Source organism: Euleptes europaea, chromosome 2, assembly GCF_029931775.1.
Source record: "Euleptes europaea isolate rEulEur1 chromosome 2, rEulEur1.hap1, whole genome shotgun sequence".
Taxonomy (NCBI): domain Eukaryota; kingdom Metazoa; phylum Chordata; class Lepidosauria; order Squamata; family Sphaerodactylidae; genus Euleptes; species Euleptes europaea.
This window is the reverse complement of record NC_079313.1, coordinates 73,573,809-73,645,897: the sequence shown is the minus strand read 5'-3', so window position 1 is coordinate 73,645,897 and position 72,089 is coordinate 73,573,809. Positions and strand designations below refer to the sequence as shown.

The 72,089-nt window shown below is 42.7% G+C and overlaps 1 protein-coding gene across 2 annotated transcripts; it reads left to right on the top strand.

Moving 5' to 3' along the window:
• The first annotated feature begins 12,316 nt into the window (after positions 1–12,316).
• On the top strand, positions 12,317–55,669 carry SLC5A9 (solute carrier family 5 member 9). 2 transcript variants are annotated; one of them, XM_056867646.1, is made up of 14 exons: positions 12,317–12,446; positions 14,121–14,192; positions 21,686–21,790; positions 27,491–27,655; positions 29,612–29,717; positions 32,508–32,588; positions 36,505–36,710; positions 38,933–39,068; positions 39,425–39,532; positions 39,635–39,785; positions 41,477–41,645; positions 43,495–43,710; positions 50,756–50,915; positions 55,344–55,669. In XM_056867646.1, the coding sequence occupies exons 1-14, from the start codon at positions 12,318–12,320 to the stop codon at positions 55,550–55,552; spliced, it is 2,013 nt and encodes a 670-aa protein (XP_056723624.1). In that variant the 5' UTR covers position 12,317; the 3' UTR covers positions 55,553–55,669. The 2 variants fall into 2 exon arrangements, with proteins under 2 accessions (XP_056723624.1, XP_056723625.1); XM_056867647.1 differs by lacking the exon at positions 43,495–43,710.
• The last annotated feature ends 16,420 nt before the right edge of the window (positions 55,670–72,089 follow it).

Below are 72,089 nucleotides of genomic sequence, written 5' to 3'. Positions count from 1 at the left end.
CTTCCCCCCCGCTTCTCATGGTCTGCCTTTAGGGTTGCCAGTTCTGGGTTGGGAAATACCTGGAGATTTTGGGGGTGGAGCCTGAGGAGGGCAGGGTTTGGGGAGGAAGGGACTACAAAGGGGTTTAATGCTATAGAGTCCGCCTTCCAAAATGGCCATTTTCTCCAGGTAAACTGATCTCCATCACCTGGAGATCAGTTGTAATAGCGGGAGATCTCCAACTTCCAGCAGAGGTTGGCAACACTATCTGCCCTCCCACAGCTCCCAAGAGTTGCCAGCACAGGGCTGGCAGCTTTAGGATGCAAGGATTGTAGCACCCCAATGTAGGGATGCCAGCCTCCAGGTGGGACCTGGAATTACAGCTCATCTCCACACTACAGAGTTCAGTTCCCCTGGAGAAAATGGATTATTTGGAGAGTGTACTGTATGCCATTGTACCCATCCAGGTCCCTTTCCTCACCAACTAACATCACCAAATCTCCAGGAGTTTCCCAAACTGGATCTTGGATGGATACTTAAAGGACAGCCTCCTCCTGTGCTGTCCAACCCACCAGTTAAGATTCCACTAGGTTGGGGCCATGATTGAAAAAGCTCTTGTTCTGGTTGAAGTTAAACAAGCTACCCGATGGCCAGGCACCACCAGAAGTCCATGTGAAATGGAAAGAAAGCATTGGAGGGGGTCACAACAGGAGAAGTGACCCTTAAAGTATGATGGTCCCAGATGTAAGTGCACTGATGTAAGCTGGACCCCATTCAGAGCAGGGAGCTGCAAACCCCCCAATGACCCAGCCTTTCCCAGCCATAGTACTTCAGTCTTAGCTGGATTTAACTTCAGTCAGCTTTGCCTCAATCACCCAACCACAGCATCCTGGCTGGCTTTCATGAGTCATGATGGGCAAGGATTCAAGGAGCAAGTTGTCGCCTTCACAGCAGCCAGGACCCTGTCAACATCTGATAATGAAGAACAGACAACAGCAACATGGCCTCCAGTACATTATTTACATTAAAACTGGTGGAGAGATCCTGGCAGAGCTTCAAGACTTTGTCTGCAAAACAAGTTCACAAACAAGTCACAGCTAAAGGCCGAACCATTATCATCCTGGGACTTTCCAGTTAGGGAGGACAGCTGCCAACCACTCTAGATTTCTTAACGGCTGTCACTGCCACTTCATAGGCCTTCAATTGAGCTCTGTAACATGTGATCAGTGCCTCATCATGAGTTTGCTGCCAAGATCACTCTTGCCATCTAAGCATCCTTTTCATTTCCCTAAGCTCCTCAGTAAACCAGGACAGAGGAAGAACATGGGTGCAGAGGGTGTCAGGGAGTGATACGATCCGTGGCACTGAGTTTCTTGTTCCAGCCCTCGGCTCATCGAGAAACCCACCAACAGATCCTGAGAGATCCCACAGAGCATTCCAGAAACCTACAGGATCCATAAGTCTCTGATGGTGAGCATAAATGTACTCTTCATCCCAGGCTCCATCCCCAAATATCCAGGAGTTTCCCAAACTGGATCTGGCAACCCTACCCTATCTGCTCTTCTCTCTTGCAGAAGGGAGTCGAGAACCTCAAACTGGTTTCAGGAGGAAATTATCGGACCTTGTCACTGGCTCACATTCAACTACATTTTCCAGATCAACAGCAGTACAGAAAATCAAATTCAGGGTGTGGCTTGCTTCATTTGTGGGGCCCGATACATCCTGGGAGAGTCCCAAGGCTGCCATGGATGCCAAGATGTCCAAAGTGGCACGAGACAATGCCATGTCTGCTTGGACATTAAAGTCCCCCAAGACCAAAACTCTTCAGAAACGCAATGTCCACTCAGGCAGCATCTGCCAGCCTCAGCAGGATATCTACTGGTGAGCTGGGCAGATGGTAGACCAATAAGATAGCCAACTCCACTCCAGTACCTCACACCAGGCCAACACATTCAATACCAGTGATTTCCGGTGCAGGGATCCTGTGAAAGGAAAATCCATCTCAGATGAGGATCACAACCCCAACCCCAACCCCCTAGTCAAGGCTGATGAAGGACCAAGTAACCCTGAAGAGTCAGCTGTGTGAGAGACACAACCTCGTCATTCCAGGTCTCCATCAAGCAAGCCAGACCAAAGTCACCCTGCCATATAACATCAGTCATCAACTTCAGTCTTATTATTAACAGATCTGGCATTGCACAACATCACGGCTGAAATGGAGGGAAATACAGGTACCTGTACACCATCATTCCTAAGGTTGGGATAAAGGTTAGAAGGGTTCCAAGCATTTCCGTATCTCCAAAACCTTCTTTGGTAAATACTCCTGCCACCACCATACCTTCCAACCCCCCAAAAGACTGAGATACCCATCCCTCTTGGGCACATCCTAGAAAAAAGATGAAATAGGCAACACTATACAGCTCTAAAAAAAAAAACCTGAATAAGCACAATGGTCATACTAATCAACACAATAACCATCTGAGCTATACAAAATATCACTCAATTGCCTGCTTTAAAACATTAAAAAATTCCATACTAGATATCAAACATTCAAGGACAAAAATCGCTAATAATTGCATTATGAAATATGATAAATTATTAATTACATAGTGTAATAAAAATGACACAGTGTAATAAAAACGACAAATTACATGCTAAAATAGGGCAACGGGAAATACCAAAGTCAGTCACCAAGGCACAGTTTAAAAAAACAGACCCACTCAACCATTCCTTAAAAGCCTAAATCCATTTCCCAGCCACTTACAAAGAGAAAAGGGCCTAAAAAAAAAGACTCTACAGCCTAAAATAGAATAGAAACTTAATTTAGAACAACATCAGCCAGGGCCACCTGCAATAAACTGACTCAGTGGCAGCAGGGGGAGTAAGTTGGAAATTCCCAGCTTGGCGTGGATGTTTCTGGCCCCTGAAGCAGGGCTGCTGCGCCACAGGTGTAGGTGCTGTGCTGGTGTTACTGGTGCTGCTGATGCGCATGTGATTCTTCGGAGAGGAAGATGCTGTTCACATTCAGAGTGAGGGTGGGAAGCATTGCTTTGCAATGTTGATTAGTTACGGACTGTCATGTGATGACATCGTGGCCTTCTCTTGGCCTGCCACATGTTTCCCTGAATCACATCTGAGATGTGTCCTGAAGGAAAAGAGAGCTTTGATAGCTGAAAACGGCAAAGGCGAAGCTTATAACGTGGAGTGCATTTCTCCTGCAAGTCATGTATCTTTTCAAGGCTATTGTAAGGATTACTCAGGTAATGTATACAAACTCTTGAATGTGCTACAAATCAGTCTATAGTGATGTCAAATGTCCATTTTTAAGCTTCTAGTTCTCTTTTTAGCCTTGGTTATATATCCTTGACAGCACCTTCTTTCTATTCCATTTCAGTCTTTGGTGAAATGTCCTCTCCTGACAGCAGCAGCATAGACAGCATTAGGTAGCAGCTCCTTTGGAAAGTTCAGGAAAAGGCAGCTGAAACGTCCAGTTGGTTGAAGCACTTTCACCCCAATGGCCTTTCCTCACCAACTCTAATAAGGCAGTGTATAAATTTTCCAAATTAAATAAACAAATGGTGCATCATAGTATGTCGTTTGTCTTGGAATAGGAGCATTTGCCAGTCGCCCTCTACTTCTCTGGTGGGATAGGCAGATAACCATTGCTGCTTCCAGTACCCCCATCAAGACTAGAGTTATCAGGACCCCCCTCTCCTCCAGGGGGAGGTTTTTGGGGTGGAGCTGGGGTGGGGACCATGCACAACACAATTGCATCACTTCCGGTTTACATCATCCCCATCTGTTTGCTTGAAGTGCTCCACTGCCCATGGTCTCTGGTGCCCCAGCATCATTGGGGAAGAGCAGTGACAGCACGCCTGGTGGCCATGGCAGCAGCTCTCCCTTATAGCTGCATGCACTGGCTACTTAGGGTTGCCAACCTCGAGGTACTAACTGGAGATACAACGGATCTCCAGCCAATAGAGATGACTTCACCTGGAGAAAATGGCTGCTTTGGCAATTAGGCTCTATGGTATTATGGTCCATCCCCTCCCTAAACCCCACCCTCCTCAGGCTCCACCCCAAAAATATCCAGCTGGTAGCGAAGAGGGACATGGCAACCCTACAGCTACTGCTCTTGGAGAAAGGGTGTGCAAGTGGAGCAGGCAATTGAGCATGGCAGTGGAAGAGCTTCTGGGTGGGAGAAAGACGCACAGGCAGGTAGGGAGGTGGAAAGGGAGGTGTGAGGGGGCTTGGGGGGGTAGGCATATGGTGCTCCTGGGCACTATCTGCCCAGGGAGGCCCCAAACCTGGAACTGGCCCTGGAACGTGGTGCTGGGTAAATGCTGCTTTGCCCCTTGGCCTGTGGAGTCCCACAGAGTTCCATCTTATCCCTCTGTGCTGTTTAACATCTATATGAAACCACTGGGTGAGGTCATCCAGAGATCTGGGCTGGGTTGTCACCATGTGAATAACTAGGGTTGCCAGGTGCCTGCTGGTGGTGGGCAAACCCTCAGCAACTGACCCCTCTGCCCGCCGACCACCTGAGGGTCGGCGGGCAAACGTGCACTAGCGCATACCGTGTGTGTCACTTCCGGTTTAGAACCGGACGTTCCGCCTCGCGAGGGCCTTTAACCTCTTAGTTTGAGTGGTAAAGGGCTGCTTTACCACTCAAACGAAGAGGTATAAGGCCCCTTGCGAGGAGGCACTTCCAGTTCTAAACCGGAAGTGACGCATGTCAGCGCGCGCACACACACACACACTTAAACAAAAAAGCCTCCCGCCGGAGGAGAAGAGGGACCTGGCAACCCTATGAATAACACTCAGTTGCCATCTTGGTGCAATTTACTTCACTGGGTGAGTGAGAAGTGAAACCACTTCTCTGAGTTCCCTAGAGATTGGGGAAGAGAGTCCAGTAATTCATATGTGTAAAGGACATGCAGATTACCTGTTCTTTTAAACCAATGCTGCAATAAGCAGCTCAAGATGTTTTCTCAGAATGCCTACATGATTGCTTCCTAAGTGTTTACACACAGGAATTCCATGGTTAATTTACAAGTGAAATAAAAACGTTTGGATTACAATTCATTTACCTTCACAGCTTTATGAATGGGGACTAGAGCCTCACCTTTATTCTCAGGTGTGCAAAAGTCAGTGGAACGGACCGAGGCAATTATAACCCAGCATGGGTTTGCATTTATTTACTTATTTGCTTAATGATGCTTTATGTTCCGATTTGGGTTCCGTGTCTCCAAAATGGACATCATTCACAATGCTTGTTCTTTTCTAAAGGCATAGGAAAGGGCATAATCTTCTCCAGGAAGTAGATTCAGTGGTGATCTTACAGACATTGAGTTGGCAGTGTGTGAGAAACTGCAGCCAGCTGCCAGACAAAGGTAGGGCTGTGGGGTGGAGTATGGCTGACTGGCAGTTACGCCACAAGCGGTTTTTCTGGATGTGTGGTCCTGAATAGAACTGGCATCTTGTATGTAAATAATCCAAGCCAAAGCAAACGTCATTGAGACTGGGCTTCTGCTTATTTAACACAGGCAAGGAGGCGTGTCTAAGTCAGTCTGAGATGAACCTGAGCAAAGGAAAGGCAAGAGAAAAGGGGCAGAGGCTCCAGGTATTGTACAAAAAGCCAAGGTTATCCCAAACTGGGTTTAAAGTGGTCCACTGCAAGTCAGGAAGATAGAGGAATTTAGCGTTATGTTGCCTTTCATGCATTTGAACTTAATATCTGTTTCATGGGACACCGAAACAAATTTGTAAGATTATCAGTGTAGTATAACAGTGGGAAGAGCTCCATTGATTCTCCTGTTAGCTTTATGACTGGAATCTTGCAGGGTAGGGATCTCTGTATTTTCTCAGCATTTATTATCTCATTGAAGCTGAAGGTGGGCCGGGTCAGGCATGCTCCCCTTGCCATCTGCACAAAGGATGTGGTGGTTCGTTTTATATAAACTGTAGAAAGCAGGGAGAAAGCAGGATTGGGTTTGTGAAATCCTGCAGCACATAATCTCTTTCTTTTGCTTCTGGATCTGGGCTAAAGCAGCAAACTGGAGAGGTAGGAGGCTCTGGTGCAGATAGTCCCATGAGATCAGGGAGATCAGATGGTTGCCACAGAAAGGATACAGAAACTGGCACCCTAAAGGCAAGTGGTCTAAGAGCCCAGATACAGGTGATGGGGGGGGACGATACACATGTGTTACATGTGTCCATCCACTCACATCCAAAGGGTGGATGAGAGGGTCTATTTTAACAACAGAGTGGACAGCGAGGGGAGCTACTCCCTGCCTTGTGTGGAAACTGACCTTGTTGTGTTCCATTGTTTTCAGTGCTTTACTTCCTGCCTGGCTTACTTTAGGCAAATCACAAAGGAAGAAAGTGTTGCAAGCCATCAAAACAGTGTAAGGTAAGACATAAAGTAAGGTTATGGAGCCACCTACTCTACTTTAAATTTGAGCATGTATATAAATATGCATAAATCCTTTTGTCACAATCGGGGTGGTCCTAAATCCTTTTCTTTTAAGGCTGCTTCACAATTTGGGTCTTCCAAATGGGAAATTCTTCTCATGTTGAACCAACTATGCATTTCACAGGTATACTGTTGGGAGCACTTAAGGAGGGTTGCAGCGTGTGGGGAGGGGTCTCCCATGTTGCACACCCATCATTTTTTATAAACAATTAAATAGGATGATGCTGTAGTTAAACATGCTAAAGGTAGTTAAGCATGCTAAAGGCTCTTCTTTAAAAGGGATGGAGCTGGCAGTCTGGCATTCTGACCTATGCTCATTAGTCCCAATGAATATAAAAAGTGCCAACAGTGAAGTTCTCAGAATAAATTGCTCTGTTGCAATGTAACCTTGAAAAAACAGAAGTCCAGTGTCCAGCTCCTTAAAGACCAACAAAATTATTACAGCATAAAATTTTCTGATTCAGGGCTCACTTCATCAGATGCATTAGAGTACTGGTTTGTCTCATGAAACCTTATTCTGTAATTAACTTTGTTAGCTTTTAATGCATCACCGGACTTTGGTTCACTGTAATACATCTACCAGTAACAATTTAATCTTGATTGTATCTAAGAGTTGAAAAGCTTGCTCCCACACTAAAATCTCTAACATCTTCTGAAATAATGCTGTTTCAGTGCAAAAAGAGAGAGCCTGTATGCAAATGAGCATTTTGGCATAACTTGAGCCAGCGTGGTGTAGCTGTTAAGAGCTGTGGACTCTAAACTGAAGAACCAGTTTGATTCCCCACTCCTCCACATGAAGCCTGCTGGGTGACCTTGGGCCAGTCACAGTTCTCTCAGAACTCTCTCAGTCTCACCTATCTCACAAGGTGTCTTTTGTAGGGAGAGGAAGGGAGGGAGATTGTAAGCCAGTTTGATTCTTCTTAAAAGGTAGAGAAAATTGTCATATAAAAACCTCTTCTTCTTCTTCTTCTTCTTCTTCTTCTTCTTCTTCTTCTTAACTTTCGGCATATCTTCAAAGGGGCTGTTAAATAATAAACTACAGATAGAGTAAAAGCCTTATCTTTATCAGACATTAGAGAGATACTTACCTTGCAGGGGAGACACCTTGAAATGATGCATCTGTCTTTCCCATGGTGGCCAGTTTCCCCAGATGTACTACACATTCTCTGGAATCACCTATGGCTCATATAGTCTTCATTCAGTGAAGGTGAGGATATGACCAGAAGAGCTTAGATTCATAGGGTGGATGCCAAAAGGTGGTCTTTCTTGGCCTCTGTGAACATGCTGTACATTTGAGGAAGTCAGAAGCTGTGAGATTTGTGGTTCTCAGGGCACCTAGCTTCCCTGGATGCATTATGCATGTGCAGAAGCACCCAAAGCTTCAGTGAAGCAGTGGCCTTCATGTCAAGAATGGAGCACTGCTAGAGATCCTTTCAGATTCTGATGTCATGTGACATTTGAGAAATAGCAGAGATACTTCATTCATGGAGCCAAGACTGCAGTAGGATCTGAAGTCTCCAGATCCTTGAAAATGTTATTTCATCTCACTATTATTGTTCAGAACCCTCATTTGGATCTAGAAGGGGAAAATCTCACAGGGTGGCATAATTTCAGAGCCACCAATCTAACTCTAATCCTAACTGTCCCTTGGTGGGTTTTCTTGTCTATAATAGCCCTTGTTTGTTTGTGGAGGTACATTGGTTCATGTACTGTAGCAATGTGCTACAGGCTATTTTAAGACATTCAGAGAAAGCTATGTTACCCTAGAAAAGTGACATATAAGCAGGCCCCAGCAACATATCCCACCAACAACCCACAGGGAACATGGGAGCAGAAGGAAAAGCCGGTGATAGAGGAAGTGAGCACACTTCCTAGGGAGTAAGTATCACATTGAACTCTGTTGGATTTACTTCTGAGTACCCATGTTTAGGATTGCAGTGTGTATATGTACACACAAGTCTGGAACAAAGTAAGCCAAGTTAAATGTTAGAGCAAATGTCCTTTTCTCTTCTTCATACACAAGATGGTGCTGTGCTACCCCTGAATAGGGACTGCTGTTTTCACCATTGCTAAATTGCCATTTGAAATGATATTGTTAAGATCAGGATAACAGCATTACAGCCTAGTTATATGCATATTTGCTCAAAAGCTAATGTACATAGGACTGCAGCTTTAGTAATCTGTACTAGTCATTTCTAAATGAGTTTTCTAAATGTTACCTACCTTTCAAATGTAAGCTGCATTATCTGTTTGGAAGCCAGAACATCTCTTTTTCACTGATTTTATTACAAGCTGGAACAATTCCAGATTTTTCCCTCACAGCTCAGCACAGTTCAAGATGCAATTTAATTTTTCTAGTGTATGCTGCTCCTTAATGCTCAGTGATGATTAATAAGCCTGGTGAACTCAGCATGGGTGCCCTAGTATAATATGGCAAATATAATCCATCTCAAACCATCTGAATATTAATGGCTGAAATTTGCTTCCTGCCTTGATTTCTGCTTGGATTCCTGAACTTCAGCCTCAGAGTTGCACGGTGGAGAACCTGCAATGGCTTGCTGGGGACATCTGACTTTCCTCTATATCCCCCCCACACACACTATTCCCTCTTTCCCTCATCCTGGCAGCTGCCGTATCCTCACCTTTCCCTGCTTCCATTTTTCTTTCCCACCCAAACACCAACTTACTTTTAACCTGCCCCCTTCATTATATTTATTATTAATTTACTTCATTTATACCCCCTTTCTCCCCACTGAGGATCCAAAGAAGCTTACAGCATTCTCTCATTTTATTCTCACAACAGCCCTGTGAGGTAGGTTAGTCTAAGAGAGTGGAACTAGCCCAAGGTCACCCAGTGAGATTCCATGGCAAAGAGGTAATTAAAATGTGTACCTCCTAGATCCTAGTCTGAAACTCTAACCAGTACACCACACTGGCTTCTGTGGGATGGCTCCTTTTGAACAGTAGCAATTAGCCAGGCCTGGGTGAGTCATGAAGGTTGTGTGGTAGGAAGTGATGTGGTGGTTGCTGTCAGGCCTGGCTCTGATGCATGCTTCCTCAAAGGCCAAAGAGTCCTGGAAAGGGCCATGCCCCCCACACACACATACACACCCCTTTTACTGGCAGAAACCAAGACTTGAAGCTGGAAATGCTGTTATGGTTGCCTAGCAATGGACACAACAGCCACTCTGAAGGCATTTGTTTCTTAAAGTTACTTGCACTGCCTGCATCATTTGAGGGATCTACCATCCAGTGTTGTTGTGTTTTAGACTCCAGGTTTTTCTGTAATTGTGGGGCTTTCCTCAGATTTGTAGAAAGATCGGTCTTGTCTGTTCATGGCCCCAATCTCCAGATATAAGTATTCACAAATGGGGCCACAGTGAGAATTAGATATATTGATGCATGGACAATATTTTGTGTCCATGCATCAATAAGATATATAATATATTCCCTGTAGCTGGCGATGGCTTAGAAATCATAACTTCTGTGTACAGGAAGGCTTGCCAGGTGGGAGAGTTCTCTGAAGGAAGCAGAGTACTGTCCTCAGGGTCTACGCAGCTAACAAGTCACATTCAGAAACATGGAATTGCTTCCAGGTGAACACTGCAGAACTCATGCCGAAGAGAAAGCTCTGAAAAATAGGCGTTAGGTGCACATTTAGTATTTCAAGGGCCAAACCTATTTTCTGTTTCACTATCCTCTGTAAGTCTGTTTGTCAATCAACCTTGCACAGCAGCTGTTTCCCTGAAATCATTAATAAAACAATTATTGTACAGTTCAGCCATTTGATACACAGGGTTAAATGACATTCCCCTCCCTACTTCACTGTCCTGACATATGGTTAAAGAGCCACGTCATCTTCTGCACTTTGCAACAGGAAGCAACAATTTAAATGCAAAGGGGAGGAGTCGGAAGAGCCTAGAGTTTCATGGAGAATGTTACACCTGCCAAGAAACCAGGGCAGAACATTTATTTTATCTAATGGGGACTGTTGATTTGGACAACTTGCTCGGAGTTGCACCCTTCAAATTAATTCCAAAAATCTGGGGAGATTTAAGTAAATTTATTACTCTACATTGTTCCTGTTCCATTCCACTAATCACATTATCATCCCATTCAATATTTAACAACTTAAGAAATACCCTATTCAAATGGGACATCTATTACTGGTGAGTGCCGAGTTTGCACATAAATCTGGAGCAGATGTTGAAAGCCCAGAAGATATAGCAAAGTTTCACTACAACAGTTTTGTCAAATGTCACTGGGTACTCTGAGCATAACTTGAATGATCAGTACATCAAACTCTCTGGAAGGAAAGGGTATGTAGGCCTGGTACCTCATTTAACATCTAATTTAACTCCATTCATAAGTATGGTCTTCCCATTGAAACTTGAGACCAGAGGTTCCCAACATGGTGCTCGTGGGTGCCATCGTACCTGCTAACACCTTTTCTGGCACCCGCCAAGGTTTTTTTGGAAATGGGCGGGGCCAGATAGGGCTTCTGCCCTGCAAGGCTTCTGATTGACTATTGGAGACATGATTGGCTGTACATTTTAAAATGTTGCTTTGGCAGCAGTTGCCACCGTAGCACAAGAATTTCCACTGTGTTACTGAAGTTAAACTATGGCAATCATTTTGCGGCTTGCTGTGCCTCCTGTGGCTGCCATTTTGTGGCAGCCATATTTGGCTCTGCCCATCATGCCATGTCAGAATTCCAAAGGCGCCCGCCAGCTAAAAAATGGGAGTAGTTCATTCCGCTTCTCCATACTGTGATATATCTTGGCCTGATCCACACTGTTGTTCAGCCTGTTCCAAAGCTGTCATTTGATAACCAAACCATTGTATCACACACTTAATACACTATTGCCAACATATTTCTGGAACTTTTTTGGTTGGCCTGTTAAATGTGAAAAGGTGCCATTTTATTCTGGAGACTCCCCCCTCCCCCTGCTGAAAATACCATTAAGGTAATTTTTCAGGAGGGTGGTTCAGTTTGGCTTCGCCAAATGCACATCCCTAGTGGGAGGAGGTACTGTTTTCAGTTTATTTAAATGTGAATTTGTTTAAGAGTATATGATAATTTTAAATTTGCACTGGGTGAACTAAATTAAGACAACCAAGAGACAAAGCATCTATTCAGAAAGTTAGTTCGGGTAGTTAGAATATTTACTCACTGCTTTTCTCCCAATGCAACATTGCTTTTAGGTAGCTGCATTGCTTTCAACTTTATTATCAGATATTTATAATTTGAGGAACAGAATTAAAAATGGGAGGGTATTGCTGGTGATACTCTAGCAATCTCCCCTAGTCTCTATGGTCTTTGCTACAGAGATTAGGAGAAATTCCTAGAGTGTCATCTGTGACATCACTTCCTCCTAAAACTCCACCATCCCCAGGCACCACCTTCAAAATCTCTCAGCATTTGCTCATGCAGGTGTAGGAATCCTAACTAAATTCAGCTTGCTGAGTCACACATAATGGAAGCTTGCTTGATATACTTATGTTGAATATTGGCCAAAGGTGTTGTATTTGAATTGACTGTTGTTGTTGTCTTTTAATGCCACAACATTATGCATATGGGGAGCTTTGGCCAATTTGTCTAAAGTAACAAAAAGGTAGACAGCCATTAAAGTATTGGAGCTTCAGCAGGTGCACTGCACAAGTCCCTATTACATACTACTAAAACTGTGAAATGCATGAAATGGCCCAAAGCCTGAATTTCCTGACTAACTTGCCTATTTCTTCATCAACATTGACAGTTTCTCAAACCTGTTAATTATTATTAAAGGAAAGTAATGAGGAGAAACGTGTGCCAAAGTCCACTGTGAGATAAAGAGGCAACAGCCAACGCTTTTGGGCAGCTATGAGCCAAACACCGGCTACTCCAGAGTCATCCAGCAACAGACCTGAAGAGAAAAGCTTAGCCTTTGAAATTCCCGACATCATTGTTGTGGTTATTTATTTCATCTTTGTCCTTGCCATTGGAATATGGGTGAGTCCTGGGATCAAGCTATGCACAATAGTGTAGAATGCCAGGTGTCTCATGGTTTTAAGAAATGCCCCATTACTGAAAAATTCACAGCATCGTAGAATGTGACTGATGCTCATTAACTTTAAAAATCTTAGAATTTGTCTAGATGAGACACTAGAACTTCCAAGTTTGAAGCTTCTAACCTTTGTTGTTGTTGTAAATAGTAGCTATATGGACCCATTTCTAACCAGAAGTGAAATATGGGAGGACAAATGCAACAGAGTACAAACCCTTTTTTCTTCAATTGAGCCCTTTTGTGGCAGTGAGATGACATGGAGGGAAAAGGTTAAAATTCTATGGCCCTAATCCAAATTAAGCCCATTTATAGGGCCAGATCTGCTTTTTTTTGAAGGGGGGCAAAAGTACAAAATGACACCTCTCATATATTATATACATATTTTTCTTTATATATACATATATCATCAATGTATATAATATACATATATAATCAAAAACTTTTAAACAACAGAATAAATTGTGTTGACCTCTATGAATTGTTAATGAATAATTACACTTTTACATTAACATTAACTTATCCATCTACTATCTATGAATTCCTCCTAGAATTCCTTTTGTTGTTGGGAGCCAAGGGAGTTCATAGCCAGACATGTATGTTAGATATTAGGAAGACAGATTTTAATAAACTCAGAGGCACAATGAGAGTCATTCCATGGCAAGAATGCAAGAAGGGAGAGGAGCAAGTGAATGGTGGGCTCTCCTAAAACAAGAGCTCTTGTAAGCTCAAGCCATCAGTATTCCAGTAAGATGGAAATGTGGTAGAGAATTCACTATGATAGGGGAAATTTAAATTCCAACGAAGGGAGCCCACTACCCAAATAAAGAAAACAGATTCAAAGTCTATTCTAGAAAGTGAGGTAGATACCTATAGGGTTATGTTACAAAGGCACAAATCCTCCTACCTGGGAGAGAAACTTATATTAGGATCCACATGGAAGCAAGGTTTCTCAACTGAAACCAATTTTTCTTTATGATACTCATTTCTTTTTTGTCCTCTTCTTTTGAACTGTTGGAATTTTTTTCTACAAAACTTTAATCAGAAAAGGATATGCATTGAATTGGGAATACAAACACCATGAAGTTGTCACGGGTGGTTAACCCCATCCTTGCTCTGCATCTCAGGCCTTTGCTGGCCCAGAGAGCTCTTTGTCCTCCCTCTTTGTGTCCCAGTTGGTTTTAAACTAACACAGCCAATGAAGCTGATGGGCAGTAGATTCAGGATGGATAGGGTTGCCAGGGCCCTCTTCATCACCAACAGAAGGCGGAGCCTGAGGAGGGGAGGGTTTGCGGAGGGGAGGGACTTCAGTTCCATAGAGTCCAATTGCCAAAGCGGCCATTTTCTCCAGGTGAACTGATCTCTAGCGGCTGGAGATCAGTTGTAATAGCAGGAGATCTCCAGCTACCACCTGGAGGTTGGCAACCCTTTGTACCTGCCCAGGATAGTGCCTAAGTTCTTTATTTTTAATATAAGGTAGTAGGCATAGATTTATTATCAACTCTATTTCAGTCTTGTTTGCTGGCAAAATTGGGTAAAATGGAATGAAGTAGGAAAAGCATCACTCTTTGTTTTTCCTAGATGGAAATAACAGAAACATAAGAGTTCTTATTTCATTTCAGTCTTCTCTGCGAGCCAGTCGAGGAACAGTTGGAGGCTATTTCTTGGCTGGAAGATCCATGACATGGTGGCCTGTAAGTATAAAACATAACCCATGTGTTCCTTGCAATACGTTAGGTTGATTCTAGATATAAGGAATAGAAGAGGAGCCAGAACAACAAGCAGGCTTCCAGCATTCAAATGCAAATGTGATTTTCACACTACCACCTCTTTCTCCTCCCCACCTCCATGGTTGTAGCACTTATCTTTGCATGGAAATTCAAGTAAGAACAGGAAGCCTCCAAAACAAAAACAGTTTCCAAATTCAGTGTCAAAATAAAACAGAATTTATGCTAAAGAAAAGCCAGATTCTGTCTTTGAAATAACTTATGTCAATTAAATGTGCACAATGGATTGTGTTTTTGCTAGCCAAAGGAGACAACAGTTCACTACTCCTTTGGCTTCTGAGATTTCATTGGCAGCAGCCCAGACATTTCCGGGTGTACTCACACAATGATACTTTATTGTCTTTAACTCTATCCTGAAGCTATATCATTATGTGTTGATGTATTCCTTTAAAAACAAACATGGAAAAATAATTCTAAGATAAGCCTGATAACACTCAGAATCTACATTCCTCTAATAAGGGAGAGCTCAAATATTCAGTACTAAGAACAAGACAGAGAAGAGATGACGTAGCCCATATTTTCTACCTGTCACATTTTTATTCCACCCTTTCTCCAGGGAGCTCAAGGTGGTGTTCATAGTTCTCTGCTCCTCCATGTTATGCTCCCAACAATCCTGGGAGGTAGGATAGGCTGCGAAAGACTGAATCAAGGTCACCCAACTAGCTTTAGGCCTCATCATTGTAGATTGTCACTGAAATTCTAAACAGAGTTATACCCTTCTAAGTCCATTGAAGTCACTCCCGAAGCTCACCCCAAAAAGACAGTTCTGGCTGTCCTCCTCTGTTGTACCTGCTCCTCCTCCTGCTGCTGAGTCTCAACAACAGCTGGAGGAGGGGCAGCCTGAGCAGCAGACCCCTGCCCATTGCCGGCACCTGCCGGCACCTCTGCAGGTGGCACTCCAGCAGCTGCCTCAATGAAGAGGGCCTTGAGAGGCCTCTTCATTGCACCACCTCAGCCAGAGGTTGGGGTGGTGGAAGGCGGCTGTCAAGCAGGGCTCCTCCACAAGCTGGGGAGCAGGCCTCCCTCTCTGCCACCATGTCTCTGCCTTTCCCTCAGGGTCCTACTGTGTTCCCCTCCTGCTGCTCATTGTGTCCATGGGACAAACTCTGTCTAACTATCTGAGGGATGTTAGGCACCTAGCTACCTGCGCTACAATCTAGCAAACTCTGAAACCTTTTTATAAAGCCTCCCCTGCACAAATCTAAGTTTTTGTTTTGTAAAAATGAACCTAACCTAACCTTGCTTCAGTGTGTTTTTTAAGAACTAGTGACTTTCTATTCCAAAACCTGACTAAGGTTTAATTGAAACTGTCCTCAAGATGGAATTTGTAAACTTATTAAAAAAGTTTAAAGAAACCATATTATACTTTTCTTACCTGCTCTGCAAAGAGCACCTAATTCTTTTTTTCAAGAATTCAGGCTCTCCCTTCTGAAAAATGAAACTATGGGGGTTACCGCACTTTGTATTCCCAGCGATGTATTAAGAGTTTGAAAATGTTATAAAAAACATTGCTTTAAAAGGGTTTTTGGATACCGCGGCTTATAAATGGTTGGAAGACGTCTTCACAGCGAAAGGGGCCAAACAAAGTGCGAACAGTATTTTTTATAACGTTTTCAAACTCTTAATGCATTGGTGGGAATACACAGAAAGTGCGAACAGTATTTTTTGTAACATTTTCAAACTCTTAATACATCGCTGGGAATACAAGTGCGGTAACCCCCTATATGACAACCTAAACAACTATTTTTCTAAAACCGCCTGGCTTTAATTGTTTTGAAGCTTAAAGTGAACACTAAAAGGGTTTTTCTACAGTTAATCTATGCTAATTACTGTTTCACAAACAACCTTGCCTCTTCTTAATTGCCCAGCACTATCCTAATTAGGAGGAACAAGCCCTAAGCTGAAATTTAATTTTAGATTTTTTTTACCAATTCCAAACACACTTTTATTAAAAGAAATCTCTTTTTAAAAACCTTACCAGAATCTCAACAATTAAAAGACTCAACTCAAACCAACAGGAGCACAACACAACAGCTCCACCAACCACAAAGAACACAGCAACACTTAAACACAATAAAATACCAGTAAGGTATTTTATTGAGTACCCAGCTTGCTGGGCGTAAAGGGAAAATGACTGGGGAAGGCACTGGCAAACCACCTCATAAACAAAGTTTGCCTAGTAAACGTCGGGATGTGACCTCACCCCATGGGTCAGGAATGACCCGGTGCTTGCACAGGGGACATTTATCTTTACCTTTAAGGTATTTTTCACATATTTTTTGGGCTGGGATTTACTGGATTCACATCCCCACTAATCATCATAGATTTATTGTAGAAGGAGAACTGCAAATATTGCAGGATCCTTCCCTCAGATTTTTTCATGTCTATTACATATCTTTAAAATGTAAATATATGGCTAGCAATATAGTTTGTGTGTAAATCTGGAAATTTAAAATATGCAGTCACACATACATATCACCAGCAGTGTAGTGCCAATGCACAGCAGCATAGTATTGCAGAGGTATTTAAATGCTTGTTTCAACACACACACACAAATTAACACACCATGCCAGCAGCCTTTTGTAGAGTAACAGCAATGGTGGCAAAAACAAGAGCCAAGTCCTTCTGAAAGCAGAGCACATCTTCAAGGAAGTTGGAGATGCTGCTAAGATAAAAAGCCAAGGCCTTTTTTGAAATGAAATGAAAAAATGCTCAAATGTCGAAGAGCCATTTCCATTCTGCTTTGACTGAAAACTATGGCAAGATTCCCTGTCTAGTAACTTCATTTATTGAGCAACTATGTTACGAGGACTGAAACTCGCCTTATGAAACCGCCCAGGTATAAATCTCCAAAATGATTCACTGGGAAGTCATAAACCTTTTGAAGGACACATTTTCTTTGGAGCAAAAAGGTAATATAACAATAATTTAAAGACCTAGAGAAATAAGTGTCAGAGGAGTAAATATCCTTTCCACCCTTTCACAAAAACACATGGCTGTAGATTTCTCAAGTGTTTACCCGCAAGCTGAATGCAGTTTAGAAAACTACAGGTTTGTCTTCCATCCTGTGGGTTACATTAATTGTAAAATTCTGTGGGCTAAGTTTTCCTCATGCCTCCACTGGAGACATTTACTGTTATATACCACTATATAACAACAAAAAAATGTTATTGTTTTAATGCGCTTTGTGCTCCAGTTTCTCCCAAGTGACATTTAAGGATTGGCTTACCTGTAGTCTCTACAGTCACATTACAAGAAATTTAAGAGGCTGACAAGAAACCAAATATTCCCAGTTCCTCTCTCCTTGCTAGAATAATTTGCTCAGGGAGAACACAGCCATATGAACAGAATTGGGAATTATTTCAGGCTGTGTACGTGGGAGTTTGATGCCTACAATGGCTTTCCTGTGGCCTTGAACCAATTGTTTAGTGTATAGATGGCCTTTAATTCTCCTGTTCACTGGGTTCATGGTAGCCACAGAAGAAATTTCCCTGGGCTACTTCCAGCTCATGGTGACCTAGGCTACAATCCAAGATACACTTACATAGGAGTAAGCCCCATCAAACACAGTTGAATTTACTTCTGAGTAGACATGCACAGAATTGTTAGTTGTGTGAAACCTACCACCACATACTGACTTCAGTAATTTTGGTGTCTTCACATTCCATCCTATATGGACAATACCTGCATCGTGCAAACGCCAAAATTAATAAACTGGAGGCAGCATAAAGTAACCTTTCCCCAAGGTCACAACACATCAAGCGGTTGTGGGAACAAACCTTAAGGTATCTCTTGAATGTATAAACCAGCTCTGTACAGAAGCTATTTCCTGCGTAAAAGTATTACCCAGAGCTCCAGACAGAGACAATTATTTTTCCCCAGAAGTGATGTCACACTATTTGGTTGATAGCTATGTTTTGTTAATTTTTCTATCACTGTCACTGTGGGCCATGGCAGGAAACAGGAGCTGGGGCTATGGCTGTCAGTGGCCTATGGACTCCACCTGGAGGCAAAGGCACCAATTTATGGTATTAATAACAAGAGACCCTGATCTGGAATAGGGGAGCAGGAAGAGACATTCCATCTCTCAGGCTTTCCGCAATCCCCAAAATTGTGTGTGACATTTTTGCAAACCTCGAAAAAAAGTTTGCGTAGCATGCATTGTTCCACAAACTCCTTCCTCTGCCTCCGTGTTCCAGGATGTAGGGAGGGCCTGTGGTTTTGAGAATGATAAACTTTTGATTACTTTAGGCCAGGTGATATTGTTGCATAGCTTTATATACTTCCTTTATCCTGTCTATTGCAATAAGGATATATGTCTTATAGAAGGTGTTTGCATTTCTTGGGAGCCATTCTATTTACCCAAGATATGAATGTATATTACAGCAGTCAGTCTTTTAATCAGTAGTATCCCAGATGAGATGTTTGCAGTATTTGCTTCAGAAAAGGTTTCCAGTCTCATACAGCATTAATATTTTAACTATCTAAAAGGCGAGAGGGCAGTCAAATTCCATTACTCACAGCTGAGGGTTCACCGTTGCAGTGACAGAAAGGCCCACTATTCAAGCGGGGGGAGAAAAGGAGATAATGCAGTTTATTGAGGAAAATACTTTTTAAAATGTTAGGGTTGCCAAGTCTGGGTTGGAGAATTCATGGAGATTTTGGGGGGTGGAGCCCAGGTAGGGTGAGGTTTGGGGAAGGGAGGGACTTCAATGGTGTATAATGCCATAGAGTCCACCCTCCAAAGCAGCCATTTTCTCCAGGGGAAATTATCTCTTTCATCTGGAGTTCAGTTGAAATTCCAGGAGGTCTCCAGGCCCCACCTGGAGGTTGCCAAGCTTAATGTTATGCCTGTAAGCGTTTGAAAGAGACAAAACTCTTCTTGGCATTGCCAACCTCCAAGTACTTTCACAGCACACAGGCTCATAAGTAGAACAACATTTACTAACAATAATGTGACTGCACTATGAAAACATTCAACAGTACAAAGTACAAATATCCAGTTTACAACATATAAATGGAAATAATATTGAGGGAGTGGGTTTCTCCTTTTCCATTTCCTTTATAAAGATGTCACCAGGTTACTTCACCAGGAAACGCTGGAATTCCTCCTTAATCATGCACAGTCCAAATTGTAAGTAAAGAACAGTGTCCAATAATGAACAAACAAAATGGCACCTCCAGATTGGTGTTCGTTTCACAATAAAACTTGCTTCATCAGTTGCTCTTTTGTCTTTTTTCTATGTGAATTGCAATGCTATGAAGTATTCTCGTGGGTACATATACCTCTGCAAAATAACATGAAATATTCTGACATTTTACCATGCATAATATAATTCATTACAACACTTGAAAATAATATATTGCTTATAAGCTCACCATGCCAAGAATCAGTGGACCTCACAAGGTTCTTCTATCTGTCTGCAGGCTTCTAAGAGCCCCAAAGTTGCTAGAATTTAAATTCATTCTGATTTATTTCTAACAGCTGAGATTATTCTTAAAGGCTGACGTTGTTTTTAAAGGCAAAGAATTTTTTAAAGGAAACATGCTAGGTCGAATTCATTATTCAAACCTGTTGGATTCATAGTTTTAAAAAGATGTACAAATCTCATTTCTTGTTTTAAAAGATGTACAAATCAGATTACGCAGTAATCTGACAATATCCTGACAGTGATACGAGCGAGGTTTATACTGCCATAAGGCAAAGAATAGCAAATCATTGTCAGTGTGCCCTTTCTGTAGGTAATGACTCGTGAGGGGCACGTCCATTACTTTGGCACATACCCGCGCCCTATGTTCCCCGATCCACAGTTTAAGTTGTCTCGTGGTCGAGCCCACGTACATCAAAAAATATGGACACAAGATGGCATACACCACGTTCTGTGATGAACAATTCGTAAATTGTTTTAATTTGAACTTAAAATTCGTGGCTGTGGAACTCACTTCTTTGATCGGGAGGCTATAAGCCTCCCGATCAAAGAAGTGAGTTCCACAGCCACAAATTTTAAGTTCAAATTAAAACAATTTACGAACTGGAGAAAATAGCTGCATTGGCAACTGAACTCTATGGCATTGAAGTCCCTCCCCTCCCCAAACCCCACCCTCCTCAGGGCCTGCCCCGAAAACCTCCTGTCAATGGTGAAGAGGGACCTGACAACCCTAATTCTTCTACAGATATAGATACGAAAAGATACTGATTTTTTTTTAAAAAAAATTCAAAATTGGCAGCGTTACATGGCAAGCAATGTTACCTTGTTATAGTTGTAGGTTTGTTGACACACAGGGCTTTCCTCTGGATGGGTTTAAAACTTGGGATCAGAGATTTAATACAGATGCTGCCTTAGGTGGGGTATCATTATTAGCTCCAGATTTTCCCCTTGGTTTATACTGCTAAAACAGGATCACATAAGGGCTCCTTATTTGTCCAGCATCACCTTCTACAAACTTAGAGAAGCCTTTCCAGCCCTCAGATTTCAGACAATGGCAACTGCCATGTTAATGGGCCATTATCAGCCTACACAAGCTATTCAACAAGTATGTATCTGTGGAGCCTTGGAATTGGAGGGCCTTCCTCACAATGTCCTGTCTTGCAATCGTTATTCGATTTCCAGGGCCAAGTTTCTTGCAGCCATTTTAGCTAGGCTAGCCCAGCATTCAGTGGCAGACAAAATAATTTATCTTTTCTCTGATGAGGATCCCTATGTCACCTCTATGATGTCACTGTATGCATTGGCAGCCAAGATTCGTGTTAAATTCTTGCCTTGGTGCAATCTGTGTTATGCCCTGGTCCCGACAATTTTAACCTCACTGTGTTTTCTTTTTTTGCGATATTTATTATAGCCTGAGCAGTTGCTTTTGTTATATTGTTATGGCCTTCTGTCCCCTTCTGTTCCCATCTTCTGCCAGTGTATGAAGACAAGATTGGTGAGAGACAAGGTGTAGCCCTGTGCTGCAGCTGTGTAGGCTAACGGCAACTGCATTTTGGGACCTACCATGTGCATAAATCATGTAGAAGAGAGAAAAGGCACACATGCATTGAAAGGAATATTGTGGCAAACCAAACATTTCCAGTGCTCTTCAAAAAAATTGGATATAAAAATAAACAGGAATGACCATGGCCAGGTTATAACAACAAACCATGGACATATGATCAAAGGGCTATACAGTGAGGCCATCCAAATCAGGTGGCCTAAAAAAGTTGCAGACTTCGAATATGCCAAGTATCAGCAGTGTATCAGACAAATAAGTTAAATGGGTACATCTATCTTCTAAAATCTTAGAATGGTCTCATATAATATAGCATTTTTTATGCAAAGAAATCTAAGCCTTATGGTTCTTCTCGATTTAATTGCTGTAGAACTTCTTTGCTCTCACTGCAGCATGTGTGTTTTGTGTTTCAGATTGGAGCATCTCTGATGTCCAGCAATGTGGGGAGTGGTTTATTTATTGGCCTAGCAGGCACAGGAGCTTCGGGAGGCCTTGCAGTTGGAGGCTTTGAGTGGAATGTAAGATTTTCTTGATGGATTCAGCTTACTCTTAAACAAAGTCTCAAGCCCCTTCTATTGTGGTGATATGCTTTCCCTCTTATATCTCCGCAATGGAAGGAGCTAGAGGCTTTCTTTTTTCGTTAAATGAAAACTGGGAGCTCCAAAAACCTGCTACATGGATTGATAGTATTGTATCACTTTAACAACTGATTTTAAAATAATTAAAAGTCCCTGGTGGCAGAAAGCAAAATGACTGCTTGCAGGGACAGTGTCAAAGGAAATGGCTGCAATGCAGGCAGGAAAATCCAAAATTTCCCATCCGCACAGCAGCCACCCAAGTTTTACTACAATCTTTCTCAAAAAAATTCAGGAAAACAGGTTGTGAGAAAGATTGGAGAACAGCTGTAGAAACCCCAACAGAGCAAGAATACACCATAATGCTGTGAGGGAGCAAGAAAATCCCTGCTTAACAGAACTGAACCTGCAGCAGATAACCCATGGCCAGTATCATCTTGGTGGCAGACGTCAGGGTTGTAGAGCATCTTGTTGTCTAGTCTCTTGGTCTATGCTCACAACCATAGCAAGCTGGATATGAAATTTATACAGTCAGAACTGGCCTCTATTAACTTGTCTACAGCAGCACGAATACCCCAATTTTGTTAGAGCTTGGAAGCTTAACTGGATCAGCTACAGTTAGTACTGGATAGGAGACCACCAAGGAAGACTGGGGTTGCTATGCAGAGGAAAAGACAATGGCAAATCAAATCTGTTTATTTCTTACCTTGAAAACCCCATGATCCTAGGGTTGTCATGAGTTGGTTGAGACTGGACAGCAACCCATAGTTGCTACTGGACAGCCCATCATTATTAACTCATCTATCGTTTGATACTGTAGCCCATTAGTTACAACACTGTTTGATGGTAAAAATAAATGTGACTAAGGGCAAAAACGCATGGTCACTTAGCCCAGTTCCAGCCCAGTTCCATCCCCGTTCCACCCAGGATCAAATGAACCCGCATTACTTGGAATGAGCAGGGACTAAACTGTGTGCAAATGGAACCATGTAAACAGAAAATGCAGGTTCCTGCTGAGTAAGCCCTCCCCCCCAGCTCCTGGTTATTGGTCCTTTCGAATTGACTAATGGAGGCTTCCCCCCTCCCGCTTGTAATTTTAAAAGCATTTTAAGAACTAAAAAACAAAAAACGGAGCTACCTGAAAGAAGGGGGGGAATCCAAGCCTCATTTTAAAAAAGACTTTCTTTTTCTCAGAAAAAGCTCCAAAGTAGCAGCAGGCAGGAAACAGTTGAATCCCTGCCGCTTCAAACACTGCTTCGCGATTGGCTGTGAGAGATGCCAATCATCTGTGTTTCCCCCTGTTTCTGTTTCTCCCAGAAGAAGAATGGGAAAGGGCGGGTTCATTTCGCTTCGATACAGGGCTGAAAGAATAGTAAATAAGGTATCGTCCGTTTGCGAAGATTTGATCCTGGGTGAAACTGGGAGGGAACTGGGCTGGAAAGGGGCTGGAACTGGGCTAAGAGACCATGCATTTTAGCCCTAAAAACATCTGTGTATCATTCCTTTGCTGCTAGAAATTATTCCAGCTTCCAGCTTTTTCACAATCCTTGACAGCAAATTCTGGGGACTACTGGGACAAATTTGCTTCAGTGTTACCCTAAATAAGCAGTCTCCACTTTGGTTGGGGGAATTAGCTGAGGAGACAAGCAACAAGAGGCGGTAACTGGGATCAATAACCTGTGTATACCAGGAGATAGATCATGATGCCTGCCAGAAATTTTGTTAGTCTTTAAGGTGCTACTGGACTCTTGCTTTTTTCTACTACTGTGTATACTAGGATAGTCCTGGGGAAAACTCTCCAGCGAGCAGACAGTTGTACAATTAAATGGGTTTTATTAAAGAATACAATAATAAGGAATATACTTTCAAGCAATAGACATATACACACAAATCATACAAGAGGGTTGGAGATGGATAGGGTTTCAGGGATGGGTGATATTTACCAGTCTTAAAGGGACATCCAGGGAAAGCAGTGCTGAAGAGAGAAATGGACAGCATTTTTGGGAGCAAAAAAACAGCCCACATGCAAGTAGGGGTGTATGCACGGATCCAAGACACACACACACACACACACACACACACACACACACACACACAATGAATGGCCAAAGGACCAAAATTTATACCCCAAATGGGTCCTGAGGTGGTATGAGGTAGGCTGTCAGGAAAGCTAAAGACAAAGAATTTATTGCTTTTCTGGAGCCAAACAAAAAGTTAGGAGAAGCTTGATGAGTCATCAGGATCCAAGAGAATGCCTGGGCTATTCTCCTGTATACTGATTGATTGCCTGGATGGGTGCAAATTGGGTAATTAATGGTCTGCCCAGAGTGTTGATACAGTGATTAGCTAGCCCCATTGCCCAGCCACCTTTGGGCCATGGAAAAGCCACAGCTGCCAACCACCTTCCTGCCCAAGTCAGACACACAAGATGGATCCCAAAATTCTCTTAGAGGCATCAATTTTGTGGGGAGCAGTGTCTTGCTCTGATGTCAGCCTTCGGTCCCCTGTGTCATCACTGTACCCCTTAGCGGGCAGAAGGGTCCAGCTGCTTATATCAGAATATTTTTAAAAATCTCCTGAAATACAAATTGCTTGAATCACCACAGTACCCCCAGTCCATAGTACATTAGTACACTTCTGCAATAAACTCCTATAGGACATTTGAAATCACTTAAAAGTAGTCCATGATGAAGCACTGCTTAATCAAAACTGTAGAAGGAATTACAGTAACATTTAAGAGATTATGATGCTAACAGAGTATCTGTGGAAATGAAAAACAAATCTGATCCCACTTGATGTACGTTTCAGAAATGTGTCTCTGGACATTATGAGTTTAAGCTCCTATCCCTTCCCCAGAGATATTTAGTTCTGAAGAAAAGGCTTAGTTTTCTATGGAAATATTGCTCGAAACAAATTGTTCTTTGGCTACTACCTGGACAAATTCAAGTCCCGTTCTATTGCCCCAATATTAATCAGTTCCATCAAGCTTCCAGCCTCTGTCACTGCCTTTAAGTGAAGCTCTGACCTGGATAGCCTCAGGTGAGTCTGGTCTCGTCAGATCACAGAAGCTAAGCAGAGTCGGCCCTGGCTAGTATTGGGATAGGAGACCTCCAAAGATGACCAGGGTTGTAACACAGAGGGAGGCAATGGCAAACCACCTCTGAACATCTCTTGCTTTGAAACCCCTATGGGGTCGCCATAAGTCAGCTGTGAACTGATATCAAAAAGTGGGGGACTAACTCTTTACTCGTGGTGTTTGAAGACCAGGAGTATTCCTCTTTTGGAAGAGCTGGTGTTGCTTGCAATGAAAGTAATTCAGTATGAGTGGAGATCCTACAGAGATCTGAAGGGAGATGTGCACTTCTCAGCTGCCAAAAAACTGCATATCAGCTGTCTTTAAGATGAATGATTTCTTTGTGTGCTAAAGGTCATTTGCTAATAATCTCCTGGTACAATGAAGTGCATTCTGGCAAGAATAACAAAGAAGTGGGATGGGGGAAAGAGAGAGATTTCCCCAAAACAATAGTGTTCTGACTTGTGTTTATTTTCAATGGCTTGATCATATTAATTGTCTTTAGCTATACCAGTTGTTGCCCAGGGAACAGGTGAGATACACATATGTGACCGTTCACACAGGAACATCAAACTCTGGGCCTTTCAGGACCTGGGTCTTTGTGGCACCATTCCCATAACATAATGAGACCAGTGTGTCCACACTGTCTTAACACATCTATTTCAACCATTCTCTATTGCCTGCATACCTTTCTTCTAATTCCCATGTTGTTCTATCCTTATCTGAGAACCAAACATCATACTCCATTGTGCTCCCCACAAAATGGAAGACTCTAAGATTATTTTGGGATCCATCTTGTGTGTCTAACTTGGTCATAGAATAGAATCATAGAGTTGGAAGGGACCACCAGGGTCATCTAGTCCAACCCCCTGAACAATGCAGGAAATTAACAACTACCTCCCCCCTACATCCCCAGTGACCCCAACCCTCACCCCACAATGCAGGATCCCACACTCAAAGCACTCCCGACAGATGGCCATCTAGCCTCTCCTTAAAGACCTCCAAAGACGGGGACTCCACCACCCTCCGAGGCAGTGCATTCCACCATCGAAAAGCCCTCACCGTCAGAAAGTTCTTCCTAATGTTTAGGTGGAATCACTTTTCTATTAGTTTAAATCCATTACTCCGTGTCCTAGTCTCTGGAGCAACAGAGAACAAGCTAGTTCCCTCATCAATATGACATCCCTTCAAATATTTAAACATGGCTATCATGTCTCCCTCAACCTTCTTTTCTCCAAACTAAACAAACCCCTTAAGTCTCTCCTCATAGGGCATGGATTCCAGACCTTTGACCATTCTGGTCGCCCTCCTCTAGACACGCTCCAACTTGTCAACATCCTTCTTAAATTGTGGAGCCCAGAACTGGACACACTATTCCAAGTGAGGTCTGACCAATGCAGAATACAGTGGTAGTATTACTTCCCTTGATCTAGAGACAATACTCCTATTGATGCAGCCCAGAATTGCATTGGCCTTCTTAGCCGCCATATCACACTGTTGACTCATGTTCAGTTTGTGGTCCACTAAGACTCCCAGATCTCTTTAACATGTAATGTTGTCAAGCCAACTATCTCCCATCTTGTACCTGTGCCTTATGTTGTTTCTGCCTAGGTGAAGTACCTTACACTTCTCCCTATTGAAATCCATTTTATTACTTATGGCCCAGCTCTCCAGTCTATCAAGGTCATTCTGAACTCTGACCCTATCCTCCAGGGTATTAACTACCCCTCCTAACTTGGTGTCATCTGCAAATTTGATTAGCATGCTCTCTATTCCATTACCCAAGTCATTTATAAAAATATTAAATAGTACCGGTCCCAGGACAGACCCCTGTGGGTTCGGTTGGTCAACCAATTACCAATCCACCTAACAGTAGCAGTGTCCAGCCCACATTTTACTAGCTTTGTTTCAAGAAGATCATGGGGGACTTTATCAAAGGCTTTACTGAAATTAAGGTGCACTACATCTACAGCATTCCCTTCGTCTACCATACTACTCTCTATCAAAAAAAGATATGAGATTAGTTTGGCATGACCTGTTTTTGAGAGACCCATGTTGACTGTCAGTGATCACGGTATTTCTTTCTAAGTGCTTATAGACTGTCTGTTTAATTATCTGCTCTAGTATTTTACCTGGTATTGATGTCAGGCTGACTGGGCGATAATTGTTTGGGATTTCTTTCCTCCCCTTTTTAAAGATGGGGACCACATTAGCCCTCCTCCAGTCTGCTGGAATCTCTCCTGTTCCCCTGTTCCCAGGTTCAATCCCCGGCATCTCCAGTTAAAGGGACTAGGCAAGTAGGTGATGTGATAGACCTCTACCTGAGACCCTGGAGAGCTGCTGCCAGTCTGAGTAGACAATACTGACTTTGATGGACCAAGGGTCTGATTCAGTATAAGGCAGCTTCATGTATTCTCAAAGCACTTCATGCTTCTGCCTTCCATGTCAATGAAGATGCTGGTGGTTTACTTTCACAGTGTTTTTATTAGCAGCAATGCTTGTATAGAACTGAATGTGTTTACTGTGCAAAACCAATATAATGAATGGATATTTTCCTTCTTCCTGGCTAGGCTACGTGGGCATTGCTGGTCCTTGGCTGGATCTTTGTGCCAGTTTACATTGCTTCAGGAGTGGTCACTATGCCAGAATACCTGAGGAAAAGATTTGGAGGACAGAGGATTCAAATCTACCTGTCTGTGCTGTCTCTTATCCTGTATATATTCACCAAGATATCAGTATGTATTCTGTGGGGATATAATCATGGCTGCTACAGCAGAGCATTTTCAGAGAGATAGTATGGAACATGTTTGAACAAGTCATTCCAGCATTCTCACTGAACTATTTCTTCATCAGGACCAAAACTGTCTGTACACTGTATCTCTGCAAATACTAGCTTATGTCAACACATATATAATTGAAGGCTCTAACATTTCTGATGTCTAGTTAAATTATTTGCAAGAATAATCTTAGAGTAACACCGTACTTCTCCATCTATTTTGAGTAAGTAAAATTATAAATTATAAATAACTGGATAATTGTAAATGTACACAAAGATTGTGTGTGTGTGGGTGTGTTAAGTGGCATCAAGTTGCTTCTGACCCATGGTGACTCTCTGAATCAATGTCCTCCAAAATGTCCTATTATTAACAGCCTTGCTCAGGTCTTGCAGACTGAGGGTTGTGGCTTCCTTTATGCAGTCAATCCATCTCATGTTGGGTCTTCCCTTTTTTTCTGCTGCCTTCAACTGTTCCTAGCATTATTGTCTTTTCCAGTGATTCTTGTCTTCTCATAATGTGACCAAAGTGTAATCATTTTAGCTTCTAGGGACAGTTCAGGCTCGATTTGTTCTAGAAACCACTTCTGTCTTTTTGGTGGTCCACGGTATCCATTAAACTCTCCTCCAACAGCCATAAGATTATTCTTGCAAATATTCTAACCAAACATTCTAAATGCCAGAGCTTTCAATTACATTGTGTATTGACATAAACTAGTACAGCACTCAGTTAACCAGACTGCTTGATTAACCAGCATCCTGGGGACATGCCAGTTGCTCTGCCCAGCAGAGCCCAGTGATTGTGAGCAAGCAGCAGTGACAAGTGAGGGAGAGCCATGGGCAGGACCCACCACCTGCTCGGCCACCACTAATTCAACCCTGCTGCCCTCTTGCCATCCCTGGGCTGAGCACGCTTGCCAGCAGCAACAGTGCCAAGCAGTCAGTAGGAGAGCAGGCTGTGGGTCCCAGCTGGGTCCCAGGCATGGCCACCACCAATCTGGTGCTGCTGTCTGCTTGCCACGGCACCAGGTAAATGCTTTGTTAACTGTCATATTTGGTTAACTGGTAACATCCATTTTCCATCGATGCCGGTCAACCAAGCTTTTACTTTATCTAAATTAGCATGATCATCATTTTTCATTCGAATTATTGTTCTTTCTGAAAGAGATATGCACTAAAAGAAAAAAATAAGTATTTTTTTGAATTCAGGTATAACAGACCCCAAAAAATTCAGTAAATACAAAAAAACTGAATCCCCATACGAATACGGGGGTTTCCCTGGCTTTTTCAAATTTACTGAAAATTTTCAACTTCTTTATACTCCATGGGAAATCTTTGCACGGCTTGAGGGCGGGGACTAAGGTAGAGGCACCACATTTGCATAGCTGATGGTGACTCTCCTTACATGAACCCCCGAGTTTGGTAAAGATTGGGTCAGGGGGTCCAATTTTATTGGCCCCTGTTTTTTCCTCTATTTGAGGAAATCCCTAGAGTATCATGGGGCTGTGATATCACTTCTAGGTGATTACCTGGAAGTGATGTCACATCATCCTTGACACTTCCCCCTCCCAGACTGCCCCCCAGGATTCACAGGCCTGACAACTCTAGTCTTGATGGCTAAGGGCCATGGTTTAGAAATAAAGGTTCTATTTACATGAAAAATCAAAGGTCACGGTCCAAGTTAGCTGAGAAGAATAATGTATTCATCCTGAGGTCTTACTCAGTCAAGGCTTTGAAATGAGCATCTGCTCAAAGGATTTATGTTATTCAGGCAGTCAAAAGATTCCACAACCTGGCCATTTTGCATCCTAGCCATTTGAACAGTTTTTAAAAAATTTTCAAACAGAACTATTATAAAGACATACTGAATAACTGAACCTAACAATAACAAATACTTTTCTTTTTTTTCCCCTTTTAGACAGATATTTTCTCTGGTGCACTTTTTATCAAAGTCTCCTTGGGTTGGAACCTTTACCTGTCTACAGTGATCTTGTTAGTTGTGACAGCCATCTACACTATAGCTGGTAATTGCACAGTACAGTCACAGAAATACCCTAATTTGGTGCATGTAATTTATTTATCTAGGATCTAAGCTCTTCTATTTCAGCAAAATGTTAGATCAGAAATACTTTAATTCATTCTAGGTCATCATCAGTTTGATGTGAAATGTTCATAATACTGATGAAAGAACCATTTGAAATAAACGGTGGTAGTCTGCAGTTTGCTGCATTCAGATTGGTATCTTCCAAAGCAGCTTGTTAGTGTGAATATGCAACATTTAGTGTCAAGGCTGCAGAAGCAGTTATTTCATATGTGGTTGTTCAGTCTCACCAAACCATCATTCGTTAATTTTATTCGTTAATTTTTTAGCCCACCTGTCTGCCAGAGTTTATCATCATGTTTCTCCCTCCTCTGTTTTTTTCCTCTCAGTCACTCTGTGAGGCAGGCAAGGCAGAGAGGGAATAATTGACCCAAGGTTTTCCAGTGTGAGTGGGGATTGGAACTTTGCCCTCCCTAGGCTTGCTTTAAACCTCTAACCACTAACCCACACTAGCTAGGACACTGTACTGAGATCAACCAGATGACGAAACTTACAGGGAAGGAAACTGTCACAAACTACTCCATTTTCTTCAGACAGCACAACACTGACCTTATATGGACCAAATCAGAAAGGAATACAGCCAAGGTTCTCAACAGGTTGTCATAGCTGGTTGAATAGTATAATATTTTAGTAAGAGCAGTATCGGCCTCCTTCAGTGTTTTGTATGCAGGTTGCCACCATTTTAACTCAGTATCCACAGATGCCCCCCTTCACTATTAGATACACAGATTTATTTACAATCTGCCTGTCTTGATGATATTTAAGGTGGATTACACAGTGTAAAATAATGCAGTCAAACAGCATGTGACATTCAATAAACAATGTAATAGGACTAGAATTACAAAAATTCAAAACAATCCAGGGAAAGTATTAGCTATTTCTATGTAATAAATAATGCAAAAAAGGGAATTACAAAAGTAAAAAACCATGCAGGAAGAGCATGATAAGACATTCAGTAAACAGTGGAATAGACTATAATCCTGTTCCCTTTATAAAATTCAAAGTTCTGGTTCTTATCTTTAATGCCCTAAACAGCTTGGGGCCAGGGTACCTGAAGGACCATCTGCTCTCCTACTACCCAGTCCTCCAGTTAGGATCTGCCTCTCAAGCCCTTTTTTCTGTGCCATGGCTTTCAGAGGTGAGTTACCAGAGATGGTAACTAGAGACAAGGCATTTTCTGTGGTGGCACCTTGCCTTTGGAATGCACTTCTCCTTGAGGCTGGCCTAGTATTAGGGTTGCCAGGTCCCTCTTCGCCACCTGTGGGAGGTTTTTGGGGCAGAGCCTGAGGAGGGCAGGGTTTGGGGAGGGGAGGGATTTCAATGCCATAGAGTCTAATTGCCAAAGCGACCATTTTCTCCAGATGAACTGATCTCTATCGGCTGGAGATCAGTTGTAATAGCAAGAGATCGCCAGCTAGTACTTGGAGGTTGGCAACCCTATCTAGCATCTATTTTACTGTCTTTTAGGTACCAGGCCAAAACATATCTTTTTACTCAGACTTGTAATTAGCGGTTTTATCTTTCCAGTTTTTAATCGTCTGCTTCTTGTCTGAGGTATGTTTTATGGATAAAGCTGTTTATGTCCAATGGTTTGTTTTAATGTCGTATTGTTTTTATATTGTTTTTATTATTATAATTGTAAGCCATCTTGGGCAGACCTGTGATGAGCCAGCATAGAGATGCTTTAAAGTTTAAACTAACAAACAAAAGTGCTCTCCTGAACCACTCCATTATCCTGAAGCCTTATTCTCTTTACAAAAATGTCTACCCAAACAGTTCAGTTTTACACAGTATGGGAACCCTCCTGACCTCTTCAGGCAGGCCATTCTACAAAGAGGGAGCCACAATAGAGAATGTACATATACAGGTGGCTATAGATCCTACCCATTTACAGGGTGGTACTCTCAGAATTCTTTGCTCAAATGTCATGGCAGCTTATAGCAGGAGATGTAGCCCTGCAGATGTGAGGATCAGAGGCCATGAAGGGCTTTGTATGTGATAACCAGTACCTTGAATTGAACCCACTAACTGGTAGGTAACCAACAGAGTGACTGCAGAATGCATATCATATGTGTATGCATGTACCAGCTGAAATTTCTGAATTGTCTTCAAGCACTGACCCATGGAAAGAGTATTGCAGTAGTCTGGCCTTTAGGTTGCTGTGCCTAACTCCTGATAGTAACTAAGCTGCAGCATTCTGTATCAACCAGAGTTTCTGAGATGACTTCAAGGGCAGACCCATTTAGAGTGCATTACGATAGTGTAGTCTCGAGGTCACCATGCATGGATCCACATAACCAGATCAGTCAAGTCAAGGCAGAGAGCCATCTTCTAGTTTAAATGAAGAAAGCATTTTATGTAGTTTCATTAACTTTCTGTGTCCAGTATAACCCCTGGACTCTTAATTGAATTGGCAAGGGTCAGCTAAACCCCATCAAATATAGGAAGCAGCATATCTCTCAGAACCTCAGCCATCACAGACAGCATTACCTCTATCTTGTCAGGATTCAGTCTTGACTTGTTCACCTGTAGCCATTTAACCACAGCAGAGCATTCTCAATTTTGCATTATTATTTTCCCCTGGTTGTTTCTTCTTTAAATGTTTTTAATTTAATTTTTTAGATCAAAATACACTCACTCCTAAAGCAATCTGTTTTACAAAAAATATAGATGCACTGGTAATTGAGTCAGCTTTTTGTTGTTCTTTCTCCAGGTGGTTTATCTGCTGTGATATACACAGATGCTCTGCAGACTGTGATCATGGTGCTTGGAGCTTTGGTTCTCATGTTCATAGGTGAGAGGAAAAAAATGTGTTGCTTACTCCCTTTAGTTGACAGGATGATACATCTTAGCTTCAAAAACCATCTGGATCAGCACCTCTACACTGAGGAACAAATTCCACATCAAATAGTTCCTAATAAACTTACTAATATAAAGATATGTATTAATTTACTCCATTTATTGTCTGCCTTTCTTGTTAAAACTCAAGGTGGACTCCAAAAATTTAAAATATTGTAATGAAAATGGTATAATACAAGCAACGAACAATGCAATAAAACTGGATTGCAAAATTAGGAAACAATCTAATAAAAACAGTATAATACATACATGCAATGAACCTGCTTAAAAAATGACAGTCATTAAAACTACAACACTATTTCCTTTATAAAAATATCCTTCTGAACAATTCCATTTTATGCATTCTGTGGAATGATAACAGTGTGGAAGTCCTCCTGACCACATCAGATAGACGGTTCCACCAAGTGGGAGCTGCAATAGACAATACTCGGGTATGTGCAGCTGTTGATCTTACCCATTTGCAGAATTATGCCTCTAGATGACTTTGCTCAGGTGAGGAAAGCTGCTGGATTGGATCATATCAGGAAAGAAAGTTCTGCAGATATGCAGGTTCTAGGCATAATGGACTCTGTAGGTAATAACTAGTATGTTGAATTGAACCCAGAAATTAATCAGCTGCTGATGGAATGACTGCAGAATAGATGGAATATATATATTCCTCCTGGCTTCCGACAGTAATCAAACTGCAATGTTCTGTAGCAGCTGAAGTTTTTGAGTTGTCTTCCAGCACAGACCCATGTAGAGTGCTTTACAATACTCTGTCCTTTAGGTTCTGTCTCATGGATCCATGTGTCCATATCAGTCAGATTGAGGTACAGAGCCATCCTTCAGGCTAAACAAAGATGGAACAAAGCATTTTTTGTGGCTATAATGCTGGGTCAAATATAATCCCCAGATTCTTAACTGAGGCAGCAAATGTCAGCTAAACCTCATCAAAGGTGGGAAGCAGAAAAGCCCTCCAAGACATCAGATGTCCTTAGCAGCAGCACCTTGTCAGGGTTCAGTTTCCGCTTATTTACCTTCAGCCTCTTGACAATAGTGGCCAGGTAGTGGCTCAGGACATCTACATCAGCATTACAGGTCTAGACAAAGAATATGCAGCTGGGTGCCATCAGCATATTGATGACACTCAGCTCCAAAACCATGAATGATCTCACCTAAGATTAAAAAGAATAGGAGTCAAAACTGTGTCTTGTGGAACTCCACAAGGTGAGTCCCACAGTGATGACAAATGGTCTCCAACAACAAGCATCTGGTTTGATCTGCATAGAATGATTTAAGCCATTCCAGAGCACATCCCTTGATGCTTGCCTCCAAATGTCTCAATTTGATGGCGTGGTCCATTGTATCAAAGACTGCTGATAAACCCAGTAATAACAAAGAAGTACAGCCCTTGTCTACATTCAAAATGAGATCTGAATATTCCATAGTCCAGCTCAAAATACAAACGAAATGGAAGGGCAGATGTGTCATCCAAGAAGACCTGGAGTTGCTCTGCCATCACTCTTTCAATATAAAGATAAACTATGATATATATATATATATATATATTTTTGCCCTGTCCCTCTTTCCAGGCTCTAGATTGAAAACAAAAAATGAATATAAAATCCTGTATTGTTCCCCAAAACAGGTCTGATGCTTCTTCATTCCTGCAAGAGAAAGGAGTTCAAAATATAATGTTACCACCACAAAGGGCAAACAGACCTCCTGGATCAATACCAAAAATACCATTAGAGCAGAATGGTAATTAGTAAGGTATAATAAGACAATGCAAGAGATTGTGAATTGCACTTTACAGAGGATTCAGGAGGATTTCTTGAAAAATTAATGTGATTGGGTTGATTCTAAGCAATCACTGAGCTCTAGAATGAAGGAAAGTCTGGAAGCTTTGTTCCAACAAGCAAGAGCTGATGAGGTGCTTTCCTTCCTTTCCACACAGCAGGAGGAGGGTTTGCAAGATGTTCATGTCTACAGACTTAAGTAGTGCACTTTGCCCCCATTTTTTTGCCATCAAGTCACAGTTGATTTATGGTGACTGACCCTGTAGGGTTTTCAAAGCAAGAGATGTTCAGAAGTGGTTTTTCATTGCCTGCCTCTGCATCAGACCCCTGGTATTCATTTTGGAGGTCTCCCATCCAAATACTTGCCAGGGTTGGGGCTGAGAGTGTGTGACTGGCCCAAGGTCACCAGCAAGTTTCCATGGCCGAGTGGGGATTCAAACCTGGGTTATCCAGATCCTAGTCCGACACTTTATCCACTACACCATGCTGGCTCTCTTTGCCTCCATACCCTGAAATTAATAAAACAGACAGCAATGTGTGTGTCAACTAGGGCTTGTTAAAACTTCTGAACAGCAACTGAAACTCTGTTGTTAATGTGGGGTTCCCAAGTGTCCTGTATTCTGCAAGCAGGGCCAGTAAGCTCTCCTTGAGTGGTAGTGCCCTCAGGCATGGATAGCAAGGCTTAAACATCAACAGGAGTTGGAGACAGGGAGCTGGAATCAAGGAACTGGACTGAGAACACAGGCTTATCCCTAGTGGACCAGTTGATCCAGTAAGCTTCCCCCTCCCACCCAAGGCTTAAATAGGCTGAGAGGACAGCAGCTTAACTTACTCTGCAAGAAGCACCTGGGACTCATCTAGCCAGGCTCATCTGGGACCAGAATCCTGCAAAGGATTACATCCACCATGATCTGGTGGTAGAGCATGGGATGCCAGCCTGGCACTACATATTCTCTTGGCTATATCAGTGTGAGTCCTCTGCCTTCACCTCTCCTGCTGGGTGAAGATAGACTCTGAGGGGCTTGTGAATTAAGTCCTAGACTGGCACTTTGTTGTCCCAGGATCTGGTGGGGGTGGGGCAGAGGGAAGCTCTGGTGGAGGAGCGCCTTCTGCCGGTTCCTCAGGGGCATGTTATGGAGGAGATGGGCCAGGGGTATCTGCCCTGCAGGGCTCTTCCATAGTTTCCTGCTCTTGCCCAGGCCATATCTCTGGCTTCTCAAAGACTTCCGCGTTGGAGTCCACAGCTAGTTCAATGGGGGTCATGACATTAGAACACTGCTCAGTAGGGTTTTCCAGTAACTGGGCAACATGCCCTGTCTCAAAACTCAGAGTATCCAACAGCTGTCTCGTGTCTTCTTGCCTGCAAAGGATTGTGCAGAGAGATACTTCACATTAACCAAAGATTAAGCAAATTCAGCAGGAAGGCTCTGTATATAGTCCACACCTTTGCCTCACCTATTGGCCAGACAATTCAGGGTCATTGGCCTCCCAATTCCTCACATGTTTTCTTTAAATTTTCCAGTTGGATGTAGGCAAGCTCACTTGCCTGACCTAGCCAGGACAGGAAATGTGCTTAGTAGAAGCTGTATCAAACTATATTTGAAACTGATATGACTTTGGAAATCAGGGGTGTTGTTCTGATCTTCACTTTCTACAAGAATGCAACCGCAAATGGTTAAATCAAAATATCTGTCAGAATCATGAAGGCATCTGGTGGATCCAAACTTCACTGCTACTGTTGCATTATCACAATCATTCCCCTCTGGTTTTTCCTGTAAGAACTAGACAATCCAGCAAGTGAATGATTATGATAGCGCAATGACTACACAGAATTCAACAATGTTGAATGCTGGGAAGATGGAAACAAGGGGATTCTTAATGGCTTGATTTGGTACCAACTGCAAGACCACTCAAACCATCTAAAGTTTTTTGACTACTATGTTCTGAATAGTTTTCTCATACAGATTCCAAGAATTAGGAAGAGAATGAGAGAAAGGAACCTGGAGAAAGAGAAGAAAGAAAAATGAAGGAAATGGACTTTGTTTACTTGTGGTATTTTTTTCTTTTCAGGCTTTGAGAAAGTTGGGTGGTATGAAGGACTGCAAGAAAAGTATAGTAGAGCAATACCCAGTGTCATTGTCCCAAATACCACCTGTCATTTGCCACGCCAAGATGCTTTTCACATGCTGAGGGATCCCACCACTGGAGATATTCCATGGCCTGGGCTTATTTTTGGCCTCTCAGTGCTTGCCCTCTGGTGCTGGTGCACTGATCAGGTAAAGTCAATGTTAGGTTCCCCCTCCCATTCTTGAAGAATGTTAAGATTTATTATTTTCCTCTAGCAGAAGGTTGGGGAATGAGGTCTGAGGAATTACACACATGGAAAAGATTATGTAGTAATTGAAATCCTTTTCCCCCTCCTCTCAGTAAAGATTTATAAGTTCTGAACTTGCTTTTTCCTCTTTCTTTCAGAGCATAGGAATGATTTGTGTTACATGGATTTTAAGAACATTTTGGATAAGAGAATTCAGTTAGAAGAGTTAAAGCACACCATTAGGGAAAAGTAACAAAGTGCAGAGTAGAACAAGTTTTGTTCTCAGTGGGCAGGACAATAACCCTAACTGTGATATGGGATGTGAGGTAATAAAAGAACGCAAAGCCTCAGACTAGGGTTGGGCATATCAATATACCGGAACCAAAAATAAACATGAAATTAGCCGTTTCAGCAATATTCGGGTTTTGGGTTGACCAAATACCAAAACCTGCCCGAGGCTGAATAGATGATTCCTGAAAAAGCCAAATAGATATTCGGCTTGTTCGGGTTCAGCTATTTGCCTTTGCTCAAATGCATGGCTCTGTGCTCTCCCCCATTTTTCTATCTTTGACTGGTTTTGTTAGGGCCCCATAGTTGCCCTTTTCAGGTATGGGTCGTGTAATTGGAGCCAATTTGGTCTGACCAACCGTCACCATGCAGTGGTGGGTTAATCTGGATCAAGCATAAGGGTTATTTGTTTGTTTGTTTTATTCAATTTACACCCCGCCCTCCCCCAGCAAAAAAAGGGAATCTTTTAAATAAAGGACTGTTCACAGGATGTCATTTGCCACCAAAAGAAATGTTTTCCGTGACTTATTTTTCTTGCATTTAAGCCATTTCCTCAGTTTGGAAACTAATTTGCATGGACTTCATGCTATGTGCCCCAGATACGAAGGGAGCCCCAAACTTTGCAGCGCCAGCTTGCCAATTGGCTCTTTCCACCAGTTCTCAGCAACACTGAACGTCTGAACCTGAAAACCGATGGACAGTTGAGCTCGCGAATGCCTAGAGGATGGGAGTGACCCCTTGGCTGGCCCATAAAATTGGACCCCCTGTACCAAAGTTCACCAAACTTTGGTGACTACCTAAAGAGAGTCCCTTGCAGCCATGCTGCAAATTTGGTGACTCTACCTCCAAAAATGCCTCCACAGGAGCTTTAGAATAAAATCCCCATAGACTATAATGGATCCATTTTTTTAAAAATACTCCTGGAAATAAAGCCAAAATACACCTTTACCGGTATGGGTATTCAGCTTAGTCTGGGTTTGCCAAAAAAAAAAAAAAACGGGCCCAATAAACCTGAACTCGAAATTTACCAAATTTTTGTTCTTTGCATGACCCTACCTCAGACAATCTGAATAACTGCATTGTGAGAACCACATTTAAGGTTAACAAATTATTACATAAAACTATACCTTAACATTACAATTCTCACCAGATTAGCACCCTAATAAATTAAATACACAGATATTTAACCCAGAGGTACTCTTCCATACACAGAATCTTCTGCTTATTGAAGAGTTGTTAGCTGTCTGGGTGACTAGAGCATTGCATAAACACTTGTAGAACAATATGATTTTCCATTTGCTTGTGGACTTTGAATTCCAACCATACTGAAATATAGATGCCTTAATTTTATACTGCTGCATTTGACATATTTGTTAGGTGCATTACAAGGTTGGATCCTGCAGTAGATCTCCACTGTGTGTGTTAAGTGCCATCAAGTCGCTTCCGAATCATGGTGACCCTATGAATGAAATCTCCACTACAGTAAGGGATGTCCATCAACAAAGTGGGATTTCCTTACTTCCCTCCCAGTGCTGCTCAAAATGCCCCCCTAAATACTGCTCCTGATAGTTGAGGTACCTCCAGGAACAGTATGGGGAGTTCAGAGGTGTGCAGTGTGAGGGGAGAGTCAGTGAAAGTCATCCCCCCTTCCATTAGTGGAATTTTTTTCCTGGATTGAACTCACATTATCTTATTTACAGGAGCTTTTCTCACAGAATTTGGAATTCTGTACAAATACCTGATCTGGCCAACTCAGTGGCTGCCATTGCTCAATTATTCAGTTAAAATTGCTTAGACCCCTTTTGTTTTAAGCTTCTTTTACAAAGAAAATGTTTTTTTTTAATCTCTGTACTGAGTTTCATTGTAACTCATTCCCCTTTTTGTAATCTACTCCAGGTCATTGTGCAAAGGTCTCTCTCAGCAAAGAATCTTTCTCATGCTAAAGGTGGATCAGTGCTGGGTGGATATTTGAAAATCTTCCCTATGTTTTTCATTGTCATGCCAGGCATGATCAGCAGAGCTCTCTTTCCAGGTAAGCTATCATGAGGTTATAATAAAGCTATTAGTGGCTATATTCACTAATTGTAATCTTACTGCAGGGTACATGCAGCAATCTGGAGCAACTGCCACAGCCGTGTGACTGCTTAAATGTACCTTGCCATACATTTACAAGCAGTCAACTCAAGATAGACTCTAGACACCCTGTATATGTATAGATGGAAGTGTCAGAAGCTCCTAATATTTTTGGGTGGAGAATATAAGTCTTGAGTCTGAAATGTAGCCTGAAAGGCACTTCCCCTTTGGGTTTGCTCTATCTCAAATCGTAACATTGAAAAGTTGTCCTCTATGCTTTCTACAATGAAACTTGTATGCATTTTCCTGCTGTAGATGACGTGGGATGTGTAGACCCAGCAATCTGTGAGAAAGTCTGTGGAGCTAGAGTTGGCTGTTCAAACATTGCCTACCCAAAACTGGTAATGGAGCTCATGCCTGTAGGTGAGAGAATTTCATTCACTGAGAATGAGGTCGCCTGGACAGTCAAGGAATGGGATAATTCAACAATTAATATTAACTAGGTCTTCCTTATTGTTTTCTTAGGCCTCCGTGGTCTGATGATTGCTGTGATGATGGCTGCTTTGATGAGCTCACTCACCTCTATCTTCAATAGCAGCAGCACCCTCTTTGCCATGGATATCTGGCAGCGACTCCGTAAGAAGACCACTGAGCAGGAGCTCATGATTGTTGGAAGGTCTTTTTTCTTTCTTCTACTTTTATTCATTGATTTGGTTGTACTAGCAGAGTGACTTAATTTCACTACTGAGTGAGTTCACCTACACATAATATATGGGGGCATGCAGCTTACTTAATGCTTCTGTAGGGGTTTCAGGTTGTCAGCTGCCAGAAACCCTTATTACTAAACTGAGGGATACTTGAATTCCCTACCCCCGTCCTCCACCTCGATTTTGTTCTTCAAATTTATCACTGACCATTATGTGGGGGAGGGACCTGACTGTTTGCAGGCCCTGTGGCAGCATGTATGCTACAAAGGAGCACCGTCTTATATATCTTATATATTTATTGCTGCTGCCATTTATTGATGATGTTTATGGGGCTGGATTTTATTTATTATAGAAATTGTTTTTATGTGATTTTATTGTAACTTTTATTGTATTTATTATGTGATTTTGTTGTGAACCGCCCTGAGCCCAGCTTCACCAGGGAGGACGGGATATAAGAATAAATAAATAAATTTGTTAAGGTCTTCTTGGAGCCTACATATATCTTGGAAACAATCTGAAGTGCTACAAAAGAAAATGGAAATTAGCCTAATATGAAACAGTGCACACTTATCCTAGGACATAGTTCTTTCCTATGCCTAAGAGCCCCGTGGCGCAGAGTGGTAAGCAGCAGTACTGCAGTCCAAACTCTGCTCACGACCTGAGTTCGATCCCAATGTAAGTTGGTTTCAGGTAGCCGGCTCGAGGTTAACTCAGCCTTCCATCCTTCCGAGGTTGGTAAAATGAGTACCCAGCTTGCTGGGGGTAAAGGGAAGATGACTGGGGAAGGCACTGGCAGACCTTGAAAACGTTGGGATGTGATGTCATCCCATGGGTCAGGAATGACCCGGTGCTTTCACAGGGGACCTTTACCTTTTTATGCCTAAGAAAACTTCAAGTAAGGCTTGAAGCAATGCCGACTGAGCTACTTTTAAGTTTTGGAACCAAACCATTAAACCTGATCCCAAATCAAATCTAGATACTGTGCACACAATTGTCTTCTATGGCTGCTCCATCCCTATGCCTATCTTTGAAGCTTATGTTTGTACATTATGCTAAAAATCTGTCAAAAGTTCTATATAAACATTTGTAATGGAAGCAGAGGCCTCAGGATTATAGCTGTCTGACAAAGTCATGGCATTACCATGTTTGTTGCAGCATTCCTAACCAGATCCTCCTCTCATCTTCTTTTAGGTGAGTGAAAAGTCTAACAATGTACCTATCAGTAGAAAAGAGCATGAATCCAGTAGCACCTTAAAGACTAACACAGTTTCTAGCAGGGGTTGAGCTTTCGTGACTCACAGTTCACTTCTTCAGATACAGCTAGAATGTGAGTCCATCTGTCCTTAAGTAGAGAAGAGTGAATTCAGATACCCAATGGCAAAAGCAGGTAAATGTCAATAGCAGGTAAATGACAATAGCAGGCGTGATTGGATTAGGTGTGATATGCAGAGGGGTAGTAGGCATGGAGAAATCAGCATTGGTAACGAGACAGGAATTCTAGGTATCTATCAATGATGGAGTTTGGTCATTTTCATCAAAGACCTTTCTGCCATGCTGTATATTGATAATTTCCTCCCTGGAATCATGTGTATCACAAGTTGGGGTTAGATTTCTTTTTCCAAGTTGTGTGGAAATCATATCCTTTGTTCTGTTCTTCTAGGGTGTTTGTTCTGGTTCTCATTGTTATCAGCATTCTCTGGATCCCCATCATCCAGACAGCCAACAGTGGTCAACTCTTTGACTACATTCAGTCAATCACCAGTTATCTAGCACCTCCCATCACTGCACTCTTCATCCTAGCAATCTTCTGCAAGAGGATCAATGAGCCAGTAAGTTCATAATCAATGAGGTGGTTCGTATGAATAATAGCATCTCCCAAATGTCATTGTTTCATCGTTTTAAGGGCAGCGAGACCTTTCATTATGGTTATATTGACTGACTTCTTTTGAATGCAACAACTGTGGAATACAGCTCAATTAGAGTAAAACATCTCTTTAAAAAGATTCTTAGGACTTTGATTACTGGTTTAACAGAAAATAGTGATATAACACAGGAAGTGAAGGAAGGGGAGGGAGGGAAAGAAGATTCATAAAGAATTGCCAACACTTATTTTTCTTCACTGCTTAAAAAGTAATTCTTATTCCAAGGGTAATTTTTTTTTTTTTGCTTTAATCTTGCAGTCATCAAATCTCCTTTGGTTTGAGATTTCAAGAGAGCAGAGTCATATAATTATCCCTGGGAACAGAGCTATGTTTCACTCATCTCTGATTGACAAACTCAATAAATAAACTGCTCTTGTTACATTCTATATTTTGTCATATCATGTCCCTTCAGCATCTCAAGTCCAAATGAACCCCACTGTTCTCAAACCAGCACAAGCAAACCTTTTCAACTGTTTTTATTGGGGAACTACACCCTAAACTCAAAGCTGTATATGGCCTATATGACAAGACTTAGATTGGGAATGCCACCCCCATACACAGTGCAAGCCCCCCCTTGCTTGCTTCCCCTCAGAACTTTGCCCCTTCAACCATGGAACACTTCAAGCACAATGTATAGAGTGAAGGGAAGGAAAGTGTGTTTTCAAAAGAAAAGCAGTTATAGTGAGCTGCAAAATGAAATGAACATCCTGTATTCTGGGATGCTGCTAGAAGAATAACGTTCCCAGTACGCTAGCCCATAGGAAGTATAGCTCCTTTCATGAGTCTCCAGAACCTCCAGGTGAAAGACATCAGTTTACTGCAGACCTTTTCAAGCCTTCTAACTTCTTTGCTACATCTGCACATACCTACCCCAAATTAGGTTTCCATGGGCATTTTGGCTCACAGAAGTTATATTGCCAAAGGCAATATACATACATATATCTGAGGAGAATGTACCAGATACGAGAGCTAGACTATTCCATCTTTGCCCTGTAGACCTGTGAGTGGGTTCTGAACTGGATGTTATTCCTTGTGAAACAGAAGATCATGTGTAGTCTTCAAAGCACTACAATGTAGCTCATCTGTTAAAACACCTGGATTCCAACAACACATGCAATTTTATCATTATCCTACTCACCCTAATATGTCCTCAAACTAAGTTTTAATTCTATAGACTACACTGTCTCAAGTCTTATCTTAAGCCTGTTCCTAATCTAAAAACCATCTACTGTATTTTCCAAGCACTGAAACAGAATAACCAGTACACAGCACCTCTATCTTGAGAATCTACAGTTCTTTCTAAATGTTACAGAAGTGCAGTAGAAGCTTTTTCCCATGAGTTACCTCATGGAAAAAAGGTAACAATTATTAGACTTGTATCATTGATTTCACATGCATTCTTACCTGTAATGCCCCATGGGAAGCTGAATGCCTGTCATATAAGGAATGTGCTTCATAAATAAATCAGGGCTACAATGTTATTTGAACTAAGACTACCTAGGTCTGGGTTTGTCATTCTATTTGCTAGATGACAGCATATCTCATGAAGGAATATCTTCAATCATGTTTCTTTCCAATCTGGGGCACAACATTTATTTTAGAAAATGCACATATTCTGATCAGTCTTAACAGACAAGGCATCTAACAATTGTATAAATGCACTTTTTGAAAGAACAATTAATCATTATGAAGAAAATGAAAGAAACTGACATTTCCAACCTTTCTATTCATCATGTCACCTACATTCTTCTCCTAGGGTGCATTCTGGGGCCTGATGTTTGGCCTAGTCATCGGTCTCATTCGGATGATCATGGAATTTATTTACAGGGTGCCCTCCTGTGGTGAGGAGGACAAAAGGCCAGCTGTGTTGAAAGACATGCACTATTTGTACTTTGCTATTATCCTGTGTGCACTCACAGCCATTGTTATCGTCTTAGTTAGCCTTTGCACACCACCAATTCCAGAGGAAAAAGTAAGTGGCTCTGTTGACTTTGTCCTACAATGTGCTGATTTTGGACCTCAGCACTACAGCATCTTTGTCCTACAAAGATGATTTTCTTTCAAATCACATTGCTTCCCAGGTATTGTGGAGTTTAAAACTTCTTCAGGTTTGGTGAGCACAGGAAATTGAAGACAGGGTTCCATGCTGGGGGGGATACCACAGTGCATCCTATCAAGGAGAGAGGCAGTCAGTGGGGAAGAAATCATATCACAATGGACTGCTGAGGAGGGAATGTAATGGCAACCCTCTCTTGTATTTCGACAGAGATGGCATCAATCTTGCAAGCTAACAAGATTAATATTGTAGAAATGCTAGCATTTTGAAAGATAACATTCTATCCCAAAGTGATCTCAATTACATTGAACAATGGGCAGCCCATTTCTGAAGGGGGGTTAATTAGTCGATGGCTAACTGAGAAGTTCCCCAGCCTGGGAAAAAAAATGAAGTTTTTTTTAAAAAGCAGTGAAATTCCCCCATGGAGTTTCACAGGGCTATTCTACCTATTCTGCAGGTGTAACTCTTATTCCCAGGGTGAAGGGGCTTTGGAAGCTACCTAAAGGCAGCTCCACTCCTGAGAACAGCCCAGGAATGCCCCACTGGATGCTGGTGCGAGCACTCACACTGGAAAAAACACTGCTGGGGAGGCAGCGGTGGTGCACGAAACTTGCTTCGCTGTGTCATTCCCTGGAGCTGGCATAAGTTGGCCTGCACTGCTATCCATGCTACTATGCATGGTGCAAGAGGTATGGATGCTGCCAGTGGGGTCATGCGGCTCATAAGTGGCTCTGCCCCGCCCTTCAGGATTACATGGCTAGAGTTGACACCATACAACTCTGTTCCATTTGCTGCAATAAAATGAGGGGTGGGGAGGTCCCTACTAGTTTCTCAGAATCAGTCCAGTCTCAGGCTTTTACATGGTCAGAAAACATGTAGGCTGAATGGGTAGAGGTAGAGCACAAAACTGCACCCACTGTTGGGTGCCTAGCTATACATGTTCATGTGTTCTGTGTGCTCAGGAACAGAGACAATGATAACACTCTTCTTCCCTTTCCCCATGTTCAGATGACCTGGTTTCTGACCTTGTGAAAAGAGGTTTCGTGAGTCATTAAAACATGCTGCAAAGGTTACCTCCATAATCTTCTCTAGATGAGTGTTCCTCAAGAATCTGTCTCAGCAGTTCTATATATGAGAAAAAATTCATATTACTTTTGGAAATTCTCAGAAACCCATGTTGGGCTGAACTGGAGCCAGTCTGGTTATGTGTAGAAGTGGGGCTACAGATTTTTCTAACACTGAAAAAGTGACAGGACAGTTCAGCTTACTAAATTAGTGTGTTGAGAATCCGGGATGAGAGGATCTATACTAGGGCTGTCGATTTGGTTCGTCCTGAACCGAAAAACAGCCGAATTTTCCCCAATTCGGCGGTTTCTAGTTTGGATGGAACCGAATTCAAAAAAGGCGGGAAAACAACGAACCGAATTTGGTGAGTTCGGAGCAATCGCCGAATAAATTCGGCAAATTCAGGGGCTCCGAATCAGCAGCATAACCATAAAGGCATTAAAAACACATTCGCACCTTTCCACGGCTCCAGAGGGGGGGATTTTTGGAGGTAGAGGCCCCAAACTTTCAGCGTAGCTTGAGGTGACCCTTCTTGCAAGAACCCCCAAGTTTGGTGATGATTTGGGCAGGGGGTCCCGAGTTATGGGGCCCGGAAGGGGTCCCCCCACCCATCTGCCCATTACAGCCTTTAAAAACACATTTGAGTTGGGCCGTACCACTGGTCTGGTGGTTGCCTTGGCAGTTGGGCCGTACCATTACCCCAGCCTGGGGGTCTGGTTGCCTCGGCAGTTGGGCCGTACCATTACCCTGGCCCGGGGGCCTGACTAAAAGGCAATTAATCCTGAGTTATGGGGTCCCCCCATCCACCCATTGGAATGAATGGGAGCAGGCAATCCTTAATGTGCATTTAGAGAGCGGCAAATCCAAGGCAAAACCTCCTGTGCCAGAGAGTATGTGTGTATGAGACTGCTAGAATCGTATTGGATTTCTCCTGAGTCCTCCCAGTCCCTGCTCGTGATAGAAGAGAAGAAGACATCCACAGTAAGACCCATTTGGGGGCTTTTCTCTATAATTCTGTATAATTTTTTTCCTGTGTGTATGTATGTGGGGGGGGAGATTCTCTCTCTCTCTCTCTCTGTGTGTGTGTGTGTGTGTGTGAGGGAGGAAGCCAAAGGGGGGTGGGTTTACCTGTTCTGCTGGGGGGTGGGCTTGATTGCCTCTGTGTGGGACTGTGCTTTCTACTGTTTTCACCGGTTGCCAACTTCGTGTGGAGTTAACTGTGGGTCAGTGAGTCTCTCTCTGGCTGGTTCCTATTGTTTCCAATGGGCTGTGCAGCCGCTCCTGTTTTTTTGAATGGGCTAGCCTGTCATTCGTTTTAGTACATCCCCTGTAATGTATTTCAGTGGAGTCAATGCAAGTCAACCGACATTCCCCTCTCCCATTATCTTCAATGGGCTGGGCAGCCTCTCCCATTGCTTCCAATGGGCTGACTTGTCATTCGTTTTAGTACATCCCTTTTAATGGCTTTATTCCAATGGGCAGATGGGGGGACCCCTTCCGGGCCCCATAACTCGATCCCCCTGACCCAATCTTCACAAAACTTGGGGGTTCTTGCAAGAAGGGTCCCCTCAAGCTACGCTGAAAGTTTGGGGCCTCTACCTCCAAAAATGCCCCCCCAGAGCCGCGAATGTGTTTTTAATGGCTTTATTTGGCCGCATTGTTTCCCGAACTCAGAACTTGGCACCGAATTCCACGGATCCGAATAGGGGGAGTTTGGACTTCGGCATTTCCCAAATCAAAACAGGCTGAATTTTGCCAAATCTGAATTTTACCGAATTTTTTTTCAACAGCCCTAATCTGTACTCAGCTTGCCTTGTGGAGACAAAATTGCACACTTGTTTTATCTGCTATCCAGCTTGCAACTCAATCCTCAGTGTAACACACAATTGCTGAGACTTTGTGATGGTACAGTAAACCCACTTAGAGAGACATTCTAAGTTGATAATGTGATAAGAGGTGAAAACTCACTGCTTATCTATATGATCGCTTCCACAAGCTATTGGGATAAATTAAATTTGACCGCATTTGAACTGGAATGATAATAAATGGAAAAGTCTAAATTGTTTCAGGCCTAATTACTAATTTCCATTCTATACTACTGCTAGAAAGAAAATGAGAAAACATTTCTTCTATACATAGCTCCAAAACAAAGTATAGGTTGTATTTTCAGCCAACATAAACAGATAACAGTTCATGGAATTATGGTGGTGATGGACAGATGTATAACCCAGCAGAACTCCTGTCCCTGTACAACTTTCCCTGATGACCTTGTTCTTTACAGATATCCAATGAACAGGAGGGGAAGGAGAGATTTGTATCTGGTGTTTTGTGTCGTACCATTAGTGCACCAAGCTTTAAATAAATTATAGCCCAAGAACAGCAAGCAGAAGCATTTTCTCCTGCTGTTTTGGACACTCTCCCATCCCTGTGGTGATGGATGCTGAGCCACAATACAAATATGCAAAGAATTTGTTAGGTATGCCTCAGAGTTCATATGTCTTCATTGTACATAGCCCATATCGTGTCATGTCGTCCTTGAAAACTCTGTAAAGGAGCTTACAATTAAATTTGAGACTGTGAAGCTGAAACACAACTGCCAGATGCCAGATGGCATTTGGGAAGAGAAGAATTTATTTTAGTTTTATAGCAGAAACGGGTGTGGGGACTTCTCCAAATACTTATGAAGTTTCTTTTAAGAATGGGACTGAAGAGTATATGAGGAAATAGAGAATGGCAGAAAAAGTGCAATCCTAACATTGTACCAGATTATGAGGAAGGAACAAGATCAGGTGGTCTGTTAGTTTCCTGCCACAGTGTATGATGCTGCTTATAGAACATTGTTGCAAACTCATTTTGGTCACTATAAATAGTAGCCTTTGTCATTGGTATCTAGGGGAGTTGGACATCATTTAATGCTTAATATATTGCTAAGCAGCTGTCAGTAGTAAGCATATTAATTAAGCATGTACATGTTCGGTATATAATCAGAAAGTGCCATATCTATTTGCCGGATGCATAAAAGGTTGTGCAGACATGTTTTCTTGACATTTTCTCCATGGTATGTTTCTCCTTATCTAATTTTTTTCTCTCTAAAATAGTTGACATTCTGAGGGAGATAGTGAAAAACAAGCAAGTGCCCCCAAAGAGATGGAAATCAGAGGCTAGTAGATAATGTGTGGAAATCCACATCTTAATGTACAAGATATTTTTTGTATTGCCTTCTACATGGGAAATGTTTTGAATAACCTGTAAAGAGTTGCCAGGTCTTCGATCTAGAGATGGTACCAGTCTCCATCAACGCTATTAGACCTCTCATTCTACTGCTTGATTGGTCTCTTTACACACCCTTCTCTCCTACATGGTATAGCATACAGGATACTGGTATGGACTTAAAACAGGAAAGAGAGTAGACTATCCCAAGCAACCAATGGAGCAGGAGGTTGGAGGTGCAGTGGGGGCATTTTATTTTAATACCACTGAGATGTTAAAGAGATAGACACTCTCTCCAAGTGGAGACTTGGAAATCTGAGTTTGGCACAAATGTATATCCTATACAAGAAGAAGAAACAGAAGTGGTCCTTGGCCCTGCATCATTTTCAAATCAAACAAATAAATGCATTTAGACTTACAAAATTAATCATACCTGCACTTAAACTGTCTTAAGTGCTTTGCAGCTTCCGCTAAAACTATTCAATCATAATGCAATTTCCCCTCTCTTCACTCACCATTAGTACTAAAAAGAGGGAAATGTCACTTGGATCTTTTTTGCCCTCTGACTTCATTATGTTCAAGTTAGATTTAACAAGTAACATGCTCCCCCCCTCCCAAAAAAACTGTAAAAAGTTTATTCTGGAAAGATGAGGACCATCAAATCAAAGCAATTTAGCACAATGTGACAAGAAAGATTAGCCTTGCCTGATGCTCATCTTGGTTGAAAATAATTTAAATAAAGCTATAAATCTTCAGGAGATGCTACAACTTTTTGTGTCAGCTGGAAACTGTCTTCTAGATTTTATGCCTGAAATTCAAAGTATTCAAACTACTGTTCCTTTCTAAGTGACATTTTAGACTTAACTTTCCAAGTAGAGAAAGGGGTCATTAACAACACGTTCTGCACAACGATGCATATCAGAAACCTGGTGCTTTTTTTTTCTAGAAAAGCATCTTCAGGTGGGGGGACTTTGAGCAGAGAATCAGCAGGGCTGCAAGCTGTGAGGAAGACTGATCAGGCACCACTGGCCACCACGATGGAAGGAACAGGGTTGGCCCTGCTCCCCCACACTGGACTATTTCTGTATGGACTGCTCAGTTCTTTTCCCAGCCACAGACTGTATGATCTAAATTGTTCCCCTCCCCATCTCTTTTTCCCCATGGGAGTTTACCTGTGTTTTAAATTCATGGAAGAGCAATTTGCAGCCATTTAGGTGGAGCATTGTTAGGAACCTCCTCCCCATGGCTATGTCTCTGCTTGTAATCCCCTACCCTAATGGTGTTAGTCTCTCAATATGTACACTTGTACATAACAAAGTAACTCCCTTGAAAGGAACGAGTGACTAGCTGACAACTAAAAACCACCTACCTCGATTAAACAAAGTTAATGCGGCTTCAATAAATGAACTCTCTGGAGAGTGGTTTGTTCATCTGATCATTGGTAGAAACTATGATATGTACAGAAGACTTGTGGAGGAAGATCCTTAGGGACAGCAGCCTTTGCCTCCAAACAGACTGTTCTTCTAAGTGGTTGCAGATTGTGGTTCCCTGACGGCCAATAGCACCTTGACAAGTCTGAATTGGATCTGAATAAGTGGAATAAGGAAATATTCTCTGGCAGACAGGAAAATTTCCTGAGCACGTGAGAAGCCCAATAACATGAAATCATAGACTCTCAATTTCCAGGATCTAAAATTACCAAGGACCTTGTATTACCAAATCATATTTGCCTGATACCTGTCCATTCCTTCTTTCAAGAAGGCTTTGTTTCTGAGTAGACTCACTTAGGATTGCTTCATTAATGGCTTAGAGCTAATTCTGCTTAGTTCTGCAGTCTGCAAAGTAAGTGTCATGATCTAATGATTTGCCATGGGCACAGATGTTTCATTGCATATGTGGAGCTTCCTCAGCAGTGGAGAAGCCATTCACACATATCTTCCTTTGATGTACAGCTCAATAATGCAAATAAAAGATCCTTATATGCATCTGGCTGGATATGGGTTTCTGGAGTGGAATGAAAGAAAGGTCTTTTATGCATAGCTGTTTCACTCACTGTCACACCTCTGACAACTTCAGGTCTTTGTGTTGATAATGCATGCCATTTCTGATCTTCAGAGGTCACCTCACTCTCCCCCTGCATTTCTCCACATTTTGCCCTCGTTTTCAGATACCTGTTTTATCTGAAATTTTAAAATGTGGATAAAACGCAGGGAAAGGCAGGGGGAGAGTGAGGCAACCTCTGATGGTTCGAAATGGCATGCATATCAACACAAAGACCTAAAGTTATCAGAGGGGTGATGGTGAGTAAAACAGCCATGCATAAAAGATCATAGTAAATCGCTTGGTATAGTATGAATGCTATAACCTTTAACAATCAAAGCACAACCCCCCAAAATCTTTAACAGGACAATTTGTTCTTTAAACAATGTAAAGAACTTACACATATGCCAGACTGACAATTCTAGCCTTAGATGCCATGACATTTTGAATTTCTGACTTTCCCACACACCATGAAAATGTTTGCCATAAATGTCTTTTTCAGCAACAATGGTGTGATATCATAACCAAATATAATAACAATGAAATTGCAAAGAATGCTAATTCTATGACACGCCATAGCTCTTCATCTCATAACCCTTAACGATTGCATAACTTCCCTCTTCTTGTTTCAAATTCCTTTTCCCAGCTTGCTCGATTGACATGGTGGACTAGACATTTTAAAACTCCAGAAATAAGCCTTGAGAACCAAATATGCCAAAGTACAGAGTTGACTTCTGCCAAGAAAGAGACTGATTTGGATTCCACTCCATGGGAGAATGGAGATTTGGATTGTAAAGAATATAGAGGTATGTTATCTGTTTCTGTCCAAGCAACCTTTTATGCTTGCCTTAAGAAAAGTTGTTTCCATTCATGAATTGCCCTGCCTGGTTCATGGTACTGAGATCTTATGCCTGCAGAATTCTAATTTTATGTTCTTATATCAGAAAATGGTAGTGGAAGTATGTATTAACGTGTTTAGGATTTTTGTGTGTGTCAGCGAATATATATATATATAGAGAGAGAGAGAGAGAGAGAGAGAGAGAGAGAGAGAGCAGTCAGCTACTGGGAAAGAGCTGAACACAACTATGAATGGCGCTATTCTTAAAAACGCAACTGAACTAAAGCTGAAAGGATGTTTAATTGCTGACATAAATGGATGCCAAAGGAAAGTCCAAAGCTGTTTGGCACATATAACAGAAACATGGAATGTGAGAAATATGAATCAAGGTAAACTCAACACTGTAAAATGAGAAATGGAATGTTTAAACATAGCAATTCTGGGAGTGAGTGAACTAAAGTGGACTGGATTAGGACATTTTCAGTCAGAAAATTAGGAATCGTTTTACTCTGGAAATGACAAACGCAGAAGAAACAGAGTTGTTCTAGTAGTAAGGCAAGTAGCACAAGTAGTCAGAGACTATCCTGCAAAGTCTGACTGAATAATATCAATCATATTTCATGGTAAGACTACCAACATAACCATCATTCAAGTTTACACTCCAGCTGTAGATGCTGATGAGGACAGGGGTGTGCATTCAGTTGAAACTGAGCTGAAAATAGGGAACTTCTAAGCCCTTGATGGTCTCCCTTCAGCACTTTTGAAAAGTGCTGGCATCTCTGTTTATGTTGAACAACCAGGAAGGAATCATACCAGATTCATGGAAAATCTAGTTTATTACAACAGTTTATTGAAAAGGTGATAAAACGGATCCATATAACTACCGACCAATCATTCTTTTGGCAGTGATTGGCAAACTATATGCAAGTTTCCTGCAAAAAAGCTGCTTTGATGGATGGACAATGATAAAGTTATAGGTGATAAGCAAGTGGACTTTAGAAGAAGCTGTTCCTGCATGGATCATTGTTTTACACTGGCCTTGCTGGTAAATAAATATTTTGTAAATGTGCCAGGCTTTGTACCCAGCATTCATCAATTTAAGAGCTGCTTTTGACTTTATGCTGCCCACTTGCCTGCTGGATTGTTAAAATTATGAAGCTTTATTCTGGGAATTCATTATGTATTAAACTAGATAATTAGGGCTCTGTATTGAAAAGAATTTATGTCCAGAGAGGAGTGCGGCAGGGCTGTGCACTTGCGCCACATTTGAGAGTCAGTGTGGTGTAGTCGTGGTTGAGAGCGGCAGACTCTCATCTGGTGAACCGGGTTGGTTTCCCCACTCCTACACATGAAGCAAGCTGGGTGACCTTAAGCTAGTCACAGTTCTCTCTGAACTCTCTCAGCCTCACCTAACTCACAAGGTGCCTGTAGCAGAGAGGGGAAGGGAAGCTGCTTTGAGACTCCTTAAAGGTAGAGAAAAGCAGGTATAAAAACCAACTTTCTTCTTTTTCTTCAACCTATTTTTGGATGGTTTTATGGGATATTCCAGTTTGTGTGCCTTGTCTGGAAGGTTGTTCAGCTCGTGCCTTATTATATGCAGATGATGTAGTAGTGCTTCCTAGGTCTCAGATTGGCTTGAAAAGAGCTATAAAAGCTTTTATGACCTACTGCAGATCTAGAGATCAAGGCTTTTTGCATCTATTGCTAAGGATCAAGAAGCCTCGGCTGGGGTAAGAACAGGGTACAAATTTAATAAAATAATAAAATTACGTGGGTACCAGGAAGCATAGCAGACACAATGACATCCCTGAACATGACTGTAGGGGCTACTGGATTTCTGGACCGTTCATTAGATCTTTTCAGTCCATGCCCTCAAATGCAGAGAAATATGTCTAGTTTTGCTTGGCTGTTTGGGAGAATTTTGCTTATATCCTGATACCTTAACTGTACAGCAAACCTATTTACATTTCCATTCATGATAATACATTTTCCATTGTATGTAATTTTAAAAGGTGTGCTGGCTTTTTTTGTTGGCTTTATTGAATCTTCATCCACAGCTGACCATAGCTGCATGTCAGTTGGCAGAGGAGGGGGTGGTTACAAAAGACTGCTCTGTTCTTGTACTGAATCCAGTGGATTCTTTTTAATATTCTATGTCCCATATTTTAGTGTCAGGTGATTAAAAGCTATGCCACAGCACATTTTTTAAAACCCAAATTTTAAATTGAATAATTAAAAGGAAATCTTTGGCAGGGAGCTCCCCCCTCCAGCTTTCTTAATTGTCTTCTGCGCTTCCTTATTATAGAAAGACACCGTTCTGTAACAATGGAAGAATTATGAGAAGAGATAAAACTTCCATCTTTGAGTCTGACAGGTGGCTTGATTCACATTTGAAGCAGCTGTTCATCCTAATGTTGTTAATTATTTGTCACCTTTGTTTTCACATGAGCTAACTCATCTGTCCTTGCATCTGTTTGCAAACAGATCTTGGTGATTAGGTTATTAGCACTGATGGCAAAGGAAATGTTACATCCTTCATCCAAAGGTATAATGAGGCTTTGGGTTATTTACGTTCATGTCACTGGAGCTTCCGAGAAGCTCTCTTCAGCGTGCAAGGTAGATTTAGGACAGGCTCATTTTAATGAACAGAAGCTCTTTAATTTTAATAGGTGCATCCTTTATAGATCAAGATTTTTCCAGAAATCCATTTTCAGGCTAGGAAAAGCTTCACCTGTTTATTATGCAGGTTTTAATGACACAATAGCCCCACCCATGAAAATGTCATAACCATGAAAAGAGATGACAGTTAAAAATCATTATGAGGACTAAAATCAGTACTCTACAGCAAGTAACAGACATGCTACAGAATTGACAGGAGTGAGATACAATATATCATGGGGACAGTCCACAGCCTCAAATAAAGGTTGCCCCTCCTCTCTTGATAATATGGGCAGCACTCTCAATAGAGTTGCCGTTTTTTTTTCTAATGGGGTTCCCTCTACCTTTATATCTATGTGACAAGTTAGGTGACAAGGAAAGACAAGGCTCCTGTAGCTTTTGTAAGGTCTAGCCTGCCGCTTCGGCAATTCCATCTTTGATGCAGTTCTTTAAAAGTACAGGAGCTCTTTCTTCATATTCCACGGTCCACCCAATAGCAATGCAGAAAGTCAACAGATGATCTTTGCCCTAGTAGGCAAATGTGTTAGGGGGATGGGGGACAGAGCAGCAGTGCTCTCTCCCAGTGACTGAAAAAAGATGGTAAAGCTGAGGAGGGACACCTTGCAGAGAGGCTCATAGATTTGGTCAAACCAGAATTATTCCTATGTAAACTCTACCTGAGTCTAATCAGCAAGGTCTGTTCACCTTCTGATTTATTTTGTCTGAAGGTCTTCACAAAAGGGAGTCCGGAAGTAAACAAAGCAAAGTCTCCAGCCATTGCGCAGTTCCAACCAAATATCTAGAACATCACCTGTATTCACACGGTACTCTAAGCCCCAACTGGACACCCAGCACTCTGGGCCCTTCACATCTTTGTGTATGTTATGCCTGAAGTAGTCTCAACACGCAAGCTGTAGCTAGGAGGAGCAGGTGTGGGTGTGTGATTTTGCCATCAAGTCACAACTGACTTATGGCAACCCCACAAGGTTTTCAAGGCAAGAGACGTTCGGAGGTGGTTTGCCATTGCCACCCTTTGCGTGGGCTGAGAGAGAACTGAGAGAACTGTGACTGGCCCAAGGTCACCCAGTAGCATTCATGTGGAGGAGTGGGGAATCGAACCTGGTTCTCCAGATTAGAGTTGGTCGTTTTAAACTACTACACCATGCTGGCTAGTTAGGAGCAGGTTATTCATCCTATCAAGCTGTTCCCATGGATTCAGCAGAAACTAGACTGGAAATGAGACTAGCCAACTGTGCAGTGGCCTCTTGCTGCAGAATCTGGCTCACTGCATGGATGAAATACTTGACCCCTTGAACTCCATTTGAAAAGGAGGTGAAAAAGTGTCTTAGCTACAGCTTTAACAAGAAGGTCTGGTTCATGAAGTACATGACATTATGTTTGCTCTCATTCATCTCTTGTCTTTCCCATACTGCTCATCTCATATAGAAAATTTCAACTACAGTCTCTGAGATGGGGTACTCTTACACATCCGGAATAATGCACTTTCAATCCGCTTTCAATTCACTTCAACAATTGTTTGCAAGAGGATTTTGCCATTTCACACATTCAAATGCAGCTGCAAAGTGCACTGAAAGTGGAAGTGCATTGTTCAGGATGTGTGAAAGCACCCATAGGAACCTGGGTCTTTGTTTCGTTCTCTCTCTCTCTTGCTGAGAATATAAAGTGAGATATATGGTGTCACTAAACAGAATTCCTTTTCTCATTTTTTCCCCTACAGAAGTGAAACATCCTTGCTGGAAGAAAGTATATTTCTGGTTCTGTGGTATTTCCACCACTCCCAAGCCCACTTTAACCAGAGAGGAGGAAGCAGCCCTTGAAAGGAAACTTACCAGCATCAAGGAAGAACCGTTATGGAAAGCCATTTGCAACATCAATGCTATCATTCTCTTGGCTATTAACATCTTCTTATGGGGCTACTTTGGATGAGCCAAGGCTTCTAGGGAATTCAAATGAGAACACAGTTGGCTAGCCCAGCTTGCTATAGAGCAAACACAGGAACCAACTGAACAAAACAGATTCATCTTGAGGAAATGAACTCCCACACCTTACTCAAATGAGGATCTCCAGGATGGCAGGAGACTGATTCCCCACCACACTTATAAGCCAAATAAAAAACAATAGTGACCTAAAGAAGATAAAACAATTTAAACACTAATTATGCTGTATAAATGATTCTTGATAATATTTGATATTTTCTCCAAAGCTCCATGCTTCTGGAAATGAAAAAAAGAAAAGAAAAGAAAACTTAAACGCAATGAGAATATGCCCTGACGGTGCTAGACATTTGTTCAATAGGTACTTGAATGGAGACCCTCATACATGCACACTCTGCTGTCGTTTATAGAGATGTGTGGGCCAGACTCTCAGACTTGGGAAAGGATTCATTTTTCATCCTAGCACTTCTAAAAAAAAAAAGAGTTGTCAACACAGTTGAATTCATATATCCATGTTGCGCACAGATTGTGATAAAACAGCACTATCCTAAATGAAATGCATTGCCTCTGTTGTAATTGACATGCAAATCCATTGGCAGCAGACATTTTTAATGATGTCAATACATATTCCTTATTAATCTTTCTTGCTAGAGTAGTGCCAATCAGTAAATGATTATCATTCATTTCCCTGACAAATCTATCAAGGTCATTCATTATTGTTCAGCAAAAAAAAAGGAGGGGGGAAAGATCGTCTTTTAAACCAAGATTAATGACTTACTGTTTCCTTGTCAGGCTGGCTGAGCAAAAGGAAATGAAATTAACAATGAACCCCTACAAACATGTCACTACACTAATTTAGTGAGAAAACATTTTAAAGTGTTATTTTTAAATGGAATGTTCTTTTAACATATCTGCTGGTGTAGGCACATTTTAATACATACAGGAAAATAAACGTCATAAATCTGTATGAGTGCTAAGCTTGTAAGCCAGACTTCATTTTAAAACTCACTGCTGTAGATATATTCTAAATAAACAGAGGAGTCGATTAAAACATTTTTGTTTTAATCAGTCTTTGTCAAATATTATTCTCATTCATTCAAATTTAGATTTTATCAGTTAATATCATTATCAGTAGGGAGTACTATGGAATTTTGCAAGCTTTTCAATTTGATTCAAAACTCCCCATTTCACATGAACACACATGAACACATGACGCTGCCTTATACTGAATCAGACCCTTGGTCCATCCAAGTCAGTATTGTCTACTCAGACCGGCAGCAGCTCTCCAGGGTCTCAGGCAGAGGTGTTTCACATCACCTACTTGCCTAGTCGCTTTAACTGAAGATGCCGGGGACTGAACCTGGGACTTTCTGCATGCCAAGCAGATTCTCTACCACTGAGCTACAGCCCCTCCCCTATTTGCTTCTTCCATGTTTGAACATAAAACATGAATCCTTCATTCCACCACAGTTTCTATTTCCTAGGGCTGACTTTTTCTCTTAAAATTCATGCATTTTTTAACATTATTTGAGTGTCAATAAAACATTATATATATCATATAAAGCTATATATAGATTGCCTAATAAAAATGAATAATCAATACCAGAAAAGAAACGGGATGAACCAAAACTGTTCACAGTGGCAACAACCAAAAAAAGGAAGCAAAAAAGGGCATATCCATGACTAATTATCACCCACTATCCACAGCAGTCCTGAGCTTTGTTTATATTGTTATACTGGTAAACAGTTGTGCTAAATCAGTTCTTGTAGGTTATCCGGGCTGTGTGACCGTGGTCTTGGTATTTTCTTTCCTGACGTTTCGCCAGCAGCTGTGGCAGGCATCTTCAGAGCATCTTCAGCAGCCACAGCTGCTGGTGAAACATCAGGAAAGAAAATACCAAGACCACGATCACACAGCCTGGATAACCTACAAGAACCGATGAACTCTGACCGTGAAAGCCTTCGACAGTTGTGCTAAACGTTTTCAGTTTGGTGAGCCCATAAGCTTTTGTTGCATTGTACATAGTCTGCAGTGAGAATTTTTTTCCCATAAAGTGAAGCTTCACGCTTTATGCAGTGGACACAACTGCTGTGTGCATACCGATGTTTACACCAGTGTTTCTTCATAAAATGTGGCTATCATACACTTGTGTACACCCATCTGAGAATCATGGCTTCATGCATGTTTAAAAATGTACAGACACAGGTATACCACACTTTATGAAATCAGTTCTGTGACTGGGTCTGCTATGTGTAAGTGTACAGCTGTATACATGTACAGCTGCCCTAAAACAAGAGTTTCTAGTTTAGTTTTGCTTTTTCCCATAAAGTACGAGTAAGCCACATTAGAAATAAATGGCAGAACACTATGCGGTTTCTAAAACCTGGTTCAGCTGTAACAATTTGTCATTCACATTCTTTTACTTTCACATGAGCAGTTTACTTCCATGAGCAATGTGAATGTGCGAACTGAGGACAGACAAAAGACAACAGAAGCTATGTGCACAAAGGGAAAATAAAAACACTAGCAAGGGGGAGTGATAGTATCACAGTGAAGTAATACTCAGCTGCTGAAACATGAAGATAGTTTTAGATGAGTAGCCATGTCGGTCTGCAGTAGAACAGCAAGACGAAGGGAATATTGACTCCTGAAAGTATATACCCTGGAAATCTTGTTGGTTTTTAAGGAGCTACTGGACTTGATTCTTGCTGAAACATGGTTTGCCATGATGAAGTTCTTAGCAGGAATCCACCACCACCACTGTGAAACAGTTTCAGTAGTATTCCCGTTAGATACACAAAATTTACACACAAGATGTGGACCGGCAGCGGGTCCAGGACGGCGTCCTACCCTCACCTGCTGCGGTGCCTTCCATAGCATGTGCCTTGAAGGTCACAGCAATGCCTCAGACAGGGAATTTCAGGACCCAGAGTCTTCTCCTTCACTCCATAGGATGTAGGTCTGCATCCAACACTTCGCCACTCCTTCCTCCTTGGCTGCTGTGATCTCTCCTCTGTTTTATCCCTTCCTCCTATTACCTGCAACACCCACCAGTTCCCCCTCCCAGATCTCTTGCCCCAGGATCAGAGGAAGCTCACTTCCTCTCTTCCTCCTGCTCCAGGCAAGGGCTTGTATTGGTGATCAGCAGCACCTGCTGCTGACTGCCAGGCCTGCTCCGTCATCCCACACGTCTGCAGGGCAGTCCTAGATGATCCCTCCCCACCTTCTTCCTGGGTCGGGTAGTAGGGCTGTCGATTCAGTTCGTCCCGAACCGAAAAACAGCCGAATTTCCCCTGATTCGGCACTTTTTAGTTCGGGACGAACCGAACTAAAAAATGGCGGGAAAACGGGGAAGCCGAATTCAGCGAGTTCGGGAGTTCACAAATAAATTCAGCAAATTCAGGGCGCAGCAGCATAACCGTCAGTAAGCAGCATTCTCCCCCAGCCAATCGGTGGCCAAGCTGGGTCTTCTTCTGGCCAATCAGTCAGGATTGAGTACTGGAGGAATCAGCTGCTGCGCGGCCTGGCCGGGGAGAGAAAGAGAGAGAAATCCTCGTGGGGGGGTGCGTGTGCACATTCGCTCCTTTCTGTGGCTGCAGGGGGTGCATTTTTGGGGGTAGAGACCCCAAACTTTCAGCGGAGCTTCAGATGAGCCTTCTTAAGATACCCCCCAAATTTTGTAAACATTGGGTCAGGGGGTCCTGAGATATGGGCTCCACCCCTTTTCCCTCCCCTCTTTTCCATTTCCATGGCTGCAGGGGGCACTTTTTTGGGGGTGCAGCTCCCAAACTTTCAGCATAGCTTCAGATGAGCCTTATTAAGAGACCACCCACGTTTTGTAAAGATGGGTTCAGTGGGGGCAGAAATATGGGCTCCCCCTTTTCTCTTTCCATGGGTGCAAGGGACGCATTTTTGGGGGTGCAGCCCCCAAACATTCAGCATAGCTTCAGACAAGCCTTCTTAAGAGACCCCCCAAGTTTTGTAAACATTGGGTCAGGGGGTCCCGAGATATGGGCTTTCTCCTTTTCCCTATTGGGATGAATGGATCACCCGATCCTGTATGCATCTCCAGAGCGGCAAATCCAAGGCAAAACCTCCCGTGCTCAAATAGAATTGTATTGGATTACCCAGTCCTCCCAGCCCCTCCTGATGGAACAGAAGACAGCCACAGTAAGACCCCTTTGGGGGCTTTAATCTATAATTTTTCTCCTGTGTGTGTGTGTGTGGGGGGGAAGCAGAGTCTGTGGGTGTGTGGGGAGGGAGCAGTTTCTGTCGGTGGGGGGGAATCCAAAGGGGGCTTTCACCTGTTCTGCCTGGGGGGGGGTGCCCCCTCGAGTCTCTCTCCCTGGTTTGAGGGGGGGGGCTTCAGTTGTGTGTCCTCAGGTTTTCCATCATTCATAAGATCAGTTAGGTCTATTTTGATGCTTGCTCAAAACTGGTTTTCAAATGGTTACTTAAAGAATGCATTTGCCTGGTCCCGAGTCCGATGCAAAAGGGGAAATTCCACCCCCTCCTGCTCATTATGCATAGCTAGCTGCCTCTGTCCCTTTCCATGGTTTGCAAACTCCCAGGTTTCAGGTGTTGCTTTGCATGGTTGCAAACGTGTTGCTTTGCATGGTTGTGTTGCTTTGCAGTTGTGTTGCTTTGCAGTTGTGTTGCTTTGCAAACTTCTTAGCACCTGCCCCGCCCTTGCTCCCCACAGCTCAGCTGTTTGTCGGGGCTGGGAGCTTTGTGTGTGGGAGGCAAGCTCTGCTCAGAGATGCACATTAAGGGTGGGGGGACCCCTTTCGGGGCCCATATCTCAGCCCCCCCTGACCCAATCTTTACAAAACTTGGGGGGTCTTGCAAGAAGGGTCCTTTGAAGCTCCGCTGAAAGTTTGGGACTTCTACCCAAAAAAATGCCCCCCCGGGGGCCACGGAAAGGCGCAGTTGTGTTTTAAATGGCTTTATTCGGCTGAATTTTTTTCCCGAACTTTGAATTCACGCCGAATTGCATGGACCCGAAGCAGGGGAGTTCGGACTTCGGCATTTCCTGAATGAGAACAGGCCGAATTTTGCCGAATCTGAATTTTACCGATTTTTTTTCAACAGCTCTATCAGGTAGCTCGGCCCCGTCTTTCACGGCACCACACTCCCCCACCACGAAGAAGCCCAGCCCACTGCTGCTGGGCCCCTTCCAGGACGGGATATGCCACTCCTGCCCCAGCCTGTTTCGACATCACCTGGGCACTTACCTGCCTTTCCGTGCCCACCCTGCACCCAACAGGGCTCTCCTGCAACTCCTTTGTTGGTGCCCCTCTCTCTTGGCAGATGTGTTGAGGTGGGGGCACCGTGGATCCCCTGCTCAAGGAGCTTCGCCCCTGCAGGGCTGGGTGAGTCATTGCCGAGGTGGGGGGCCGACGACAGTTCCGTGTCGGGCGTGGAGGCGTCCGGCATGGGATGCCTGAGAAGTGACTTGACCTCATCTTCTTCAAAGCAAGGCACTGTTAGCTCCTAACATGGCTGCCAAGGCAAATTTATCCAGGATGGAATCAGGGCAGGCAGCACACATCTAGGTAGGAAGGGAGTTCTTGGTAACACTCCCTCACATCCATACCTAAAAATAAAAGGGAGATGGGACCATTTCTTTCTCTAAGGCAAGACCACCAGGACACAGTAATAATCAGTATCCCATCAGTGAAGGCAAACCATAATCCATTACATACATCAGATAGTTTCAGAGGTTAGCCATGTTGGCCTGCAATAGAACAGAATTAGATTCAAGTCCAGTAGCACCTTAGAGACCAACAATATTTTTTGGGGGGGAGGGGTAGAAGATTTTGAGAGTCAATGCTCCCTTTGTCAGATACTACTGAAGGGAGCTTTGACTCTCGAAAGCTTATAACCTCAAATCTGGTTGGTCTCAAAGGTGCTACTGGACTCAAATCTAGCTGCACTTACATCAGATTTTGTGTTTCAGGGTACACAAAATCCATTCTTTAGTCCAGGGATGGGGAACCTCCAGCCCGCGGGCCAGAAACAGCCCACGAGGGCATTTTTTGTGGCCCTCGGGAGCTCCAGGGCCCTTCCATAGAAATGCGGTGCAGCACGACCCTCCCCGAAACTGTTCTTGAAGCCCACAAGCTCAACAGCTGGCGGTCGGCGAGAGGGAGGGGGACAGAAGAAGCCAGCCGCTCCTGGCGGAGAAAGCATGCTCATGGGAGCCGATTAGGCGGAGGCTTCGGAAGGCCTTTTGTGTACTCTGGGTGGGGAGGCGGGGAGGCTGAAGCCCGGTTGCACAGAACTGCGTGCACCGCCGTGTGTGTGTGTTTGGGGAGGCGGGAAGGCTGAAGCCCAGTTGCACGGGGCTGTGTGCGCAGCCGGATGTGTGTGTGGGGGGAAGGCCTTTCTCTCTTTTCTTCCTCTTTTTCTGTCACTCTCCTTTCTCTCCCTCTTTTTCTGCCTCTTTCTTTGTCTCCCTCCGTCCTTTTCTTTCTTTCTCTCTGTCCTTTTCTTTCTTTCTCTCTTTCTTTCTCCCTTTCTTTCTCTGTCTCCCTATTTTTCTTTCTTTCTCTCCCTCCCCTTTCTTTCTTTCTTTCTTTCTTTCTTTCTTTCTTTCTTTCTTTCTTTCTTTCTTTCTTTCTTTCTTTCTTTCTTTCTCCCTTCCTTCTTTCCTTCCTTCCTTCCTTTCCTTCCTTCCTTCCTTCCTTCCCTCCTCCCTTCCTTTTTTTCCTCCCTCCCTTCCCTGCCCCCCCGGCGCCTCGGTTGCTCGGGCCCACCTCTGGCTGCCCTCCCACCTGGGAGGAGGGAGGGGACCAGGGGGAATAGAGGCTCCCTCTAAGCAGTCGCTGCATAGCCTCTCATAGGGTTGCCAACCTCCAGGTGGTGGCTGGAGATCTGCTATTACAACTGATCTCCAGCCAATAGAGATCAGTTCCCCTGGAGAAAATGGCCACTTTGGCCATTGGGCTCTATGGCTATTCAGTCTTCCTCCCCAAACCCTGCCTCCTCAGGCTCCACCCTGAAAATGTCCCGCCGGTGGCGAAGAGGACCTGGCAACTCTAGCCTTCCCCCCGCCCCGCTGGGAGATCTATGCCCAGTATGGCCCCCGAACAATGTGATAAATATGCAAATGGCCCTTAGCAGAAAAAAGGTTCCCCACCCCTGCTTTAGTCCAACCACTGAGGCCTCCTGATTGCTAGATGATCTTTCCCTTCCCCATTCTGTGCTCTTTCTCTCCATTGTTTCTTCACAGACAGTGAAGAAGGTCCCCTCCCCCTCTTAACTTGAAGCAAACTAACTAACTAACTAACAAAACCAGCTCTGTGCCCCCTAGGAACCTGCAATAAGTTGCTGCAAAACAGAACTGCCCGAACTTGAGAACCTGACAGCCTGAGCAGCTTCACGATGCTACCTGGCAGTCCGGGCGGGTATTGCCCCCAGTAAGAAATCACGAGGAGGGGCTTGAGCCCCACTGCACCCTCCCCCCCCCGTAGTTTATGCCCCTGACTCTCTGGAGTTGCTGGCTTTCAAATAAAAGATGGGGATTCTTTATCACACTTTCTGTCTAGAACACTAGATAGGAAGTAGGGGGAAACCCATGAAAGAACTAAAAACAAGAAAATACTCTTGAAACAGAAGTGTGCTTTTTGAAATGTGTTGGGAAATTTTGAAAAGAATACAGATTTTCTACACCATCCTGTAGTGTCTGTTGTTTAGCATCTCTTGTAGATGATGCAGTTGTCTTGTTTCTGGGCTACCTGACAGAAAAGATAGCTCATCAGGAAAATGTAATTACTGGTACCCTTTTTTGCTTTGCCTATAAATGGTCATTTAAAACATGAATCAAAAGTGAATGTTCAGCCACAAGCCTTACCCGCTTAACATGTGAGACTTGTAACTGCATCAGGAAAGACAGGCTGCGAGAAGCTCCGGCAAGCAGCAGTTTCAATTTTTTATTAACCTACAACCACTGTCTCTGAAGACTTACAGTTGTGAGATTACTGTTATAATTTCTCTAGGTCCTTGGGGCTAAAAAGTTTGGAGAACTTTAAAGGTTATTTTTATGAGACAATTGAAGAGCTTTGGTTTACCTTAATATTGCAAAGAAGGGAAAAATCAAAGCTAAGTTTTAGACTTGGCTTACATGGAAATAGCATTGGTTGTTTTTCTGTATTCTTGTCAACCATTCTCAGTGAATCATGTGCTTAAGCTTCTTGCAACTTAAGCCTTCAAAACTTAGCATCCAGGAACATGTTTATGCAAACTAGTACAGCCTTGGAATCCTGTTTTATAAGGGCTTACACACTCACTTTTCCACAGATAGAATGGATCATTATCACAACTACAGTCGGTGTGGTGTAGTGGTTAAGAGCAGTCGTTAAAAACGGTGAACTCTAATCTGGAGAACCAGGTTTGATTCCCCACTCCTCCACATGAAGCCAGCTGGGTGATCTTGGGCTAGTCACAGTTCTCTGAAAGGTCGCAGCCCCACCTAACTCACAAGGTGTCTGTGGTGGGGAGGGGAAGGGAAGGTGATTGTAAACTGGTTTGATTCTTCCTTAAGTGGTAGAGAAAGTTGGCATATAAAAACCAAGTCTTCTTCTTCTTTTCCTTCTCCTAGTGCAAGTCCTTGCCAAAGGCTCATCTGGAGTATTAATGTTTCCAGTTCAGCTCTGTAGTTCACAACATGGAGGCATGGAAACGTTCCTGGGGATAGGGCAGAAATGTGCTGGAGAAAGCCAGCTGCCACATATTCTTAGTAAATGTGGTGGAAGGGAGAAGGGGACTGCAGGGTTTATGATGCTTCTGTGCCCATCTCTTTCAGCCATGTGTAATGATGAAGTGGGTGCTATCTGAAGGAGAAAATGGGGGTTGGAAACCCTGCAACTGCACAGCCAAGCCCCAAACCTAGGATACTGAGGGGAGAAGTCTTTACTGGTATGTCCCCCCAGAGAGCGTTACACTCAACACATACCAACTTGCTGGTGGTCCCTGGCCCGAAGAGTGTCCAGCTGTCTTCAATCAGGGCCAGGGCTTTTTTGGCCCTGGCTCCAGCCTGGTGGAACGCCCTCTCCAATGAGACCAGGGTCCTGAGGGACCTAATTCAGTTCCACAGGGCCTGTAAGATTGAGATGTTCCCCCCTTACTGTTCATTTTATTAAATCTTAATAGGGGACCCTGACTGCTTCCCCAGGCCAGCCATGGTTCCTGTGTGCCAGTAAATGAGTGCCATCTGAATTTATGTTATTGGTTTTAATTGGGATAATATGTATGTTTTTAGTGTGTTTTAGTGGTGTTTTATCTCTTATGTTAGCCAGCCCGAGCCTGGCTTCAGCCGGGAGAAGGGGTGGGATATAAGTTGAAAAATAACTAAACAAACAAACAAAGTGTTGGCACCACTTCTTTCTGATCCTTGGCACCAACTAGAGTTGTATAAAAAAAAAAAAAAAAGGTAAATTTCGGGTTTATTGGGCCAGATTTTTTCCGGTAAACATAGAATAAGCCAAATACCCATACCGGTAAAGAGGTATTTCGGCTTTATTTCTGGGTTTACTGAAGCCGGTTCTTTTTTAGTTGGAGGGTATATCCTTCCGAATGGGACTTGGTGAGCCCCATCTTTTAAATAAACCTTATTCTTGATCCAGATTAACCCACTGAATGGTGATGGTTGGTCAGACCAAGTTGGCTCTGATTACACGACCCCTACTTCAAAGGGGCCCCAAGTATGGGCCCGTAACAAAACCAGTCAAAGATAGAAAAATGAGAGCACAGAGCTTTTGACATTTTTGGGAATTGCCTATTCGACTGTGGGCATATTCCCATGTTTTGATATTCAGTCTACCCAAAACCCAAATATTGCCGAAACAGCTAATTTTGGGTTTATTTTCGGTTCAGGTATATTGATATGCACTACCCTAGCACCAACTGATATCACCTCCACACATACAGATGCACATTAGACTGCTTTGTGTAGGGCACGGAGCTTTGAGCAGCAGATGGAAGATAACTGAGGTATGATGATAAAGAAGCTTCCTCCAATTGTGAGGATTTCAGCAAGGGAAACTTTAGCTTTCATGAAGACAAAAGACACCTGCTACTTTCTCTGTTTAAACCTGATCTATGTGCATACACTGGCATGACGATTTAGAACCTCCACAGCTTTCCAAATAGTTATCTTAATCTCCAGCCTTTATTTCTTCTGGTTTCACACTGGAACATCAATTCACTTTATATACTGTGGACAAGGCAAAATTAAGAGAGGAATTCTCATGTGCACACTAAATCCCTGCTTTGATTGGCCAAATTAACTTAGATTGTTTAAAATGCAAGCCCTGAAGTATTTTCCAGCATTTTCTCTCTCTTTGCTATTTAAAATAAAGTTGAGCTGCATTGCAGCCAAGATACTGCCTACACAAATGCCAGGGAGAGAAGCTAAATGAACCCCGAGCATATGGTGCTCTGCTGACATAGCTGAGAAACCAGTTCTGCATGAGCAGTGAGGAACATCTTGAAGCGCACAAGACATATGTGTTTTAGGAAAAAGATTGAAGTGTTTCATAATAAAAAAGGACAAAGTGAAATACAAGTGTTGTATAAAAATTTAATTAAAAACTGGTTTCACCCTTCAACGTGACTAGGCAATATGCTTCACAGATGGATTTCATATTTTAAATATTATCCATACCCAAAAAAGTAAATGAGACAAAGTCTTCAAAAATGCCATAGAGGCTAAGGTGTATGTAAACACTCAATGACTGTGGGGAAAACAAGGCAGGCAAAGAAAACAACCTTCTGTCAAATGTTTACTGCTGGAGAGTAGCAAAAAGGCAGTTCATCCAGTTGAACCCCCGCCCCACACACACACACAACTTGCTTGTGTCCCACTATCAATTTCATACAATGTATATTATTTGAAATGTAGCCAGGTTCAAGTCCCTCATGCAATGCACAACTTGTGGAACTCCATGACGTGATAAACACTAGCTTAAATGGCTTTTAAGTAGAGTAGACAAATTCATGATAGATCCATCAGTGGCTATTAGCCATGATGGTTGAGCTGAAATTCCATGTCTGTATGGAATTTCCAGTTTATCTGGGGCAGAGGGGATATAAATTCTGCTAAGGGTCTGAGTCACTATTCTTTGCAGGCAGCTGTGAACTCAGGCTATAGAGAAGGCTTTTACATACTGACATTATAGCCATCTCCAATTTCTTCAAGCCAGTGTCCTTTTACTGGTACTGCAGGAAGGAGCATATACAGAGAAAGAAAATGGTTGCAGTTTTGTTTTGTTTGCAGGCCTGTATTTTAGGATCAACGGTTGCCTCTAACAAATGGTTGTAAGGATAAACAGGAGGAGATGAACAGGATGTAAGCTGCCTTGGGTCCCCATTGTGGAGAAAGGTGGGGTATAAAATAAATAAAGCAAGCATAAGAAGCATATAAAAGGTTGGTGGGTGGATAGGAAGAAGAAAAGGAAGCATAGTCAGCTGAGCATGTGGGGGTTGCCCAAAATTCCAATCCACAAAGGGGTCAAACAGGGCTGCATTCTAGCCCCCTTACTGTTTATTTTTTTCTAAATGACCTTGCGGCAACCCTTACTGATGTGAATGGCCATTGCCCCAAACTCGCTTCATTGCATGTACCCATACTGTTGTATGCCGACGATGCAGTACTTTTGTCCTGCTTGTGTGTTGGTTTAAAGTGTCTACTGGATAGATGCTTTGAGTACTGTGCAGCTAACGGACTTGAATTGAACTACGAGAAATCCAAAATTTTGGTGTTCTCAAGGGTATGGAAACCTCTTGGGAGGGTAATCTATGGAAATAGGAAAGAACAGGTCAAACATTTTAAGTATTTAGGAGTACATTTGCAATACTTGGACTACTCATCGTAAGTCGGTAATAAATATAACCAAAGGGACAATTGCAGCTATTATACGCTTTTACTATGACAGAGGGAACTAATATGTACCTGCTGCACTGAAGATTTTTAATGCCAAAGTAAACTCACAATTACTTTTTGGTATTCCAATATGGATAGGTGCAGTTGATTCTTTAGAATGCATTCAATCCAAATTTCTTCACAAAATTTTGGGAATGCCTGCGTACCCTATGCAGCTCTCTGTTTGGAAACTGGTCAGAGATTACTTGTAACCAGCGCTTGGCTTATAACCATAAAATATTGACTTCGGCTACATTATAATTCTGACCCATCCAGTCTTATCAAATGTTTGCAGATTTTAAATTTTCTAATTGGCTATTTTATATTGAGGAAATAATTAGATTGGTTGGTCTACCTTTCGATTTGCTTCTCGTGCTCTCAGCCACGGATGCATTCCAAAAGACAAAACATAGACTTTTGGAGATTGAACACCAAAATCTTAATAGTGCTGCAAATAAAACTTGCTCCACCCTTAGCCTGGGGATCTCTTTGGAATGAGGTCAACTATCCCCATATTTCTTTGCTCTGCAAGCCCCATAGCAATGCAGAGCCTTCTTTCTCGCAAGATTCAATGGCTTGCCATCTGCAATTCGGTACGGGAGATTTCAAAATCTACCTCATTCTGCTAGGACCTGCCCCTGTGGGAGGAGTTGTATTGAAACTATCCCATACACACTATTTTACTGTCCTTACATTGTAGAAACTTGATCCAAATTTTTAACTTTCATCTTGGCAAACAAGACAGGACTCTGCTGTGCCCTTTCTCCTGAATAATAGTTCTTCCAGTATAATGGTGAAATTGGCCAAATTCTTGCAGAGTGTTATAAAAGTGTGTTTTAATAAAACTCAGAGATGAGGGCTGTTCTATAACTGTAATATAGAACTGTAACTGTTTGGCTTATGCAATATTTTAATTGTCTGACTTGTATATTTTATGCCATTAAAGGTTTTGGTATTGGTATTGGATATGGGAGTTGCCAGGAGAAAGAGACAAAGCCCCCGTCCCCCACTGTGCAACTGGCCCTGGTCTGGCAGCCAGCACTGCACAGTTTTCTGAGGGAGAGGCTGACAGTGGAAAGGAGAGAAAGCTGAAGACAGATAAGATAAATGTAGGCTGACTGGTAGAAGGAAAAGAGAGAAGGAAGCGGGAAAAGGGGACAGGGTATGGGGCTTTCAGGAAAAGTAAAGAGAAAACAGTAGGGGAGGGGGAAATTGAATCATTTCCATACACATTCTTGCAGGTCCCCAGCTTGTCAGGGTTATATTTCCTGCAGATTGTTTTCCAGTGGTAAAAGATCCAAAATGTAAGAGTTGGAATAGACCTCTGGGTGATGTACCACCTCTTTTAACCAGTAGATTGCCTAAACTTGTCATGTAGCAAACATTTATCCTACCCTGTTTCCAAAATGTCCAGAAGCAAAGACTGCTTTTGCAGGTAACGTGTTCCATTGTTGAGCTAAGGATGCACACCTTGAAAAAATCAGTATTTTTTGGGTCCAGTTATCAGGGAGCTGAAAAATATTTGTATTCCCAGTTTTACAGGTTCTAAATACTAGTTTGGTATAAAGATCCTGGTGTTTTTGGGATTCCGATATTATTTGGCTTCAAGGGGAATCTTTCCTGGGTGTGTGTGTGTGTGGAGGGGCTGTTTTTTAAGCTAATGGCACCAAGATTGCGAGGGAGTTGCTGGTGCCTTTCAACTAAATAATCCCCACGTTTCAAGTGAATTGGACCAAGAGGTCCAATTGTATTGGCCCCTGAACAAGGTGTCCCCAGCTATCCCCCAATGAGGAAATAGTGGGGGAGGGGGGAATGAGATGCTCCTTGTAAGTCCTTGCAGGTCCCCCCCCCTCTTGTTGTTAGTATAATAGACAGATGAAAAACTAAGTAGACAGTTTTACACTAACATACTGTCTGAAATACATTTCACAATGCTGAGTATTCTTAGCAAGATCACGTTATGGAGGTATAACCTATCAGACTTCAAGCCCTGCAAGAAAAGAACACCCTATTCGTTACTCTTGGCTGGCCTCAAGAATATGACACGCAATGCCCAAACTAGTAGGAAGAGTTACATTTCCTCACACTTGATAGATGATGAGCATCAGTTTTTATTCAGTATGGGGGGGGGGAAGACTACATGGCGAAGTAACCCTCTGGGAAAGAGTAAGGGCACAATACATATAGAGGTTCTCATGTGCAAGCTCCACTGAGATGAAAAGTACCTGCATAACAGCACAGTGGTTTTACTACAGAAGCCATGCAGAAATGGGAAGCTACGAAAGAGTAAGAGCCCTTCCATGGTAGGAGGGCTTGTACTGCTGAACATGTTGGCAGGTTATGCCCCACCATAACAAGTTGGATCCTGACTAGCATTTCTGTAGGCACAAGGATTCCATCTGTGTTGAATGTTATTCCTTCCCCCTTCCCATGGCAGTGCAAAGTGCCCTAACATCCTGTTCCCAAGAATCCTCTTTCTCCTGAGGGGGGAAAAAAGATTTCAGGTAGCCACAGGAAAGGGGAAGCAAGAAAGTTACACTCTGCAAGTGGAAATCTTTGTACCCATGGAAACACTAGTCTGGATCTAAGTCAATGATTGCTTTATTTCCTCTCACTTGAATTCTATGCCTTGTTTAAATTTTATCCCTCTACAATGAAAATACTGTAATTACAGATCTGAGGGAAGGGCTCTGGAGAGAAGACGTGTTCTTACTAAGGTAAACTCAGTTTAAATATACATAACTTGGCCAGGAGCTTTTGTACAATTCACTACTTTAGGATACAGTCTTCAGAACCCTCTTTTCAAAATCTGCGCACAAGGAAATATATCTATTTTGGAAGGGAGATCAGAGGCACATTGAGACTGCAGGAAGCCATTACAGTATCATGTTGCACTCACAAACAGAAAACATCCTAAAGGGCCTCACTGACATCAAGGGTACAATGAGGAGGACTGGTTACACCAGCTGAGCTCTAAATCAGGGGAAGTTAAGAAGAGCACAAACAGCAAGCCCTACTTCCATAAATATTACACTTGCACTCTCTCAATGGACTCTGACAGCTTTAACATCAGGCTCCATCACACAAAGAGCAGTGGCTGTTTATTTCTGACAGCTTCTTGATTAAAAACCAGCAAACCGGGAATGCTTTAGCAAAGGCTTAAAAAAAAAAAAAGGTATTGGACATCTTAAAAGAGGTGTGTGTGCTTTTTAATGCAATGATGGATCGTTTCTATGGCATAATATGTCCAAGGTTCACAAACATTAATTTTTGTATTATTGCACCCCCTCAATGGAAGATGCTGAGTCAACCTTGAGCCGGCTACCTGAAACCAGCTTCCGTTGGGATCGAACTCAGGTCGTGAGCAGAGCTTGGACTGCAGTACTGCAGCTTACCACTCTGCCCCACGGGGGTCCAGCTTGCTGGGGGTAAAGGGAAGATGACTGGGGAAGGCACTGGCAAACCACCCCGTAAACAAAGTCTGCCTAGTAAACGTCGGGATGTGATGTCACCCCTTGGGTCAGTAATGACCTGGTGCTTGCACAGGGGACTACCCTTTCCAATGGAAGAGGCATGTTGGACCCACGATTATTTGAAGGGTCCTAGACAAACAAATAGACTGAATACTGTTCAATAAGTAAACAGCACCTATGCAGCACGGCCAGGATTGCTTTCACATCTTTACAATTCTATTAAACTCTTCTTAATAATAGGACATTTGAAATCTTCAGGGAGAAAAATACCCAGAAACAGAAACAGCAGCAAACAAAAGCACATTTAAGGCATAAAGAATTTGGAAGCCTTGATTTACCAGGAATATTCCAAAGGGGGGGAAAGAATGTAAATAGAATTAGATCCTACTGCCTTGATGCAGCCAGTCTGTTTCAAGTGAGGAAATATGACGAACATACAAAATTCTCTTCCAAGTACACATTCGTCATTTATTTCAATGAAAAGAACTACTCCATGTACCTCAATTGTGTGTGTAAAGTGCCATCAAGTCGCAGCTGACTTATGGCAACTCCAGCAAGGGGCTTCCAAGGCAAGTGAGAAGCAGAGGTGGTTTGCCATTGCCTTCCTCTGCAGAGTCTTTCTTGGTGGTCTCCCTTCCAAGTACTGATCCTGCTTAACTTCTGAGATTGGGCTATACCATGCCACCTTCCCTCAGGCACCTCAATTAGGTCCACTGAAATGAATAGGGAACCACTCCATATTATGAGGTCTATGGGTGCTTCTGAGCACAGACTAACCTTTGGATTCCATGGAAATTCAAGAATGGTATACACACTGAATCTATATATCTAATAGCCAACTATGCCCTGATCTGTGGATACCTCAATCTTCAGATTGGGTCCATTTATGCAGAAGATTTAACAAAGTTGGGGGACACCCCAGGCTTGCAGGAAAATCTTAAAACAGGGAAAATGAGTGTGGGGGTTAAAAAAACCCAAACATGGGAAGTGTTATCTGTGCAGCCGCAGATAAAGGAAATATCTCAAGAAGTTGTGGCAGGCGAAGGTAATGGTATCTGACGAAGAGGGGAAGAGAGGGCAGGCAAGCTAGCAAGCAATCAAGCAGATAGAGGATGGTGCAGAGTTGTTTTCT

Bases quoted from the DNA above. Each gene is read 5' to 3' on its own strand.
- SLC5A9 (XM_056867646.1), top strand. From the start codon at position 12,318: ATGAGCCAAACACCGGCTACTCCAGAGTCATCCAGCAACAGACCTGAA. The intron at 27,656-29,611 runs GTATGTATTCTG...TTCCCCTTTTAG, and splicing joins ATATATTCACCAAGATATCA to ACAGATATTTTCTCTGGTGC. The intron at 39,786-41,476 runs GTCTTTTTTCTT...CTGTTCTTCTAG, and splicing joins GAGCTCATGATTGTTGGAAG to GGTGTTTGTTCTGGTTCTCA.